This window comes from Pinus tabuliformis, chromosome 3_1, assembly GCF_031772625.1.
Source record: "Pinus tabuliformis cultivar Carrire ecotype Pingquan chromosome 3_1, CPIR1, whole genome shotgun sequence".
In the NCBI taxonomy this organism is placed as follows: domain Eukaryota; kingdom Viridiplantae; phylum Streptophyta; class Pinopsida; order Pinales; family Pinaceae; genus Pinus; species Pinus tabuliformis.
In genome coordinates this window covers 859774548-859846636 of record NC_142301.1, presented here as the reverse complement: position 1 = coordinate 859846636, position 72089 = coordinate 859774548, and the positions used below count along the sequence as shown (strand labels likewise).

The 72089-nt window shown below is 36.7% G+C and overlaps 2 protein-coding genes, 3 long non-coding RNA genes and 1 pseudogene across 11 annotated transcripts; 3 read left to right on the top strand and 3 right to left on the bottom strand.

The window, feature by feature from the left end:
• The first annotated feature begins 8525 nt into the window (after positions 1-8525).
• Positions 8526-9620, top strand: LOC149190293 (uncharacterized). Its single transcript, XR_016256479.1, has 3 exons — positions 8526-8587; positions 8902-9400; positions 9539-9620. It is a non-coding gene; the product is annotated as an uncharacterized LOC149190293 (long non-coding RNA).
• Positions 9621-13155: 3535 nt separating this feature from the next.
• LOC149190292 (uncharacterized) lies at positions 13156-14656 on the top strand. Its single transcript, XR_016256478.1, has 6 exons — positions 13156-13395; positions 13498-13591; positions 13730-13810; positions 14094-14173; positions 14330-14418; positions 14513-14656. It is a non-coding gene; the product is annotated as an uncharacterized LOC149190292 (long non-coding RNA).
• A 6298-nt stretch (positions 14657-20954) lies between these two features.
• Positions 20955-38808, top strand: LOC149190291 (protein TOPLESS-RELATED PROTEIN 2-like). Its single transcript, XM_089412098.1, has 22 exons — positions 20955-21074; positions 21215-21294; positions 21934-22010; positions 22116-22186; positions 22345-22426; positions 26632-26708; positions 26811-27054; positions 27213-27300; positions 27441-27559; positions 28640-28716; positions 28819-28896; positions 28998-29330; positions 29469-29550; positions 34965-35060; positions 35181-35264; positions 35473-35584; positions 35762-35967; positions 36090-36302; positions 36593-36699; positions 36976-37219; positions 37325-38500; positions 38694-38808. Exons 16-19 carry the CDS (start codon positions 35575-35577, stop codon positions 36689-36691), a joined length of 528 nt encoding a protein of 175 aa, XP_089268224.1. The 5' UTR covers positions 20955-21074; positions 21215-21294; positions 21934-22010; positions 22116-22186; positions 22345-22426; positions 26632-26708; positions 26811-27054; positions 27213-27300; positions 27441-27559; positions 28640-28716; positions 28819-28896; positions 28998-29330; positions 29469-29550; positions 34965-35060; positions 35181-35264; positions 35473-35574; the 3' UTR covers positions 36692-36699; positions 36976-37219; positions 37325-38500; positions 38694-38808.
• Positions 38809-51835: 13027 nt separating this feature from the next.
• On the bottom strand, positions 51836-57451 carry LOC149190290 (uncharacterized; annotated as a pseudogene).
• On the bottom strand, positions 53830-63049 carry LOC149190289 (uncharacterized). Of its 2 annotated transcripts, XM_089412092.1 has the most exons (3): positions 62793-63049; positions 62496-62577; positions 53830-54396 (listed from the first exon to the last, which is right to left on the bottom strand). In XM_089412092.1, exon 3 carries the CDS (start codon positions 54247-54249, stop codon positions 53833-53835), a length of 417 nt encoding a protein of 138 aa, XP_089268218.1. In that variant the 5' UTR covers positions 54250-54396; positions 62496-62577; positions 62793-63049; the 3' UTR covers positions 53830-53832. The 2 variants fall into 2 exon arrangements, with proteins under 2 accessions (XP_089268218.1, XP_089268219.1); XM_089412093.1 differs by lacking the exons at positions 62496-62577; positions 62793-63049 and adding an exon at positions 54605-54752.
• Positions 63050-63636: 587 nt separating this feature from the next.
• On the bottom strand, positions 63637-71518 carry LOC149190288 (uncharacterized). 6 transcript variants are annotated; one of them, XR_016256475.1, is made up of 9 exons: positions 70229-71516; positions 70025-70112; positions 69577-69827; positions 69277-69370; positions 68754-69096; positions 68545-68640; positions 64122-64198; positions 63901-63983; positions 63637-63807 (listed from the first exon to the last, which is right to left on the bottom strand). It is a non-coding gene; the product is annotated as an uncharacterized LOC149190288 (long non-coding RNA). The 6 variants fall into 6 exon arrangements; XR_016256474.1 differs by having other exon boundaries at positions 69577-70112; positions 70229-71518; XR_016256476.1 differs by having other exon boundaries at positions 69577-70657; positions 70817-71518.
• Positions 71519-72089: the final 571 nt, after the last annotated feature.

Genomic DNA, 72089 nt, shown 5'->3' with positions numbered 1-72089 from the left:
CAGACATAGAAAATGGAGGTTATTGTTCATAAATGAAGGTGAGTTAACATACCAATATGTAGTAATTTTCACTTAAAAGTATCGTTTGCTAATTTGTGTCTCCACTTGTTTGTTATTCAATTTATTATGTGTTATATATCCTCTCATAATCAACTATAATGATCTTCTTTATGTAGTGCACGACTACAATTGTATAATCTACAAAGGTGAAGTGGTGAAGATACATTAGAAATTCTACAAACTTGGCACAAAGGATGGGTGAGCGATAATTTTCTCCTACAAAATATTATTGTCCTTTAATACACCAAAATATTTTCTTTTTGCCTAATGATTGATCATTTTGTAGTGGTTTCAACAGAAAATCAATGAGATAAGATGGAGGTTATCATTCATAAATGAAGGTGAACCACCTTAAATATATGCAATGCATTTCACTCACAATTATCTTTCTTTCATTTGTGAATCCAATTGCTTGCTTCTCTATTTATTATATGTTTTTTATGTGGTCTCACACTCAACTATATCAATCTGCTTTGTGTAGTGAGCAACCACATCTATATAATCTTTGAAGTTCAAGGTGAAGATACTCTAGACATTCTACCAATGCAGTTTGGATGATTAGTGAGCCATATTTTTTTCCTACATAAGAATATTTTCCTTTAATCGATTGAAATATTTGTTTTTTGCGAATTCATTTATCTTTTTGTCATGGCTTCAGGGTAGTATGATCTTGTTCATGAATGTGAGATTTGAGATTTTCCAATAACTTTGATACAAAATAAAGGGAAATGTTTTATTGAGTTTCACAATTTTAGGGCTTGTTGTTCATGTTTGTTGTTGCTTTAACATTAGCAAAGGGCAAACAGGTATGTGTATGATTAATTTATCGTTCTATATATTTGTTATTCAATTTCTCTCGTGGTTTATTTGTGATCTCATATATAATATTACTTTGTGCAGTGAGTGACTATAGTTGTAGTGTCCAGGATGGTGCAGCGTATGTTTTCTTGCTCCACATTGCATGCACACCCCCACATAATGTGCCTTGTAGGGGAGGTGGGTAAAGTCGAGCAGACAAGCATATTGACCCTTCAACCAATTAACCATTGTGGTAGCATACAACACTACTGCCTTGTGGACCTTGGTATTTTTAGTGTTCAATATGTTTAGATATGCTTAGATTCATTTTCCGAAAAATTTACATGTTATGAAAACATTGTTTGTATTAGAAATATAATATTTTATTGATATCTAGTGCAAATGGCTTGTTCCATTGAACATGAATACATGAAATAAAAGATGGACTCTCACCTTTTATATACCATTGTTAAAGAAAGTTGTTCTAACTTCTTCTTATTACGATTAGTTATGACGTTAGACTCTTTCTAACTTATATAACGATTCTAATATCTTATTTTTTTATCTGTTGTAGATGGCTTGTTTTGACGAGCACGAACAAGTGAAATACAAAAGAGAGTGTCCATCATTATAAAACATACTCTAAGGGAGGTGTGCTTTTTATTATGTATAATTATTGGTTTTGAAATATGCTTACCATTACTAATTGTGTGTATATTTTAACCTTATTCAACCCACTTTTTTTCCTTTGAACAGAAGAGAGCACATTGTGAGCACATTGTAGGAGAGATGATGTGCAAAGGGGATATTTGCAATTTTTTTTGTTCTTGTCTACATGTTTTGTTTTCTGAGTTTGAGCATGGCCATGCTTTGAGTTGTTCTTATTTTCCTTCGTTTGTTTTGCTTTTGGCTCATTTTTTGTAGTTTGGTCTTGGTTTCATTTTTTAGTTGTGTTGTACTTGTTTTCGTTTGTTTTCCTTTTTTCATGTTTTTTGTAGCTTGGTCTTGGTTTCATGTGTTGGGTGTGGAAAAGGAAATGAAGGAAGCAGACATAGAAGATGGAGGTTATTGTTCATAAATGAAGGTGAGTTAACATACCTATGTGCAGTGATTTTCACTTAAAAGTATCGTTTGCTAATTTATGGCTCCACTTGTTTGTTATTCAATTTATTATGTTTTATCTATGCTCTCATAATCAACTACAGTAATTTTCTTTATGTAGTGAACGACTACAATTGTATAATCTACAAAGGTGAAGTGGTGAAGATACATTAGAAACTCTACAAACTTGGCTCAAAGGATGGGTGAGCCATACTTTTCTCCTACAAAATACTATTGTCCTTTAATACACAAAAATATTTTCTTTTTGCATAACGATTGATCATTTTGTAATGGTTTCTACAGAAAATCAATGAGATAAGATGGAGTTTATCATTCATAAATGAAGGTGAACCACCTTAAATATATTCAATGCATTTGACCCACAATTATCTTTCACTCATTTGTGAATCCAATTGCTTGCTTTTCTATTTATTACATGTTTTATATGTGGTCTCACACTTAACTATATCAATCTGCTTTGTGTAGTGAGCAACCACAATTGTATAATCTTTGAAGTTCAAGACGAAGATACGCTAGACATTCTACCAATGCAACTTGGACAATTGGTGAGCCATATTTTTTTCATACTTAAGTATATTTTCCCTTAATCAATTGAAATATTTGTTTTTTGCGAATCGATTTATCCTTTCATCATGGCTTCAGGGTAGAATGATCTTGTTCATGAGTGTGAGCTTTGAGATTTTCCAATAACTTTAATACAGAATAAAGGGAAATGTTATATTGAGGTTCACAATTTTAGGGCTTATTGTTCATGGTTGTTGCTGCTAATTGTGAGCTTTGAGATTTTCCAATAACTTTGTTACAGAATAAAGGGAAATGTTATATTGAGGTTCACAATTTTAGGGCTTATTGTTCATGGTTGTTTCTGCTATAACATTAGCCAAGGGCGAAGAGGTATGTGTATGATTAATTTATCGTTCTATATATTTGTTATTCAATTTCTGTTGTAGTTTATTTGTGATTTCATATATAATATTACTTTGTGCAGTGAGTGACTATAGTTGCAGTGTCTAGGATGGTGCAATGTATGTTTTCTTGCTCCACATCGCATGCACGCCCCCAAAAAACGTGCCTTGTTGGGGAGATGGGTAAGGTCGAGCAGACAAGCATACTGACCCTTCAACCAATTAACCATCGTGGTAACATACAACACTACTGCGTTGTGGACCTTCGGATTTTGAGTGTTCAGTATGTTTAGATATGCTTAGATTCATTTTCCTAAAAATTCACATCTTATGAAAACATTGTTTGTATTAGAAATATAATATTTTATTGATATCTAGTGAAAATGGCTTGTTCCTTTGAACATGAATACATGAAATAAAAATGGACTCTCCCCTTTTATATAACAATCTTAAAGAACATTGTTCTTCTTATTACGATTAATTATTACGTTGGACTCTTTTTAACTTATATAATGATTCTAATATCTTATTTTGTAGATGGCTTGTTTTGTTGAGCACGAACAAGTGGAATACACAAGAGAGTGTCCATCATTATAAAACAAACAATAAGGGAGGTGTGTTTTCTATCATTAATAATTATTGGTTTTGAAATATGCTTACCATTACTAATTGTGTGTATATTTTAACCTTATTCAACCCATTTTTTTCCTTTCAGCAGAGCAGAGCACATTGTAGGAGAGATGTTGGGTGTCGAAAAGGAAATGAAGGAAGCAGACATAGAAAATCGAGGTTATTGTTCAGAAATGAAAGTGAAATAACATACCTATATGCAATAATTTTCAATTAAAAGTATCGTTTGCTAATTTGTTGTTGCACTTGTTTGTTATTCAATTTATTATGTGTTATCTATGCTCTCATAATCAACTATAATGATCTTCTTTATGTAGTGAGCGACTACAATTGTATAATCTACAAAGGTGAAGTGGTGAAGATACATTAGAAATTCTACAAACTTGGCACAAAGGATGGGTGAGCCATACTTTTCTCCTACAATATACTATTGTCCTTTAATACACAAAAAATATTTTGTTTTTGCATAACGATTGATCATTTTGTAATGGTTTCAACAGAAAATCAATTAGATAAGATGGAGGTTATAATTCATAAATGAAGGTGAACCACCTTAAATATATGCAATGCATTTCACTCACAATTATCTTTCATTCATTTGTGAATCCAATTGCTTGCTTTTCTATTTATTACATGTTTTATATGTGGTCTCACACTTAACTATATCAATCTGCTTTGTGTAGTGAGCAACCACAATTGTATAATCTTTGAAGTTCAAGGTGAAGATACTCTAGACATTCTACCAATGCAACTTGGACGATTGGTGAGCCATATTTTTTTCCTACATAACAATATTTTCCTTTAATTGATTGAAATATTTGTTTTTTGCGAATCGATTTATCCCTTCATTATGGCTTCAGGGTAGTATGATCTTGTTCATGAATGTGAGCTTTGAGATTTTCCAATAACTTTGATACAGAATAAAGGGAAATGTTATATTGAGGTTCACAATTTTAGGGCTTGTTGTTCATGGTTGTTGCTGCTATAACATTAATCAAGGGCGAACAGGTATGTGTATGATTAATTTATCGTTTTATATATTTGTTATTCAATTTCTCTCGTGGTTTATTTGTGATCTCATATATAATATTACTTTGTGTAACGAGTGACTATAGTTGCAGTGTCTAGGATGGTGCAGCGTATGTTTTCTTGCTCCACATCAGATGCACACCCCCACACAACGTGCCTTGTAGGGGAGGAGGGTAAGGTCGAGCAGACAAGCATACTGACCCTTCAACCAATTAACCATCATGGTAACATACAACACTACTGCCTTGTGTGCCTTGGGATTTTGAGTGTTCAACATGTTTAGATATGCTAAGATTCATTTTCCGAAAAATTTACATCTTATGAAAACATTGTTTGTATTAGAAATATAATATTTTATTGATATCTAGTGCAAATGGCTTGTTCCATTGAACATGAATACATGAAATAAAAAATGGACTCTCCCCTTTTATATGACAATCTTAAAGAAAGTTGTTCTTCTTATTACGATTAATTAATATGGTAGACTCGTTTTAACTTATATAACGATTCTAATATCTTATTTTGTATCTCTTGTAGATGGCTTGTTTTGATGAGCACGAACAAGTGGAATACAAAAGAGAGTGTCCATCATTATAAAACAAACTCTAAGGGAGGTGTGTTTTCTATTATGAATAATTATTGGTTTTGAAATATGTTTACCATTACTAATTGTATGTATATTTTAACCTTATTCAACCCACTTTTTTTCCTTTCAGCACAGGAGAGCACATTGTAGGAGAGATGATGTGCAAAGGGGATATTTGCAAATTTTTTTTGTTCTTCTCTACGTGTTTTGTTTTTTGAGTTTGAGCATGGCCATGCTTTGAGTTGTACTTATTTTCTTTCGTTTGTTTTTTTTTTGGCTCATTTTTTGTAGTTTGGTCTTGGTTTCATTTGTGTTGTACTCGTTTTCGTTTGTTTTACTCTTTTCATGTTTTTGGTAGATTGGTCTTGGTTTCATGTTTTGGGCGTGGAAAATGAAATGAAGGAAGCAGACATAGAAAATGGAGGTTATTCTTCATAAATGAAGGTGAGTTAACATACTTATATGCAGTAATTTTCACTTAAAAGTATCGTTTGCTAATTTGTGGTTCCACTTGTTTGTTATTCAATTTATTATGTGTTATCTATGCTCTCATAATCAACTATAATGATCTTCTTTATGTAGTGAACGACTACAATTTTATAATCTACAAAGGTGAAGTGGTGAAGATACATTATAAATTCTACAAACTTAGCACAAAGGATGGGTGAGCCATACTTTTCTCCTACAAAATACTATTGTCCTTTAATACACAGAAATATTTTCTATTTGCATAACGATTGATCATTTTGTAATGGTTTTGAAAGAAAATCAATGAGATAAGATGGAGGTTATCATTCATAAATGAAGGTGAACCACCTTAAATATATGCAATGCATTTCACTCACAATTATCTTTCATTCATATATGAATCCAATTGCTTGCTTTTCTATTTATTACATGTTTTATATGTGGTCTCACACTCAACCATATCAATCTGCTTTGTGTAGTGAGCAACCACAATTGTATAATCTTTGAAGTTCAAGGGGAAGATACTCTAAGACATTCTTCCAATGCAGCTTGGATGATTGGTAAGCCATGTTTTTTTCCCACATAAGAATATTTTCCTTTAATTGACTGAATTTTTTTTTTTGAGAATCGATTTATCCTTTCGTCATGGCTTCACGGTAGTATGATCTTGTTCATGAGTGTGAGGTTTGAGATTTTCCAATAACTTTGATACAGAACAAAGGGAAATGTTATATTGAGGTTCACAAATTTAGGGCTTATTGTTCATGGTTGTTGCTGCTATAACATTAGCCAAGGGCGAACAGGTATGTGTATGATTAATTTATTGTTCTATATATTTGTTATTCAATTTCTCTCGTGGTTTATTTGTGATCTCATATATAATATTACTTTGTGCAGTGAGTGACTATAGTTGAAGTGTCTAGGATGGTGCAGCGTATGTTTTCTTGCTCCACATCACATGCACACCCCCACACAACGTGCCTTGTAGGGGAGGTGGGTAAGGTCGAGTAGACAAGCATACTGACCCTTCAACCAATTAACCATTGTGGTAACATACAACACTACTACCTTGTGGACCTTGGGATTTCAATTGTTCAATATGTTTAGATATGCTTAGATTCATTTTCCGAAAAATTTACATGTTATGAAAACATTGTTTGTGTTAGAAATATAATATTTTATCGATATCTAGTGCAAATGGCTTGTTCCATTGAACATGAATACATGAAATAATAAATGGACTCCCCCCTTTTATATAACAGTCTTAAAGAAAGTTGTTCTTCTTATTACGATTAATTATTATGTTAGACTCTTTTTAACTTATATAATGATTCTAATATCTTATTTTGTATCTGTTGTAGATGGCTTGTTTTGATGAGCACGAACAAGTGGAATACAAAAGAGAGTGTCTATCATTATAAAACAAACTCTAAGGGATGTGGGTTTTCTATTATGAATAATTATTGGTTTTGAAATATGCTTACCATTACCAATTGTGTGTATATTTTAACGTTATTCAACCGACTTTTTTTCCTTTCAGCAGAGGAGAGCACATTGTAGAAGAGATGATGTGCAAAGGGGATATTTGCAAATTTTTTTTGTTCTTGTCTCGATGTTTTTTTTCTTCTGAGTTTTAGCATGGCCATGCTTTGAGTTGTACTTATTTTCCTTCGTTTGTTTTTTTTTGGCTCATTTTTTGTAGTTTGGTCTTGGTTTCATTTGTTATGTGTGTTGTAGTCATTTTCATTTGTTTTCCTTTTTTCATGTGTTTGGTAGTTTGGTTTCATGTTTTGGGTGTGGAAAAGGAAATGAAGGAAGCAAAGATAGAAAGAAATGAAGGAAGCAGACATATAAAATGGAGGTTATTGTTCATAAATGAAGGTGAGTTAACATACATATATGCAGTAACTTTCACTTAAAAGTATCGTTTGCTAATTTGTGGCTCCACTTGTTTGTTTTTCAATTTATTATGTTTTATCTATGCACTTATAATCAACTATAATGATCTTCTTTATGTAGTGAACGACTACAATTGTATAATCTACAAAGGTGAAGTGGTGAAGATACATTAGAAATTCTACAAACTTAGCACAAAGGATGGGTGAGCCATACTTTTCTCCTACAAAATACTATTGTCCTTTAATACACAGAAATATTTTCTATTTGCATCATGATTGATCATTTTGTAATGGTTTCGAAAGAAAATCAATGAGATAAGATGGAGGTTATCATTCATAGATGAAGGCGAACCACCTTAAATATATGCAATGCATTTCGCTCACAATTATCTTAAATATATGCAATGCATTTCGCTCACAATTATCTTTCGTTCATATGTGAATCCAATTGCTTGCTTTTCTATTTATTACATGTTTTATATGTGGTCTCACACTCAACTATATCAATCTGCTTTGTGTAGTGAGCAACCACAATTGTATAATCTTTGAAGTTCAAGGTGAAGATACTCTAGACGTTCTACCAAGGCAGCTTGGACGATTGGTGAGCCATATTTTTTTCCTACATAAGAATATTTTCCTTTAATCCACTGAAATATTTGTTTTTTGCGAATCGAGCTATCCTTTTGTCATGGCTTCAGGCTAGTATGATCTTCTTTATGTGTGTGAGCTTTGAGAATTTCTAATAACTTTGATACAGAATAAAGGGAAATGTTATATTGAGGTTCACAATTTTAGGGCTTATTGTTCATGGTTGTTGTTGCTATAACATTAGCCAAGGGTGAACAGGTATGTGTATGATTAATTTATCGTTCTATATATTTGTTATTCAATTTCTCTCGTGGTTTATTTGTGATCTCATATATAATATTACTTTGTGTAGTGAGTGACTATAGTTGCAGTGTCTAGGATGGTGCAGCGTATGTTTTCTTGCTCCACATTGCATTGACAACCCCACATAACGTGCCTTGTAGGGGAGGTGGGTAAGGACGAGCAGACAAGCATGCTGACCCTTCAACCAATTAACCATCGTGGTAACATACAACACTACTGCCTTGTGGACCTTGGGATTTTGAGTGTTCAATATGTTTACATATGCTTAGATTCATTTTCCGAAAAATTTACATCTTATGAAAACATTGTTTGTATTAGAAATATAATATTTTATTGATATCTAGTACAAATGGCTTGTTCCATTGAACATGAATACATGAAATAAAAAATGGACTCTCCCCTTTTATATAACAGTGTTATAGAAAGTTGTTCTTCTTATTACGATTAATTATTACGCTAGACTCTTTTCAACTTATATAACGATTCTAATATCCTATTTTTTTATCTGTTGTAGATGGCTTGTTTTGACGAGCACGAACAAGTGGAATACAAAAGAGACTGACCATCTTTATAAAACAAACTCTAAGGGAGATGCGTTTTCTATTATGAATAATTATTGGTTTTGAAATATGCTTACCATTACTAATTGTGTGTATATTTTAACTTTATTCAACTCACTTTTTTTCCTTTCAGCAGAAAGAGCACATTGTAGGAGAGATGATGTCTAAAGGGGATATTTGCATTTTTTTTTTGTTCTTGTCTGCATGTTTTGTTTTTTGAGTTTGAGCATGGCCATGCTTTGAGTTGTACTTATTTTTCTTCGTTTGGTTTTTTTTGGGCTCATTTTTTGTAGTTTGGTCTTGGTTTCATTTGTTAGGTGTGTTGTACTCGTTTTCGATTGTTTTCCTTTTTGCATGTTTTTTGTAGTCTGGTCTTGGTTTCATGTGTTGGGTGTGGAAAAGGAAATGAAGGAAGCAGACATAGAAAATGGAGGTTATTGTTCATAAATGAAGGTGAGTTAACATACCAATATGTAGTAATTTTCACTTAAAAGTATCGTTTGTTAATTTGTGGCTCCACTTGTTTGTTATTCAATTTATTATGTGTTATCTATCCTCTCATAATCAACTATAATGATCTTCTTTATGTAGTGCACGACTACAATTGTATAATCTACAAAGGTGAAGTGATGAAGATACATTAGAAATTCTACAAACTTGGCACAAAGTTGGGTGAGCGATAATTTTCATCTACAAAATAACAAAAATATTTTCTTTTTGCATAACGATTGATCATTTTGTAATGGTTTCAACAGAAAATCAATGAGATAAGATGGAGTTTATCATTCATAAATGAAGGTGAACCACCTTAAATATATGCAATGCATTTCACTCACAATTATCTTTCTTTCATTTGTGAATCCAATTGCTTGCTTTTCTATTTATTACATGTTTTATATGTGGTCTCACACTCAACTATATCAATCTGCTTTGTGTAGTGAGCAACCACAATTATATAATCTTTGAAGTTCAAGGTGAAGATACTCTAGACATTCTACCAATGCAGTTTGGATGATTGGTGAGCCATATTTTTTTCCTACATAAGAATATTTTCCTTTAATCGATTGAAATATTTGTTTTTTGCGAATTAATTTATCTTTTTGTCATGGCTTCAGGGTAGTATGATCTTGTTCATGAATGTGAGCTTTGAGATTTTCCAATAACTTTGATACAGAATAAAGGGAAATGTTATATTGAGGTTCACAATTTTAGGGCTTGTTGTTCATGTTTGTTGTTGCTTTAACATTAGCCAAGGGCAAACAGGTATGTGTATGATTAATTTATCGTTCTATATATTTGTTATTCAATTTCTCTCGTGGTTTATTTGTGATCTCATATATAATATTACTTTGTGCAGTGAGTGATTATAGTTGCAGTGTCTAGGATGGTGCAGCGTATGTTTTCTTGCTCCACATCGCATGCACACCCCCACATAACGTGCCTTGTAGGGGAGGTGGGTAAAGTCGAGCAGACAAGCATACTGACCCTTCAACCAATTAACCATCGTGGTAACATACAACACTACTGCCTTGTGGACCTTGGTATTTTGAGTGTTCAATATGTTTAGATATGCTTAGATTCATTTTCCGAAAAATTTACATCTTATGAAAACATTGTTTGTATTAGAAATATAATATTTTATTGATATCTAGTGCAAATGGCTTGTTCCATTGAACATGAATACATGAAATAAAAAATGGACTCCCCCCTTTTATATACCATTGTTAAAGAAAGTTGTTCTAACTTCTTCGTATTACGATTAATTATTACGTTAGACTCTTTTTAACTTATATAACGATTCTAATATCTTATTTTTTTATCTGTTGTAGATGGCTTGTTTTGACGAGCACGAACAAGTGGAATACAAAAGAGAGTGTCCATCATTATAAAACAAACTCTAAGGGAGGTGTGCTTTTTATTATGTATAATTATTGGTTTTGAAATATGCTTACCATTACTAATTGTTTATATATTTTAACCTTATTCAACCCACCTTAAGAGAGTGTCCATCATTATAAAACAAACTCTAAGGGAGGTGTGCTTTTTATTATGTATAATTATTGGTTTTGAAATATGCTTACCATTACTAATTGTTTATATATTTTAACCTTATTCAACCCACCTTTTTTCCTTTGAACAGAGGAGAGCACATTGTAGGAGAGATGATGTGCAAAGGGGATATTTGCAATTTCTTTTGTTCTTGTCTGCATGTTTTGCTTTTTGAGTTTGAGCATGGCCATGCTTTGAGTTGTACTTATTTTCCTTCGTTTCTTTTGCTTTTGGCTCATTTTTTGTAGTTTGGTCTTGGTTGCATTTGTTAGCTGTGTTGTACTTGTTTTCGTTTGTTTTCCTTTTTTCATGTTTTTTGTAGCTTGGTCTTGGTTTCATGTGTTGGGTGTGGAATAGGAAATGAAGGAAGCAGACATATAAAATGGAGGTTATTCTTCATAAATAAAGGTGAGTTAACATACCTATATGCAATAATTTTAAGTTAAAAGTATTGTTTGCTAATTTGTGGCTCCACTTGTTTGTTATTCAATTTATTATGTGTTATCTATGCTCTCATAATAAACTATAATAATTTTCTTTATGTAGTGAACGCCTACAATTGTATAATCTACAAAGGTGAAGTGGTGAAGATACATTAGAAACTCTACAACTTGGCTCAAAGGATGGGTGAGCCATACTTTTCTCCTACAAAATACTATTGTCCTTTAGTACACAGAAATATTTTCTTTTTGCATAACGATTGATCATTTTGTAATGGTTTCGATAGAAAATCAATGAGATAAGATGGAGTTTATCATGCATAAATAAAGGTGAACCACCTTAAATATATGCAATGCATTTGAAATATCTTTCATTCATTTGTGAATCCAATTGCTTGCTTTTCTATTTATTACATGTTTTATTTGTGGTCTCACACTTAACTATATCAATCTGCTTTGTGTAGTGAGCAACCACAATTGTATAATCTTTGAAGTTCAAGATGAAGATACTCTAGACATTCTACCAATGCAGCTTGGACAATTGGTGAGCCATATTTTTTTCCTACATAAGAATATTTTCCTTTAATCAATTGAAATATTTGCTTTTTGCGAAACGATTTATCCTTTCATCATGGCTTCAGGGTAGTATGATCTTGTTCATGAGTGTGAGCTTTGAGATTTTCCAATAACTTTAATACAGAATAAAGGGAAATGTTATATTTAGGTTCACAATTTTAGGGCTTATTGTTCATGTGTAGTGAGCAACCACAATTGTATAATCTTTGAAGTTCAAGATGAAGATACTCTAGACATTCTACCAATGCAGCTTGGGCAATTGGTGAGCCATATTTTTTTCCTACATAAGAATATTTTCCTTTAATCAATTGAAATATTTGTTTTTTGCGAAACGATTTATCCTTTCATCATGGCTTCAGGGTAGTATGATCTTGTTCATGAGTGTGAGCTTTGAGATTTTCCAATAACTTTAATACAAAATAAAGGGAAATGTTATATTGAGGTTCACAATTTTAGGGCTTATTGTTCATGGTTGTTGCTGCTAATTGTGAGCTTTGAGATTTTCCAATAACTTTGTTACAGAATAAAGGGAAATGTTATACTGAGGTTCACAATTTTAGGGCCTATTGTTCATGGTTGTTGCTGCTATAACATTAGCCAAGGGCGAAGAGGTATGTGTATGATTAATTTATTGTTCTATATATTTGTTATTCAATTTCTCTTCTGGTTTATTTGTGATTTCATATATAATATTTTTTTGTGCAGTGAGTGACTATAGTTGCAGTGTCTAGGATGGTGCAATGTATGTTTTCTTGCTCCACATCGCATGCACACCCCCACAAAACGTGCCTTGTTGGGGAGGTGGGTAAGGTCGAGCAGACAAGCATACTGACCCTTCAACCAATTAACCATCGTGGTAACATACAACACTACTGCGTTGTGGACCTTCGGATTTTGAGTGTTCAATATGTTTAGATATGCTTAGATTCATTTTCCTAAAAATTCACATCTTATGAAAACATTGTTTGTATTAGAAATATAATATTCCATCGTGGTAACATACAACACTACTGCGTTGTGGACCTTCGGATTTTGAGTGTTCAATATGTTTAGATATGCTTAGATTCATTTTCCTAAAAATTCACATCTTATGAAAACATTGTTTGTATTAGAAATATAATATTTTATTGATATCTAGTGCAAATGGCTTGTTCCATTGAACATGAATACATGAAATAAAAAATGGACTCTCCCCTTTTATTAACAATCTTAAAGAACGTTGTTCTTCTTATTACGATTAATTATTACGTTAGACTCTTTTTAACTTATATAATGATTCTAATATCTTATTTTGTATCTGTTGTAGATGGCTTGTTTTGTTGAGCACGAACAAGTGGAATACAAAAGAGAGTGTCCATAATTATAAAACAAACTCTAAGGGAGGTGTGTTTTCTATCATGAATAATTATTGGTTTTGAAATATGCTTACCATTACTAATTGTGTGTATATTTTAACCTTATTCAACCCACTTTTTTTCCTTTCAGCAGAGGAGAGCACATTGTAGGAGAGATGTTGGGTGTGGAAAAGGAAATGAAGGAAGTAGACATGGAAAATGGGCGTTATTGTTCAGAAATGAATGTGAAATAACATACCTATATGTAGTAATTTTCAATTAATAGTATCGTTTGCTAATTTGTGGCTGCACTTGTTTGTTATTCAATTTATTTTGTGTTATCTATGCTCTCATAATCAACTATAATGATATTCCTTATGTAGTGAGCGACTACAATTGTATAATCTACAAAGGTGAAGTGGTGAAGATACATTAGAAATTCTTCAAACTTGCACAAAGGATGGGTGAGCCATACTTTTCTCCTGCAATATACTATTGTCCTTTAATACACAGAAATATTTTGTTTTTGCATAACGATTGATCATTTTGTAATGGTTTCAACAGAAAATCAATTAGATAAGATGGAGGTTATAATTCATAAATGAAGGCGAACCACCTTAAAAATATGCAATGCATTTCACTCACAATTATCTTTCATTCATTTGTGAATCCAATTGCTTGCTTTTCTATTTATTACATGTTTTATATGTGGTCTCACACTTAACTATATCAATCTGCTTTGTGTAGTGAGCAACCACAATATTATAATCTTTGAAGTTCAAGGTGAAGATACTCTAGACATTCTACCAATGCAGCTTGGACAATTGGTGAGCCATATTTTTTTCCTACATAACAATATTTTCCTTTAATTGATTGAAATATTTGTTTTTTGCGAATCGATTTATCCCTTCATCATGGCTTCAGGGTAGTATGATCTTGTTCATGAATGTGAGCTTTGAGATTTTCCAATAACTTTGATACAGAATAAAGGGAAATGTTATATTGAGGTTCACAATTTTAGGGCTTGTTGTTCATGGTTGTTACTGCGATAACATTAGCCAAGGGCGAACAGGTATGTGTATGATTAATTTATCGTTCTATATATTTGTTATTCAATTTCTCTCGTGGTTTATTTGTGATCTCATATATAATATTACTTTGTGTAGCGAGTGACTATAGTTGCAGTGTCTAGGATGGTGCAGTGTATGTTTTCTTGCTCCACATCACATGCACACCCTCACACAACGTGCCTTGTAGGGGAGGAGGGTAAGGTCGAGCAGACAAGATACTGACCCTTCAACCAATTAACCATCATGGTAACATACAACACTACTGCCTTGTGGGCCTTGGGATTTTGAGTGTTCATTATGTTTAGATATGCTTAGATTCATTTTTCGAAAAATTTACATCTTATGAAAACATTGTTTGTATTAGAAATATAATATTTTGTTGATATCTAGTGCAAATGGTTTGTTCCATTTAACATGAATACATGAAATAAAAAATGGACTCTCCCCTTTTATATGACTTTCTTAAAGAAAGTTGTTCTTCTTATTACGATTAATTAATATGGTAGACTCTTTTTATCTTATATAACGATTCTAATATCTTATTTTGTATCTCTTGTAGATGGCTTGTTTTGATGAACACAAACAAGTGGAATACAAAAGAGAGTGTCCATCATTATAAAACAAACTCTAAGGGAGGTGTGTTTTCTATTATGAATATTTATTGGTTTTGAAATATGCTTACCATTACTAATTGTATGTATATTTTAACCTTATTCAACCCACTTTTTTTCCTTTCAGCACAGGAGAGCACATTGTAGGAGAGATGACTCTCCCCTTTTATATGACAGTCTTAAAGAAAGTTGTTCTTCTTATTACGATTAATTAATATGGTAGACTCTTTTTAACTTATATTACGATTCTAATATTTTATTTTGTATCTCTTGTAGATGGCTTGTTTTGATGAGCACGAACAAGTGGAATACAAAAGAGAGTGTCCATCATTATAAAACAAACTCTAAGGGAGGTGTGTTTTCTATTATGAATAATTATTGGTTTTGAAATATGCTTACCATTACTAATTGTATGTATATTTTAACCTTATTCAACCCACTTTTTTTCCTTTCAGCACAGGAGAGCACATTGTAGGAGAGATGATGTGCAAAGGGGATATTTGCAAAAAAAATTTGTTCTTGTCTACGTGTTTTGTTTTTTGAGTTTGAGCATGGCCATGCTTTGAGTTGTACTTATTTTCCTTCGTTTGTTTTTTTTTTTGGCTCATTTTTTGTAGTTTGGTCTTGGTTTCATTTGTTATGTGTGTTGGACTCGTTTTCGTTTGTTTTCCTCTTTTCATGTTTTTGGCAGATTGGTCTGGTTTCATGTTTTGTGTGTGGAAAAGGAAATGAAGGAAGCAGACATAGAAAATGGAGGTTGGAGGTTATTGTTCATAAATGAAGGTTATTGTTCACTTAAAAGTATCGTGGAATACAAAAGAGAGTGTCCATCATTATAAAACAAACTCTAAGGGAGATGCGTTTTCTTGTCTGCATTTTTTGTTTTTTGAGTTTGAGCATGGCCATGCTTTGAGTTGTACTTATTTTTCTTCGTTTGGTTTTTTTTGGGCTCATCTTTTGTAGTTTGGTCTTGGTTTCATTTGTTAGGTGTGTTGTACTCGTTTTCGATTGTTTTCCTTTTTGCATGTTTTTTGTAGTCTGGTCTTGGTTTCATGTGTTGGGTGTGGAAAAGGAAATGAAGGAAGCAGACATAGAAAATGGAGGTTATTGTTCATTAATGAAGGTGAGATAACATACCAATATGTAGTAATTTTCACTTAAATGTATCGTTTGCTAATTTGTGGCTCCACTTGTTTGTTATTCAATTTATTATGTGTTATCTATCCTCTCATAATCAACTATAATGATCTTCTTTATGTAGTGCACAACTACAATTGTATAATCTACAAAGGTGAAGTGGTGAAGATACATTAGAAATTCTACAAACTTGGCACAAAGGATGGGTGAGCGATAATTTTCTCCTACAAAATACTATTGTCCTTTAATACACAAAAATATTTTCTTTTTGCATAACGATTGATCATTTTGTAATGGTTTCAACAGAAAATCAATGAGATAAGATGGAGGTTATCATTCATAAATGAAGGTGAACCACCTTAAATATATGCAATGCATTTCACTCACAATTATCTTTCTTTCATTTGTGAATCCAATTGCTTGTTTTTCTATTTATTACATGTTTTATATGTGGTCTCACACTCAACTATATCAATCTGCTTTGTGTAGTGAGCAACCACAATTATATAATCTTTGAAGTTCAAGGTGAAGATACTCTAGACATTCTACCAATGTAGTTTGGATGATTGATGAGCCATATTTTTTTCCTACATAAGAATATGTGTAGTGAGCAACCACAATTATATAATCTTTGAAGTTCAAGGTGACATTCTACCAATGTAGTTTGGATGATTGATGAGCCATATTTTTTTCCTACATAAGAATATTTTCCTTTAATCGATTGAAATATTTGTTTTTTGCGAATTGATTTATCTTTTTGTCATGGCTTCAGGATAGTATGATCTTGTTCATGAATGTGAACTTTGAGATTTTCCAATAACTTTGATACAGAATAAAGGGAAATGTTATATTGAGGTTCACAATTTTAGGGCTTGTTGTTCATGTTTGTGTTGCTTTAACATTAGCCAAGGGCGAACAGGTATGTGTATGATTAATTTATCGTTCTATATATTTGTTATTCAATTTCTCTCATGGTTTATTTGTGATCTCATATATAATATTACTTTGTGCAGTGAGTGACTATAGTTGCAGTGTCTAGGATGGTGCATCGTATGTTTTCTTGCTCCACATCGCATGCGCATCCCCACATAACGTGCCTTGTAGGGGAGGTGGGTAAAGTCGAGCAGACAAGCATATTGACCTTTCAACCAATTAACCATCGTGGTAACATACAACACTACTGCCTTGTGGACCTTGGTATTTTGAGTGTTCAATATGTTTAGATATGCTTAGATTCATTTTCCGAAAAATTTACATCTGATGAAAACATTGTTTGTATTAGAAATATAATATTTTATTGATATCTAGTGCAAATGGCTTGTTCCATTGAACATGAATACATGAAATAAAAAATGGACTCCCCCCTTTTATATACCATTGTTCAAGAAAGTTGTTCTAACTTCTTCTTATTACGATTAACTATTACGTTAGACTCTTTTTAACTTATATAACAATTCTAATATCTTATTTTTTTATCTGTTGTAGATGGCTTGTTTTGACGAGCACGAACAAGTGGAATACAAAAGAGAGTGTCCATCATTATAAAACAAACTCTAAGGGAGGTGTGCTTTCTATTATGTATAATTATTGGTTTTGAAATATGCTTACCATTACTAATTGTGTGTATATTTTAACCTTATTCAACCCACTTTTTTTTCCTTTGAACAAAGGAGAGCACATTGTCGGAGAGATGATGTGCAAAGGGGGTATTTGCAATTTTATTTTTTTTGTTCTTGTCTGCATGTTTTGTTTTCTGAGTTTGAGCATGGCCATGCTTTGAGTTGTACTTATTTTCCTTCGTTTATTTTGCTTTTGGCTCATTTTTTGTAGTTTGGTCTTGGTTTCATTTGTTAGTTGTGTTGCACTTGTTTTCGTTTGTTTTCCTTTTTTCATGTTTTTTGTAGCTTGGTCTTGGTTTCATGTGTTGGGTGTGGAAAAGGAAATGAAGGAAGCAGAAATAGAAAATGGAGGTTATTGTTCATAAATGAAGGTGAGTTAACATACCTAAAAATGTTTCCCTGGAGCAGTTCGGTTTTTTAGATGGCAGGAAAATTCATGAAGCTGTGGGAGTTGCTCAAGAAACGCTCCACAGTCTCAAAGTTGGAAAGAAAAAAGGAGTCGTTGTAAAAATAGACTTATCGAAGGCTTATGATAGAATTAGCTGGATGTTCCTGAGACTCTTGCTAACACATCTGGGCTTTAGTTTTGAACTTGTAAGATGGATTATGAGCTGTGTCTCGTCTTCTTCTATTGTTGTTCTGATCAATGGAGCAGCCTCTAGTTTCTTCAGTCCTGAACGTGGCCTGCGCCAAGGCTGCCCACTATCTCCCCTCTTGTTTTTGTTGGCAGCAGACGGAATCAGTCGTTTGATCCATGAAGCAAAAAGTCAAGGCTTATTGAAAGGAATTGAAGTTGCTCCAAATTTTTGGGTCACTCATCTTCTATTTGTGGACGATATTATACTCTTCAGCAATGGCAGCCTTGATGATTGCAGGATGCTTAAGAGGATCTTGGACCTCTTTTTGAAAGCGACTGGCCTCTGTATAAATGAGAGAAAATCTACTATTACCTGTTCAGGTCTGGCTAGAGAGGAGGTGCGTCGGGTGTCCTTGGTTCTGAACTTTGAAGTTAAAACGCTTGAGGATTCTTTCAAATATCTGGGGTTCTATCTGAAGCCAGATAATTACAGGATAAAAGACTGGCAGTGGATCCTTGTAAAATTGGAATCGAAACTGAAGCATTGGAGCCATAAGTGGCTCTCCCGGGCAGGTAGGCTTGTTTTAATTAAATCTGTTTTAATGGCTATTCCAGTCTATTGGGCGAGCTTGACTTGGGTGCCCAAAGGTATTATAAACTCAATTGAGAAGCTTTGCAGCAGCTTTCTGTGGGCAGGGTCTAAGTCTGAGAGAGTTACCCCGTGGATCGCATGGGACAAAATTACCCGCCCTAAAGAGTGGGGGGGCTGGGGTATAAAAAACCTTGTCAGCTTCTCTCAATCCCTTGCAGCAAAGTTGGCTTGGAGGATCATTACAGCGGAGAATCTATGGACTACAGTGACTAAAAGGAAATATATAGTTCCATTATCAATGCTCGATTGGATCCGACTGCCGCAAAAGTCGTCCAAAAATTCATCGGTGGTCTGGAAAGCAGTGATCTCTTCTGTTAACATCATTGAGAAGGGGTTGGCTTGGTATGTTGGAGATGGAACTCAGATCCGCTTGGGGCGTGACCCTTGGATTGGCTGTTCTGAGGGCTTTCATCTATCACCAGATTTGGTGGCAGTTTTAAAAGACAGAGGATTATTCACTTTAAACCAGATTGCTGATCCCAGGGCCTCTTCCATTTGGAATCAAGGGTGGCTTAAAGGACGAGACTTAGATTTGATTGAAGACAGGTTGGAGGAATGGGACAGGTACATAAGGAATCTCGTTAACTCTTCGGTGCGGCTTTCAGACTCTCCGGATGAGTTAAAATGGGTTTTTGCTCAGAATGGCTTTTATTCCCCAAAGGAAGGTTACAAATGGATGATGTCTCAAAAGGGGTGGGAAATTCCGGGCTGGTGGGCTAAACCCTTATGGAAGTTAAAAGGACCTGCTAAAACGAAACTTTTCTTCTGGTGTGTCCTTTCCCAGAAAGTTCCTACGTGGGATTTCCTTCAAAGAAGAGGCAGAATTGGTCCTGGTAGATGTCCTCTGTGTAAAGACAGCGCTGAAACTGCCCAGCATTTATTTCTCTTTTGCCCTTTCAATTCTAGTCTCTGGGCAGCAACGCTATGCTTAATAAACGTTCCTCATAGATGGGAAGGGCAGGGACTCTTAGAGGCCTGGCAGAGCTGGTGGAATTCTTCTTTAAACGAAAGGGAACGATCCATTCCTTTAATCATTACATGGGGGACATGGCTGGCCAGGAACCTAGCCATTTTCAAGGACTCTGCTTTCCCTATTGGAAGCCTTGCAGCTGAGGGAGCGGCCATCTATGGAAGTATTCCTATTCCTCAAGCTCCTAACTCCTCTAGAGCTGTTTGTCCAGAAGTCATAAGACAATCTATGCCGTGGGCTTATTTTGATGGGGCGTCGGATATCAATGGTCGGTGTGGGGCTGGCTTGATCATACATTTTTCAGAAGTAAAGATTCTTAAAGCCTCAGTAGGATTTCTCCTCTGTCGTCTTTCTTGGGTTGTTTTCCCAATATGTGGATGCCCGGGCAGAGTTTCTAGTTTTTTCATAGCGGCTTCCTTTTCCTCCAAGATCTATGGATGGTTTTTTGTTATGGATCCGCGCAGTCTTTCGTTTCATTGCTGTTGACGGTATGGTGCTTTCCCCTTGCGGTGGCTCTTCACTGTTTAGCTGCGTGGACGTTAGGACGTTGCTCAATCGCTTTGAGTGATTAGGGAGGCTCTCCCCTCCTGTGATGGGATCTCTGTCAGAGAGGTTTTTGTTTGCTGAGTCGCGCCTATTTGATGGCGGTTTCCGGCTTGGTGTCACCCTTACATACTTTATGTAACCCTTTTTATTAATAAAAGGTTGGAATTTTTTCTGTGGAAAAAAAAAAACAAACATACCTATATGCAGTAATTTTCACTTAAAAGTATCATTTGCTAATTTGTGGCTCCATTTGTTTGTTATTCAATTTATTATGTGTTATCTATGCTTTCATAATCAACTATAATAATTTTCTTTATGTAGTGAACGACTACAATTGTATAATCTACAAAGGTGAAGTGGTGAAGATACATTAGAAACTCTACAAACTTGGCTCAAAGGATGGGTGAGCCGTACTTTTCTCCTACAAAATACTATTGTCCTTTAATACACAGAAATATTTTCTTTTTGCATAGCGATTGATCATTTTGTAATGGTTTCGACAGAAAATCAATGAGATAAGATGGAGTTTATCATTCATAAATGAAGGTGAACCACCTTAAATATATGCAATGCATTTGACCCACAATTAACTTTCATTCATTTGTGAATCCAATTGCTTCCTTTTCTATTTATTACATGTTTTATATCTGGTCTCACACTTAACTATATCAATCTGCTTTTTGTAGTGAGCAACCACAATTGTATAATCTCTGAAGTTCAAGATGAAGATACTTTAGACATTCTACCAATGCAGCTTGGACAATTGGTGAGCCATATTTTTTTTCCTACATAAGAATATTTTCCTTTAATCAATTGAAATATTTGTTTTTTGCGAATCGATTTATCCTTTCATCATGGCTTCAGGGTAGTATGATCTTGTTCATGAGTGTGAGCTTTGAGATTTTCCAATAACTTTAATACATAATAAAGGGAAATGTTATATTGAGGTTCACAATTTTAGGGCTTATTGTTCATGGTTGTTGCTGCTAATTGTGAGCTTTGAGATTTTCCAATAACTTTGTTACAGAATAAAGGGAAATGTTATATTGAGGTTCACAATTTTAGGGCTTATTGTTCATGGTTGTTGTGGCTATAACATTAGCCAAGGCGAAGAGATATGTGTATGATTAATTTATCGTTCTATATATTTGTTATTCAATTTCTCTTGTGGTTTATTTGTGATTTCATATATAATATTACTTTGTGCAGTGAGTGACTATAGTTGCAGTGTCTAGGATGGTGCAATGTATGTTTTCTTGCTCCACATCGCATGCACACCCCCACAAAATCCCCTTTTATATAACAATCTTAAAGAACATTGTTCTTCTTATTACGGTTAATTATTACGTTAGACTCTTTTTAACTTATATAATGATTCTAATATCTTATTTTGTATCTGTTGTAGATGGCTTGTTTTGCTGAGCACGAACAAGTGGAATACAAAAGAGAGTGTCCATCATTATGAAACAAACTCTAAGGGAGGTGTGTTTTCTATCATGAATAATTATTGGTTTTGAAATATGCTTACCATTACTAATTGTGTGTATATTTTAACCTTATTCAACCCACTTTTTTTCCTTTCAGCAGAGGAGAGCACATTGTAGGAGAGATGTTGTGTGTGGAAAAGGAAATGAAGGAAGCAAACATAGAAAATGGAGGTTATTGTTCAGAAATGAAAGTGAAATAACATACCTATATGCAGTAATTTTCAATTAAAAGTATCGTTTGCTAATTTGTGGCTGCACTTGTTTGTTATTCAATTTATTATGTGTTATCAATGCTCTCATAATCAACTATAATGATCTTCTTTATGTAGTGAGCGACTACAATTGTATAATCTACAAAGGTGAGGTGGTGAAGATACATTAGAAATTCTACAAACTTGGCACAAAGGATGGGTGAGCCATACTTTTCTCCTACAATATACTATTGTCCTTTAATACACAGAAATATTTTTTTTTGCATAACGATTGATCATTTTGTAATGGTTTCGAGTCTAAAATCACGAAAACAAACACACTCAAATGCGACAACACTTCTACTTTGCACAACAGTGAATCAACTAGTGCACATGACAATTTTTAACTTTTCAAACCATCTACTTGTTATATTACAAACTATAATACAATAGTCTTAGGACTCCCATACTAGGGATCATTGTCCTTACATATAGCCTTTATATAAGGACACGACTAGGGTTTGGTCTCAACTGTTATGACCACCAATCTATGCTAAAGAAAGTACACTTAACCTACTTGTTGACAATGCGTACTATAGCCCTCTTAGTCCGGGCACCTTGGACACATCTGGCGGGTCCTCTTGCCTCCCAATATTTTGATCACTGCACTTGCATCTTCAACTGCAACTATCAATGATCATAACCGCTTTTTTCACTGAACTTTGGCTCACGGATCTGCCCACTAGCAGCCTTTTAGCTCCATTAAGAAGTTTGCTCCTTGGGTCTTTTCGATATGCCCTCTTGTGAACCATATGGCTCCTCTCATAAGTTGAACGAAGGTTCCAATACTCTGCCTTCTAACAGCCCATTGATTCCTTTCTTGAACAATGTGCTTGAGGTCTTCTAAACTACCTATTTTTCAATGTCCTAGATGCTCCAGAATGCTACTCCTAGGTCACACCAGATCTAGCCCTCTTGGCTTCCCTTTCATCCTTCAAAGTTCAACCCTTAGGGCTTCCAAAATTACCCATACACAGTCAACACCATGACTAATCTAGGGCTTCCGAGACTTCCCTTTCTTCTGCAATTTGTCTAGGGCTATTACATACAACCCACCAATAGTGATAAGATGCATTCTAAAGGGATTCCAAAATTACCCATACACAACGAACTCCGTGACTAATCTAGGGCTTCCAAGGCTGCCCTTTTTTCTGCAATTTGTCTCCTTAAATTGTCCAAATCTAGGGCTATTCCAAACAACCCACCAATAGTGATAAGATGTGTTTTATATCCTTGTTCTTAGGATTAATTACAATTGTTGTTCAAACCTTTGAACAAACCTTAACTTTTCCTTTACTACATCACCCTTCTCGTTGTCCTTCCATCTCAAAATTCTACCCACAACAAAGAGTCATCTGCCTCCCTTTCTAGGGTCTCGACCCTCTTCATTCATCAAAGATCTGGGCTATTTTTTCACTGAGATTTGGACAGACCATAGGATGGCTCTCTGCATAGGAAGAAGCCTTAACTAGCGCATATCAAAATTGTTGTCCAAAACCTCATGGACAACCCTCCAACCTTAGCAATGTAAATCCTTGAGGACGCTACCACTGAGCCTCCAAACAACCACCGTTCCTGTCATTTTCATCCTAGGCCTTGCTACAGATCTCTGTGGCCCCAAATCTTGGGTTATCTCAGACCTGTTGTACCCTTCTTCCAGCCCTGTATTTGTTGCATTGGTCCTCTAAGGCATGCGGCGTTACTCCAACTTTGCTCCAATCCTCATGGCATACCAGAACAACCTTATTCAAGGTGTTTTGGCCCTCTAATAAGGTACAGGAGTCTGCGGCTAGATCACAAAAGTACCACTGCTATTGGCCCAGAACTTTCGGCCTTTTCCACAAGTCTCTTCCACTACATGGATGCATAGACTTGCTCATTGAAAGCCTCACCAAACTCAGACAACATCCTCCTTGAACCTTAACTAGAGCATGAGACAAAAAGTCAAACACGAAACCCTCCTTCTATTTCTTTATCTAGCTCGGCTTCTAGAGGTATGTAGCCTACTTGGATCAGTCCTCACCTTAGAAGAATTGCACTTGTTGTATAATCAAATGAGTTTCACAACTTCCCTTCTTATAGTTTTCTCATGAGGGTAGACTTTGCCCTCAAAGGGTGTCTTTCCAAGCTTAGGCCCACTCAAAGTTTCTAGACAAACCCCAACTAAGTTAGGGAAAATTAATTTCTTCATTTGATCAAGACCCTTGATCGTAGCCTTAGGTCACCCTTGCTCCTTTAAGGGTTTTCCACTTGCAACAATGAATAAATAATAATCGCTTTTCTTGATTTCACACCCACACCTTGGGTACAAAATCCCAAGACAAACCCCAACTAACTTAAGGAAAATTAATTTCTTCATTCTATCAAGACCCTTCATCGTAGCCTTAGGTCACCCTTGCTCCTCTAAGGGTTCTCCACTTGCAACAATAAATAAATAATAAGTCATTTTCTTGATTTCACATCCACGCCTTGGGTACAAAATCCCAATGCTTGGATTCTTTTCCCACAAAAGGGTAAACCCTTGGGTGGTGCAAACTCACACAAACCCAAGCATAGGTGGTCTGAAAGTGATGACTCCTTCATCAGTAGAGATCATGTCCTCTAGAAGCACATTTCACTTAACTTTGCACTTCCATTGCTGGAATCGATCTGAGATATGCTTAGAAACTTTCAATGATACTTTTCTCCCAAAGAACTCTTTGAGATCGTCTCTGATGTAAATCCAAAATATTTTTCTATATCACTGCAACCCCTTTAATTTTGTGTTGTGTAGACGTAAAAATGATGTTGTAGCCAAACAACTATGCGGATTTATACATCATTAGGTGTTTTAATCGCTTATGCCTACTAGTATAATGGAAGATATTGGAGGTCAATGTCTACATACAAATATAAAACCGAATGATTTTTATAGTCGTGGAATAAACTGAGAAAGAAGTCACAATAGGTATGAGAAGACCACCTTTGTATTAGAGTTCTTTAAGCTAAAAACAATCTCCAACAAAAACAATGTTAGCGTCGGGAAAAAATTGTGAAGAAGATAACAGTTCTATTGTATGTCAACTCATTGACCAAAACTATGCGCCAAAATTCCTATTTTATGAGATTCATTTTTTCTGATTTGGTAACTAGCAAGTTTAGTAAAGCGCGTGAGAGCTATATTGCTCACAAACACGAGGAAACCAATGTTTTCTATAGTGATTCTCCTCACATGCATGGGTGGCCTAATCTTGTTGTAGGCTCCAAATATCATTGAAATCACCACCCAACCTGCGCATTGCTCCATGGCCCTTTTGTTTTCCTCAGACACAACAAACCGTAAGCTACCATGATTGGCAAAGCTATTGTATATAGTTGTCGACCTGTTACTCCTATGTGACACTGCAAAAATATGTGTTGAATTCCTAGACTAAAAAGTGTGAAGACTAATAGCTTTCATACCCAACGCAATTTCTTTCTTATCAGATAATTTCTCTTTGCTCATATTAAATATAAATTTAAATATATGCCTATCCAGTCCACATAAGGTCATAACCAATGGGATTTATATCAAACTATATGACCAAATATTTCTCCAAATTCCAGATAGACAATATTACCCCTTCTGTGGCCAAAAGAAGCTGAAGAAAATTGTTATTACAATTATAGAAAATCTACTAGGTACTATCAAATATGACCAAATCTCCTTTTTGCCCATTAGCTTTGTTGATGCGTGCTCATGATTGTGGACTGTAAGAGAAAACATCCCTAAATGCTCCAAAATAGGGAACAACTTGACCTTATGCTTGACTTTCATCTAAAATACAAAAGTTCATTAGAAGATCGATATTTACATATCTTTCAAAACTTCTACATGTGATCTTGACACGACTAGCTAATAATACAATTTAATAAGCTCGACCTTATGTACACAAATGCGCTATCTAAATATGAAGTTGTTGAAGCAACATATTTCTTTCCCATAAGTTCTAGCTTGAAACTAGTAACCCTTTCCCCTTGACACAAGTTCTTAGAGTAAGTCCGCTTGATTTTCTATTTCAAAAGCTCTCGAGAGAGAGAGGGCTCCCACCTTGGGATTTCAATGTATTATGGTCTAAATTCTGACTAAAATAATTAAAGGTATTTGTTGACTTCAATGTGTTATGGTCTATTTATTAACTAAATCAATTAAAGCGCATTTGTTGGTGTGTAGTAAGTCATATTTACTAAAATCCATCAAAATCATGGAAAGACAAAATGGATTATCCCCCTTTATATAGCAAAACCCAAAGACAAGTATGTTTCATATTATGATTAATTATTGCATTCAATACTCCCGTTTAAATTGTATATTGATTTTAATACCTTATCATGTATTTGTTGTAGATGTTTTGTTGTGGTGAGCACGAGTAAGTGGAATACAAAATGGAGTGTTTATCGTTATATAACAAACTCTAGAGGAGGTGTGTTGCTATTATGAATAATTATTGGTTTTGAATTATGCTTACCATTACTATCTATGTTTAGATTTTAAAAATATTCACCCCACTTTTTTTTCCTTTCAGCTGAGGAGAGGACATTGCATTAGAGATAATGTGCAAAGGGAAGTTTTCAATTTATTGTTTGTTATTGACTACATGTTTTCTTTTTGTTGAGTTTTAGCATGGTAAAGTTTTTGTTGTACTCACATTTTTTTCTCATTTCTTGTAGTTTGGTCTTAGTTTTGTTTACTAGATGTGCAATAGGAAAGGAAGGCAGCAAGGAGAGAAAATCAATAAGATAAGATGGAGGTTATCATCATAAATGAAGGTGAATCACCTTACATTGCATTAGAGATAATGTGCAAAGGGGAAGTTTTCAATTTATTGTTTGTTATTGACTACATGTTTTCTTTTTGTTGAGTTTTAGCATGGTAAAGTTTTTGTTGTACTCACATTTTTTTCTCATTTCTTGTAGTTTGGTCTTAGTTTTGTTTACTAGATGTGCAATAGGAAAGGAAGGCAGCAAGGAGAGAAAATCAATAAGATAAGATGGAGGTTATCATCATAAATGAAGGTGAATCACCTTAACTATATGCAATGCATTTCACTCACAATTATCTTTCATTCATTTGTGAATCCATTTGCTTGTTTTTCAATTTATTATATGTTTTATATGTGGTCTCACACTCAACTATATCGTTCTACTTTGTGTAGTCAGCAACCACAATTCTATAGTCTATGAAGGTCAAGGTGAAAATACCCTAGATTCTATAGTCTATGAAGGTCAAGGTGAAAATACCCTAGACATTCTACCAATGCAATTGGGACGATTGGTGAGCCATATTTTTTTTCTACATAAGAATATTTTCCTTTAATCGACTGAAATATTTTTTTTTGCAAATCAATTTATCCTTTTGTCATGGCTTCAGGGTAGTATGATCTTGTTAGTGAGTGTGAGATTTGAGATTTTCCAATAACTTTGACATAGAATAAAGGGAAATGTTATATTGAGGTTCACAATTGTTGCTACTATAACATTAGCCAAGAGAAAATAGGTACTTGTATGATTAATTTATTGCTCTATATATTTGTTATTCATTTTCTCTCGTGGTTTATTTGTGATCTCATATATAATATTAATTTGTGCAGTGAGTGACTATAGTTGCAATGTCTAGGATAGTGCAGCATATGTTTTCTTGCTCCCAGTCACATGCACACCCCCACACAACGTGCCTTCAACCAATCAACCATCGTGCTCACATACAACACTACTGCCTTGTGGACCTTGGGATTTTGAGTGTCCAATATGTTTAAATATGCTTAGATTCCTTTTCCAAAATATTTACATCTTATGTAAACATTGTTTGTATTACTTGTAGTAGATTTACATCTAGTTTATAAAATTTATATTTTTTTGAGATATAGAACAGAATATAACTTGAATCGAACTAAGTTTCATGACAAGTTCATATCTTCAAACTCTCTAGTTTAAATTCTATTAGAAATCTAATGTTTTATTGTATATCTAGCAAATGGCTTGTTCCATTGAGCATGAATACATTCTTATGTAAACATTGTTTGTATTACTTGTAGTAGATTTACATCTAGTTTATAAAATTTATATTTTTTTGAGATATAGAACAGAATATAACTTGAATCGAACTAAGTTTCATGACAAGTTCATATCTTCAAACTCTCTAGTTTAAATTCTATTAAAAATCTAATGTTTTATTGTATATCTAGCAAATGGCTTGTTCCATTGAGCATGAATACATGAAATACAAAATGGACTCTCATCTTTTATATAACAGTCTTAAAGAAAGGTGTGTTTGTTATTACGATTAATTATTGCGTTTGACTCTTTAGTTGAACTTATATAACAATTCTAATATCTTATTTTGTATTTGTTGTAGATGGCTTGTTTTGATGAGCACGAACAAGTGGAATACAAAAGAGAGTGCTCATCGTTATAAAACAAAATCTAAGGGAGGTGAGTTTTCTATTATGAATAATTATTGGTTTTGAAATATGCTTACCATTACTAATTGTGTGTATATTTTAACCTTATTCAACCCACTTTTTTTCCTTTCAGCAGAGGAGACCACATTATAGGACCGATGGTGGAATACAAAAGAGAGTGCTCATCGTTATAAAACAAAATCTAAGGGAGGTGAGTTTTCTATTATGAATAATTATTGGTTTTGAAATATGCTTACCATTACTAATTGTGTGTATATTTTAACCTTATTCAACCCACTTTTTTTTTAGCAGAGGAGACCACATTATAGGACCGATGATGTGCAAAGTGGATATTTGCAATTTTTCTTTGTTGTTGTCTACATGTTTTGTTTTCTGAGTTTGAGCATGGCCATGCTTTGAGTTGTACTTATTTTCCTTCGTTTTTTTTGGTCATTTTGTTAGTTTGGTCTTGGTTTCATTTGTTGGGTGTGTTGTACTCGTTTTCCTTTGTTTTCCTTTTTTTCACGTTTTTTGTAGTTTGGTCTTGGTTTCATTTGTTGGGTGTGGAAAATGAAATGAAAGAAGACAGAGAAAGAAATGAAGGAAGCAGACAGAGAAAATGGAGGTTATTGTTCATAAATGAAGGTGAGTTAACATACCTATATGCACTGCATTTCACTTAAAAGTATCATTTTCTAATTTGTGGCTTCACTTGTTTGTTATTCAATTTATTATGTGTTATCTATGCTCTCATAATCAACTATAATGATCTTCTTTAAGCAGTGAACGCATACAATTGTATAATCCACAAAGTTCAAGTGGTGAAGATACACTAGAAATTCTACAAACTTGGCACAAAGGATGTGTGAGCCATACTTTTCTCCTACAAAATACTATTGTCTTTTAATACACTGAAATATTCGTTGTTTGCACAACTATTTATCCTTTTGTAATGGTTTCGAGGTAGTATGATCTTGTTCATGTGTGAGATTCAAGATTTTTTCGTAAAACTTTGAAATGAATCAAATAGAAAATGTATACTTCGGTTCACATTTTTAGTGCTTATTTTGCATGATTGTCGCTACTATAATATTAGCCAAGGGAGAGCAGGTATGTGTGTGGTTAATTCAAGCGTAAGTTTGTTGATTTTTCCATGACACTTAAGAATTTGGTTGAAATCTAAAATCACAAACACAAACGCACTCAAATGTGACAACACTTCTACTTTTCACAATGAAATAGCATACATTAGTGAATCAACTAGTGCACATGACATTTTTTAACGTTTTAAACCCTCTACTTGTTATAGTACAAACTATAATACAATAGTCTTAGGGCTCCCGTACTAGGGATCATGGCCCTTACATATAGCCCTGATATGAGGACACAAATAGGGCTTGGTGTCAACTGCTGTGACCACCAATCTACCCTAAACAAAGTACACTTGACCTACTTGTTGACAACACACACTACATCACTTTTAGCGCACGTACCTTGAACACATATGGCAAGTCCTCTTGCCTCTTAATTTTTTGATCACTGCACTTGTATCTTTAGCTACAACTATCAATGTTCACAACTCCTTTTGTGTCACTGAACTTTGGCTCACGGATCTGCCCACTAGCAACCTTCTAGCTCCATTAAGAATTCTACTCCTTGGGTCTTCATGATATGCCCTCTTGTCAACCATATGGCTTCTTTCATATGCTAAACTAGGGCTCTATTACTCTGCCTTAGAACAGCCCATTGATTCCTTTCATGAACATTGTACTTGAGGTCTTCTAGACTACCCACTTGTCAACTTCCTGGATGCTCCAGAATGCTACTCCTAGGTCGTAGCAGATCTAACCCTCTTGGCTGCCCTTTCATCCTTCAAAGCTCAACCCTTAGGGCTTCCAAAGTTACTCATACACAGTCAACACCATGACTAATCTAGGGCTTCCGAGACGACCCTTTCTTCTGCAATGTCTCCTTAAATTGTCCAGATCTAGGGCTATTCCAAACAACCCACCAACAATAATAAGATGTGTTTTATATCCCTGTTCTTAGGGCTAATTACAATTGTTGTTCAAACCTTTGAAGTTTGAACAAACCTTAACTTTTCCTTTACTACATCACCCTTCTCGTTATCCTTCCATTTCAAACTTCTACTCACAACATTCTTCCATCTCAAACTTCTACTCGCAACAAAAAGGCATCAACCTCCCTTTCTAGGTCTTGACCCTCTTCATTCATCAAAGATCTAGGCTATTCTTTCACTAAGATTTGGACAGACCATAGGATGGCTCTCTGCATAGGAAGAAGCCATAACTAATGCATACCAAAATTGTTGTCCAAAACCTCATGGACAACCCTCCAACCTTAGCAATCTATCTCCTTGAAGACGCTACCACATAGTCTCCAACAACCACAGTTATGGTCATTTTCTTGACTGAATACCTAGGCCTTGCTATAGATCTTTGCGGCCCCAAATCTAGGGTTACCTCAGACCTACGATACCCTTCTTCCTGTTGATTTTTGGTAGCATCGGATGTGCTCTAAGTCTCAAATTTTGCTGGGAGGCTTGGGCACATGTATTCCAAAGAACCAGAAAACGTTCCGGGAAATTCTACCCGGAGATAGTTTTATTAAAATAATTATTTATTTATAATGGGTCCCTAAGTCTAAACTTAGGAAATTAAAATAATTAATGGGTATTAATCTAACTGTCAGTCTAACTTCTAGAAGAAGACGAGGATCAAGTAGAAATGATCTTAGCCATTGATTAGCTTCTAATCTGGGTCGTTGAATGTCAACAAGAAGATTATTTAAGGACGCTTGAGGGTCATTTTGAAGATACACAGAGAGTTGATTAGTCAGATCGAATTGCTGAGCTAGAGAGCAGAGCAGTGATTTCGTGGTGATCACCCAGAGAGGGGAAAATATAGTTTTGGCTAGAGGATCTTCTCCGGAGCCAAGAATATGCAACAGAGAGGCAAAGAAAGATGCAGAGGAGGCAGTGCAGTACCCAATGAGGGTGACCTAGAGCCAAGAAGGGCTCACGTAGAGTAGCACAGTGCCTTCCAAGCAGAAGTCTGAGATTTTGCTGGGGGTTTGACATTTTGAGCCGGGAGGGTTGAAGTTGAAGCTCCTGAGAGCAAATTGATCTAGCAGAGAGGTGACATAGTGCCTCAAAGGCAGTGACGCAGGCCCACGCAATGACTGCGTAGGGGCAGCGCAAAGATAGTCGAGGACTCGTTAGTTCAGCTACCGGATCAGCCAGGACTTGCAGTGTAGAGTGATGTAATCTCACTAATTTCTTCTGCTGAGTGATATTCTGTGTACTGGATTGCCAGCAAGGCATCCAGAGTTTGTATTCAGAAATTACTACTGCATAATAATAAAACCTTCAAATCTGCTGCACCAGTTTTCCCACATTGGGTTTTTCTGGGGACTTTTGTCCAAAAATAACGGTGTCATTGTGTTGTATTTTCCTTCTTGCTCAGATTCTTGTTTCCACATTATATTTAATTAAGTGAAGGATGCAGTGTATGTATTTCAATATTTGTCGTAGGAAACTGCAAGTAATTTGTTTAAAGGAATTTAACAAATAGGAAAAATATCATCAATTGTTGCAGTAGGGATTCCGGTTTAGGAATTTTCACATGGTATCAGAGCAGTGCAGGTGAGACAAGAAGAGCAGTGCTAGAGAACCCAACGTTGAGCAGAGAAGAAGGTCGAATAGCTATAGGAGGCAGCAGTTCGAATCCCCAGAGGGATTGTGCAGTCCAGGCCAGGAAGGTTGAATTTTCAAGGAAAGTCTCTCTCTGAGTGAGTCGACACAAAGGAAAGACTTCCAGATCGAAATCTTGCCAAGCTAGAGTGAGCAGCGCCGAGCCTCAGCGTGAGGAAAGAGTTGGTGGGACGCAGTTTTCAGCAAGCAGAATTTTTGCGTTGAAAGACGTCAGAAAAGAGACTTCCCGCCAAGAAATTTGTTTTCTTATTGCTTGAGGAGCAGCAGTAAGAGACAAAGAGAAGCAATTCGACATTTTTGTGGCAAAGATGGCAGCCAGTGGGTTGAGAGATCAGGACAAGTTGGATGAGGCATCTAACTACGTGATCTGGAAGGCAAGGATGTCATGCCTTCTAGATGAGCATTTTCTCAAGGCCTATGTCGACAACATGGTGACTGAGCCTGAAGATCCAAATCCACTAAAGAAGTACAAGGGAGAAATGGCGAAGGCCAAGATGATGATCCTTGATGGAGTAAAGGATCACGTGGTATGTCACATTTCAACAAAGGGGGATTGCTATGGAGATGTGGGATGCCTTGGCAACATTGTATCAAGGATCTCCCGAGCAGTGGAAGATTTACTTAGATCAAAAACTGAGATCTGCATAGATGCAGAAGGGGGAGCGCATTGATCCGTTCCTTACGAAGCTTCAGGAGACTCTAGATGAGTTAGCAATTGTGGGGTCTACACCTCAAGGCTCCGAGATGGTAAGACTGGCCCTAAATTTAGTCTCAGAAGAGTGGCAGGTCTTTGTCTAGAGTATCCTGGGCAGGGCAGCTTTGCCATACTGGGATAGTATGTGGGCAACTCTCAAGCAAGAAGAACTGAGGAGAGATCTAGTCAAGTGTAAGCTTGACGGAAGCAACAACAGTGGGTTGAAGCCCAAGGAGGAGGAAGAGAATACAGCCCTTGCATCCAAGGGGCAGCAGGAGCAGCGAAGGCGAAAGAAGGACGTCTCGAAGATCAAATGCTTTAGGTGTGGTGAAAGGGGTCACTACACAACACAATGTCCTTTCAGGAAGAAGGACAAAGATGAGAAGCACGATCCGAAGGCTGAACCCATGAAGATCAAGGAGGAGGAGTTTGCCATGACAACCGAGATACCTCCAAGGGGGAGGTGGGTTGATTTAGAGTTGTATTTCGAAAGAGCTACAAATGGGCAGGATCCTTGAGGACCCCACCTCTCGAATCAATTCCTTGCTATGGGAGCCCGAATCAGAACTAGCAGGATGAACTAGTGTCAGTTGGTGTAGAGGAGTGTTGGAGCAACATATGTAGTGGCTAGAACGCCAAGTCTGAGCAGTGTAATGCAGAGTTGCAGCAGTGCAGGGAGGCACAGTGCAGTAGCAATAGCAGCGCAGTGGCTTCAGAAGGATAGTGTGGGGCTAGCAGCAGTCAGATCTTCAACATCGAGATGCATCTATGTTGAACACTTGTTCAAATTTTGGGATGTTTTCCAATTGTAGTGCAGATAAAGTGTTAGCAGTGGCAATGCTAGTAACAGCACAAATACAGCACTTGAGAGGGGGTTTGTAGTACGGATGTAGTATTGGCAGTGGTAGTGTCAGCAGTAGTACAGTTGCAGCAACAACGCAGTAGTTGGTGGATAGCATGTCATACATCAGTAGCGTAGAGGATGATGTTATGAAGTCAGGGTGACGCTTCAATGGGAGGCATTGCTAGAGCACATTCCTCGCTAAGAGGGAGTGTTGATTTCTGGTAGCATCGGATGTGCTCTAAGTCTCAAATTTTGCAAGGAGGCTTGGGCACATGTATTCCGAACAACTCAGAAAGCGTTTTTGGAAATTCCACCCGAAGACAGTTTTATTAAAATAATTAATTATTTTTAATGGGTCCCTAAGTCTAAACTTAGGAAATTAAAATAATTAATGAGTATTAATCTAACTATGGGTGTAACTTCTAGAAGAAGACAAGGATCAAGCAAAAATGATCTTAGCCATTGATTAGCTTCTAATCTGGGTCGTTGAATGTCAACGAGAAGATTATTTAAGGAGGCTTGAGGGTCATTTGGAAGATACACAGAGAGTTGATCAGTCAGATCGAATTGTTGAGCTAGACATCAACACAGTGATTTCGTGGTGATCACGCAGAGAGGGGAAGAGATAGTTTTGGCTGGAGAATCTTCTCTGGAGCCAAGAATACGCAGTAGAGAGGCAGAGAAAGACGTAGAGAAGGCAACTCAATACCCAGTGAGGGTGACACAGAGCCAAGAAGGGCTCACACAGAGCAGTGCAATGCCTTCCAAGCAGAAGTCCGAGAAGACCGAACCTAGTTACACTTTCTTCAACATGACATGCCTGCATTTGTGTTATAGGAGTTGCGTTTTCCAAGCATATAGTTCACATATATATTCTTATTCTGTGGCAGGGGATTTGAGACAACATCTAGAGGTTTGCTTGCATGGCCAACCTGTACATTCTTGTAGGTCTGTAAAATCAAGTTTGTATTGAAAGTATATTCATTAACATTGATATAATTTAAACAGATTGAGGCACATGTTGGTGGTGTGAATGATATTGCTTTTTCACACCCTCCCTACCAGCTCTTCATAATTACATGAGGGGATGATAAGACCATCAAGGTAATACGCTTTATCATGTGTGTCAAGACTCATTCTAGTAATTGTCGCTTACTTATCTGTATATAAAAAATTTAAAAAGAAAGAAAAAAATTTGTTTGTGCTTGTATGTGTGGGATGCAGTAACTGGTCGAAAGCAGTGTACATTTGAAGGTCATGAAGCAACTATATATGTTCTGCTTGTCCTCACCTGTAGAAAATATTCAGGTACTTTGTTCTTTGAGACTTGGAAAAAAAATCATGTGCATTGCAGTTGAGTAATATTAAATTCTAGTTGTTTTGAAGTTAGGTTGCATATTTTATTTTTGTTTGATGTTTGGCTTCCTGTGAATTTTTCCGTATGACAAATACTTTATTGCACTAAAGGTAGATGAATTGTGATTCTTTGTTTGTGTGCAATTTATATTTTCTACAGCTATTGATGGAAAGGTCAAAGCCTGGTTGTATTATCTTGGGGGATCTAGGGTGGACTATAATGCTCCAGGCCTCTGGTGCACTACAATGACTTACAGTGCTGATGGAACAAGGTAAAATGTTAACTTAGAATGGTGTTTAGTTTGTAAAGTCTCTTCATGTGGATCTGACTTTTACTTTATCCAATTTTCTATATTTGCTCTGTCAAGATTATTTATGAAGTATATAATCATTTGCATTTTTTATTAGGCTCTTTTTTGAAGTATATAATCATTTGTATTTTTTATTAGGCTCTTCTCCTGTGGAACAAGTAAAGTTGGTGATTCATACCTGGTTGAGTGGAATTGAAAGTGAGGGAACAATCAAGCGGACATATTCTAGTTTTAGGAAGCGTTCCTTAGGTGTTGTGCAATTTGATACAACCAGGAATAGATTCTTGGCAGTTGATGATGAATTTCAAATAAAGTTTTGGCACATGGATAACACCGGTAGTTCGGTAAGAAATTATTTTTGAAGATGAGGATGGTTTATTTTCAGTTTGAGAGGAGTTTCTAACACATTATTTTGAGTTTTCTTGATCACATCTCAATGCATAATCTTTGCTTTATTTCCAAAAAGGTCCAGGCTAGTCCTCACCTTCGTTTCAGTGAAGATGGTTCCCTGCTGGCAGTCATAACGAATGACAATGGCATAAAGATCTTAGCCAACACAGAGGGGAATGACAATGGCATAAAGATCTTAGCCAACGCAGAGGGATTTCGCTTAATTCGCATGCTGGGGAGTAGACCCTTTGAGGGAACGAGGGTGCTACCAGAGATAATGGAAACAAAGGTAGATTGTTTCTTCCATGCATATTTACTATGTACACAAACTGCTAATTAATGGCAAAGTTTAAACTCTAACTAAATCATTTTTACTATGTAGACTTCAATTGCGAATGTCATGCCTTCTGCAGTTACTGCTCCTGGTTCCCTTAGCGGTGACCCTTTGAGGGAACGAGGGTGCTACCAGAGATAATGGAAACAAAGGTAGATTGTTTCTTCCATGCATATTTACTATGTACACAAACTGCTAATTAATGGCAAAGTTTAAACTCTAACTAAATCATTTTTACTATGTAGACTTCAATTGCGAATGTCATGCCTTCTGCAGTTACTGCTCCTGGTTCCCTTAGCGGTGCTATAACGTTCGGACAGACTTCCACCTGCATTGTCAAATGACCTATTTTGTAAGAGCTTTCTCAAAGAATTGTTTCTTTAGAATCTAGCCTATTTGTCTAGCCATATTCAGTTTAGTTGGTTACATGTATCTTATCATTTTCTAAACTTTCACTCCAGAATTCAGATATTGTTGCTTTCAAGATTTTGTTCTTTTCCCCTTTCAAATGCTCTATTAGCCATTATTTTTGAATATCTTTAATAGGAATAGGATGATATTATCAATGAATTCTATCAATTATCTGACACTCTAGATTGGATGACCTTGTTACATGGTTGCATTGCAGTGGTCTCCTCATGATTCACTATCTGTTCCTATTTCAAAGTGCTATATACTCATGTGACAGCGTCCTAGTTTATGCGAGCTAGAATCTGTTCCTATTTCAAAGTGCTATATACTCATGTGACAGCGTCCTAGTTTATGCGAGCTTTTGTGATGCTGCAGTTGGAGTGCTTGATTAAGAAAATTTGAAGCTTCACTGTCGCATTGCACCCTTTGCATATTATTCATTTACCATCGGGAATGAACAGGTAAATGAGCTCCTTCATTCTGCCATGGTTGATACATCTATTTTTCAGATTTGCCTTTTGACAAGGCATATTATAATTTAATTTATTGTTTGGTTATTTATGCAGTAGTAATGCCTATCCTCTAGTCCATCCAAACCGAATCAATTTTCTCTTAGAATAAGAGATGGAGGAGTTCATGTTATTGAGCCTTCAGAGTAAGAAGGGAAATGGGGTGTTGGACCACCCCATATAATGGAATTGTCGGATCAAATCCAACATGAAGTAACCAAGGTTCGGAGCCACCCTCAAGGTAGTTCAAAGGAAACATTAGAACAATTTGAAATACACAGTACTAATTCGTGTCTATCAATTCTTTATTTACAAGAATATGCCATGAATAATGGTAGCGTCTTGTCAGTGAAATGCCTCACTTGTGTGTTCCAGTTGTTGAGGCATTCTATCAGTGAAATGCCTCACTTGTGTGTACCACCTTCAAAGTAGTTCAAAGGAAACATTAGAACAATTTGAAGTACACAGTACTAATTCGTGTCTATCAACTCTTTATTTACAAGAATATACCATGAATAATGGTAGCGTCTTGTCAGTGAAATGCCTCACTTGTGTGTTCCAGTTGTTGAGGCATTCTATCAGTGAAATGCCTCACTTGTGTGTTCCAGTTGTTGAGGCATTCTATCAAGATTGTAATTTTCATCATATATTGTTCAACGCACATCTCACTTGTGTTCCAGTGGTTGAAGCATTCTAACAAGATTGTAATTTTTATCAGATATTGTTCAGCACTGTAGATGGAGGATAAGCAACTGTAAATGATACTAAATGAGTATCTAGGTGCAGTATATTCTTTTTAGGTCATGTAAAAATTTGAAGTCCGTCATCGGAGCATAATTCATGGATATTCTTTCCGAGAGTATCTTTGTGTCTATTTTTAAACCTTTTTTTTTAACCACATGAGTTTTTTTCATATGTTCATGTGCATTCGGACCAACCTGGTTTATGCGGAAGCTTTGTCATTGTTTATTTCCTTTCAGATCAATATATCGGCAAAAAGAAACCACTCCCATCAGCCCACCAACCCGCTAGTAATAAAAGCAGCACGAGGTACAGGAGACATATGATCAGCCCCAGCAATCGAAAGAAATCAATAGGTCGGGCAGCTATAGGTTTTCATGATCCTACAACTAAGCTTATAGCGATACATTTTCATCGCTCGTGCAAGCCTGATTAGCCAACTCTTCCCCTCTGTTCTTTCATGATGCGTCTCATCTACATGGATCTGCTTATGTAATTTTTCTGTATCCTTCCTCCGAGGTTCCTTATCCTCGAGTTTTTGTGTTCCATGTCTCCAGACTTTCCTGTCTCATCAGCTTGATATGTACTATTTTGTTTATATTATATAGACTCAATATAATATAATTTAGCTTTTTCTTTCTGAAAAAAACCAAGCTCACACCGTTTCATTTTGGTGAACAATCAGACCAGCCGTATGGGTTGCTGGTGGTTCTCGATCTTGAAGTGTAGGTGGTGTGGGAATATTATATTTATTAACCGAATCAGCATTTTAACATTTTTGGGTTGAATGCCATTGGAACTCAGATTGAAATAATGCAATTGAGGAAACATTAATTATGCACGAGTTTTTGCAATTGACTCAATGAACTTTTTTCCTATTGGATGACCATTGTTTTAATCATATTGACACATATCGGACGCATATTTGCTGAAAGCAAGAATCTTTCAATTTATGGGATAATGTTCATGTTTTTCATTTTCATTGCTACAATCTGTGTGTTTTGTTTTTGATGGACTCTCTAAGGTGTTTGATGACTATTGTTTTAATCATATTGACACATATCAGACACATATTTGCTGAAAGCAAGAAGACTCTTTCAGTTTATGGGATAATGTTCATGTTTTTCATTTTCACACATATTTGCTGAAAGCAAGAAGACTCTTTCAGTTTATGGGATAATGTTCATGTTTTTCATTTTCATTGCTGCAACCTGTGTGTTTTGTTTTTGATGGATTCTCTAAGGTGAGAGATCCAAGTTGTAATATGTCTTGTAATATCTCACATCATTTTGGATTGGATATCAATTTAATAGGAGGTTCACTTATGCCAATGCCATTGGTAGTTGCCAGATTTTATGCTCTTCAAGACACTTGCATGCTTATGCTATTTTATGCTATTCAAAACACTTGCATGCTTAGCGCTGCCCATGTTTGCTATGGGCCATTGTTTCTCTTCTACACTAGTTAACCCACACTCCAAATGGAAATAATGTCGAAAATTTTAAAATCATTTAACTGGGAACATTGATACCATCTACATGTTTACAGCGGGAGATTTTGATTTTGATTTACTGCATTGTTTCTTTTTCTTCACTTGTACACAACTTACAACTTTCAAATGGAAATAAAATAATGTCCTTGCACTCAGTCATGACTGAGTACCCTTGACTACCCTTTAGTTGGTGGATATTTTAAGAGATTTAGACACGTAATCTTAATTGATGAAACGTTGATTACTATTGATACGTTGATTACTATTGATAGGGTTTAACGTTCAAATGGAAATAAAATAATGTCCTTGTGCTCAGTCATGAGTACCCTTTAGTTGGTGGATATTTTAAGAGATCTAGACACATAATCTTAATTGATGAAACGTTGATTACTATTGATAGGGTTTAGCAAGATTTTTTTTATTGCTCATTAAATTCTTTTGAATATATGGAAAAGGTGGATATTTTAAGAGATTTAGACACATAATCCTAATTGATGAAACGTTGATTACTATTGATAGGGTTTAGCAAGGTTTTTTTATTGCTCATTAAATTCTTTTGAATATATGGAAAAGGTGGATATTTTAAGAGAATATATGGAAAAGGTGGATATTTTAAGAGATTTAGACACATAATCCTAATTGATGAAACGTTGATTAATATTATAGGGTTTAGCAAGATTTTTGTATTGTTCATGAAATTTTTCTGAATATATGGAAAAGCAAAACTAAATTTCATAATCATGAATCAATGCTTTCAACTCATATTTAATTGAACATTGATTTTCATTTCATTGGATTTTATTGACATTAGTTTTCATTTTATTGGAATTTTATTAAAAATCCTAAAGGAGGGCTTTTTTTGATCGAAGGGGCATCACCCCACAACTTGTCACACATCTAGTTGCTTGATCGATAGGATTGCCCATGTTCATATATTAGAGGGGCCTACACTTACCACTTGTCACCTATACAACAGGCAAATCTGAGGGCCCTGATCCCTCCAGATGTTGCCCATTGAGAGCCCAAATCCAAGGGCCTTGAGCCTGCCACTTGTCGGTCATTGAGGGCCAAAATCAGAGGGGCATATGCCAGCCACTTCTACCCATTCAGCATCCAAATCCAAGGGCCCTAACTAGCTACTTCTCGCCCATTCTGCACCTAGATCTAAGGGACCTAGCCAAGCCACTTGTTCACCATCGAGCACCCAAGTCTTAGGGCCCTGGGCAGGGCACTTATCCACCATCGAGCACCGAAGTCTTAGGCCCCTGGGCAAGGCACTTATCCACCATCATGCGCCCAAATCCAAGGGTGTCAAACAGGCCACTTGATGTCCATCAAACACAAAAAGATCTGAAGGCGCTAAGCAGGCTACTTTACTTGTTAGTGATCAAACTAACAAATCTTAGGGCCCTAAGCCCACCACTATCCCATCGAACACAAAGATTTGACTAGCTACTTCTTGCCCATTCAGCGCCTAGATCTAAGGGACCTAGCCAAGCCACTTGTTCACCATTGAGCACCCAAGGGCCCTAACTAGCTACTTTCGCCCATTTAGGACCCTAGAACTAAGGGACCTAGCCAAGCCACTTGTTCACCATCGAGCACCAAAGTCTTAGGGCCCTGGGCAGAGCACTTATCCACCATCATGCGCCCAAATCCAAGGGTGTCGAACAAGCCACTTGATGTCCATCAAACACAAAGCTCTGAAGGCGTTAAGCAGGCTACTTTACTTGTCAGTGATCAAACTAACAAATCTTAGGGCCCTAAGCCCACCACTTGCCCATCGAACACAGATTTGAAGGCGCTAAGCAGGCTACCTGTCAGTGATCACATTGACAGATTTTAGGGCCCTACGCCCACCACTTGTCATCCATCGAGTGCCTAGATCCGAGGACACTAAGCACACCACTTGTCATTCATCGAGCACACAAATCCAAGGGGATGTGAATTGGTCGCTTATCATCTATCGAACACCCAAATCCAACAAACCTGGGCAAGCCACTTCTCATCAATCGAGCACCTAGAGCCAACAGACCTTGGCAAACCACTACTCATCCATCAAGCACCCAAATTGCAATCGAGCACCTAGAGCCAACAGACCTTGGCAAGCCACTACTCATCCATCAAGCACCCAAATTGGAGGGACCTGGGCAAGCCACTTCTCATCCAAGAGAGCCCAGATCCAAGGTCTCTGGGCCCACCACTTGTCATCCATCAAGCACCCAGATTTGAGGGCCCTCGGCATACCACTTGTCACACATCCAACAACTTGATTAAAGGGGCATAACCCTACCACTTGTCACACATACAACGGCCTGATCAAAGGGGCATAACCCTATCACTTGTCACACATACAGCTGCCTAATCAAAGGGGCATGACCCCATCACTTGTCACCCATCTAGTTCGCAAATCCAAGGGGCCTAACCCTGCCACTTGTTGCCCATCCAACACGCAAATCCAAGGGGCCTAAGCCCGCCAAGTGTCGCCCATCGAGAGCCCAGATCCAAGGGCCTTGAGCTCGCCACTTGTCAACTATCAAGGGCCAAAATCATAGGGGCCTAGGCAAGCCTCTTGTCACCCATCTAGCATCCAGATAGGAGGATAGATGTGAAAATCTAATTCCTTCTCGTGTACACCTAAGAACTACTATCTATGTTTTAACACAATCAACATACATAGATATATGTGACACTCTATTTAGGCCTTCCAAAATAATATGAAAATATTGATTTATACAATCATCATAAAGATATATGTGACACTCTATTTAGGCCTTCCAAAATAATATGAAAATATTGATTTATACAATCCCTGAAGAGAAAGAAGCCCAGGAGCATTTTGATATGAAGGACTCCTTGAAACCCTGGAGCAAGGGAAAATAGAAACTCACAGAACCAAGCATAGTGATTACCATTCAATGTAGAAACCAAGCTTACTCCTACCAGTTCATGAAACCTTGTATGTAAAGGTCATGCTGTATTCACACCTTAATAAGCTTCCATGGAAATCATAGTATCAATAAGGTGACTCATTCTCTTAGCTCATCACCATCAAAGCAGCTTACTATCAACCTGTATCTACCCACGGGATATCCGTTCATCATAAATAAAAAAATATTTGCACAGTCTTTTAGCTTTCAACATTGATTCTCACCTACTTTGCATATATTTTAAGGCTACATGAGCAATCTGTAGGTGGATTTTAATGATTCGCAATTGTGTAGTGCTTTGTATGATTGAACCCCCACACTAAAGCACCCTATGACATATTTTAGGCAATTGTATACTTTTTTATTCGATGGCTTGAGTCATATGTTAAGCTCTTATGTTGGGCTTTGTCCAATGGCTAACTACATTGGTCTATAGTTGATTCCTAATAGATCTTTCTCTTGCATGTGGCCTAGGAGTCCTCTGACAACTGACAATCGTGAGTAATAGTTATATTAACACTAGTCCAAATCCAATAAACTTAGTTAGTATTTTAGATAGAGGAGGAATGACTTGTTGTAGAGTTTTGTGAAACCAACGTTTCGGACTACGAAGTGAGTCCATCATCAGGGGATGCGGCAATAGATAATCTTTAAAATTAATGTTGTATCACAGAGCTATGATCATTGATATATATAAGAGGGTTATTAAGGAATGAAGTGAGAAATTAGGTCCGCTTATTTTATTTAAAAATTCATTTGTTTATTATTCATTTATATATATATATATATTATTATTATTATTATTATTATTATTATTTATTTATTATTATTATTATTATTAATTTTTACTTTTTTTATTAATTATTTATTAATTTGTTATTGTTATTATTATTATTATTATTATTATTTATTTCGTTATTATTTATTTACTATATTTATTTATTTATTTTTATATAATATCATTTTTTATTATTATTATTATTATTAGAATATTATTTATTTATTTTATTATTATTATTATTATTAGAATATTATTTATTTATTTTATTATTATTATATTATTATTAGTTTATTATTTTTGATAATTTAATTATATAAAGTTAAATATTTTTTACTTACTTTATTCATGTGTTTAAATAATTATTGAATTATTATTTTAATATTTATTTATTTATTTTTATAATAATATATTTTATTATTATTATTATTATTATTAGAATATTATTTATTATTTTTATTATTATTATTAGTTTATTATTTTGATAATTTAATTATATAAAGTTAAATATTTTTTACTTACTTTATTCATGTGTTTAAACTAATTATTGAATTATTATTTTATTTACTTGTTTAATTTATTATTATGTATTTATTTGTTATTATCATAAAATTATTATTTGTTTATTAAATATTATTATTATTATTATATATTTATTTCAAAAGTTTGGAATATATAATTACTTTGATTAATTTGATAAATAATAATAATATTTATTATTATTTTATTATTATTATTTTTATTTATTTATTTATTTTATTTAATTATTTGTTTATATATTATTATTATTATTATTATTTTATTTTATTTTTATTTAATTTGTATCTTCAAATTATTAATTTCAATTAATTAATTAGACTTATGATAGGTGAGATAATATTATAGTATTATCTATAATCATAGAGGAGATTTTTATTGAAATAAGAAGAGTTTTTTAATGTTATGTGTTATTGATCTAGAACAAATTTTTAAGAATGATTAGGTCAATGATTTGAGGTTTAAGGAGGATGGTTAAGATTAATACTCACTGTTTTTTTAATTTTTCTAATAAAGGTTTCCAAGTGTTACTCAGCTTTAATCCATCATCACGATTAAAGTTATTTTTCCTTTTTTCTATTTCAATGGCTTCTTTAATTTTTCTTTTGAGACAATGTTCTTCTTTTCTAACAAGTTTGGCCTCTTCCATGCAGATGTAATGAGAGGAAGAATGAACATGCTCTGCCTCTTTAGAAATTCTTTCTCTTCTTATGTCAGCAGTGCGTTCTTTGATTCTAACCTTAGTATTTTCAAGGGCTCAAGAAAAATAGGTTCTTACTACTACGAAAAAAAGTAAGAGAAAAAATATCATCAATATTATAATTCCAACTAATAATATAAAAACATTAAAAACATTATATATATATATATATATATATATATATATATTATATGATAGAACTTAAAGATGAATGCATAATTGCTAACTCATGATGTGGGGCAAGTAGTAAAGTGCAAAGTTTGTTGTTTGATTTAAGGTATTTTTGAAAAGGCCTTAGCCTATGTTGAATGTATATATTCAAATTTTTAGTATTATCATGAGGATGTAACACATCCTAACTATGAATTAAACCCATCTTGTAAAGGTTTGAAGTGTAAAGAGATTTGAATATCATTGAAAATTGGGGTTTTCATAGATTGTATATATGTTTTGAAGGTATGTTTTAATAAATGATAAAAGTACATCATTTTAATGCAAATATTGGATAATTCACAAATTATCAAGTAATATTAGTTTTGGTTGAGATGGGGATTATCCTAAGTATGACGTCAAAATTGTATCTTATCATAAAGAAGTAGACAATCTAAATTTTCACATAGATAACTAATAATAATCATATAATGGTTGGAGAATTATGTAATCATGCTCAAAATTGCAAATAATTAAACAAAATCAGTTGCCATAATAGATGTGTTCTTACATCTTACCTAGGAGTCTTCCATATGATTAGAAGTGATAGTTATGTTGGCTCCAACTTCTAATTTAATAAATATCAATAATGGTCTTCCATATGATTAGAAGTGATAGTTATGTTGGCTCCAACTTCTAATCTAATAAATATCAATAATAGTGGTTGAATTTTGATAAAAATAAACTCACAGTTTTATGAAATATAAAATAAACCCCTATTCATATTTTTTTAACACAAACTACTAATAAATAATAAATAACAAAATATAACAATTTAATATATAAACTCTTTAAATCAATGATATATATATATATGGCATCGTTGAGGTGGAATGAAAGGATTCCTCCCCACCGAGTGACTCCCATTTTCATGGTTCAATGATAACCCCACCACCAACCGAATAAAGCAACAAACTAATTAAAACCAGATGGCACACTAAATTGCAGTGGGCAATACGGAATCCTCGATCAAGTAATATTTGCTTGTAGTCTGTACGCCCACCCCACCCGTCCAACTGCTCTATTTGAAGCATTTTTAATGTATAAACTCTTTAAAATCAATTATATATATATATATATATATCTCGCGTCGTTTATTCAAGCTTACAGGAGAAACCCCAGCGAAATATTTTATTGTATGTGAAAATGTAAGAACCTGACCATAGAAGTTTCAATCATAAATTTATCAATCTTTTCCGTCCACCTTTTGCAAATCACTCTAAAATTCTCTGCGCAGTTCTCTTGCATTCGCTACTTTGAAGGCTCTTTTGCATGTCAAATTTTATTCCTCTTTGCAAATTTATTGTTTTCTCTCTCTCATTGGTTCGCGCATGTGATAAAATTAACTGCATATATAATCTTATGCAGCGCCGGTAAATTACGCCTGCGTTACAAGCTAAAACTATTGAATGCGGATGTTTTCTAAAACCGATATGGAAGCAAGTAATGAAGCCCATTGGAGTATCCGAGTAGGCAAGCCAAGCCAATTATCCTGGCAGCCGGGGATCAGCTGAGTAAAGCAGCAACGATAAATGGAGGGCAATAATGAAGTTAGCAGCATTGATGATATATCTCTATGATTTTCAACTCTGTATAGTCTCGCCGCTGTGAAAACAGTAATCATGGTGTCCAGTTTAGCGCACTTGTCAATCTTCGGCTGGCCAGATCAAGCGTCTCTGAGAGACAGCCACTTGTCACCAAACCTCCGGCCAGATAAGGCGGCCAGATCCGGCGGCTCGGCAGATCGGGCGGCGGAGAGACCGCTACTTGTCGCTCATCGCCTCGGCAGATCGGCGGCAGAGAGACCGCCACTTTTCGCTCATCGGACAACTAGATCGGACGGCCGGATCCGGCGGCCCAAGTCGGCCACTTGGCGCCCATCGGACGGCCGGATCGGGTGGTCCACAGTCCGCCACGTGTCGCCCATCGGACGGCCGGATCGGGCGGCCCACAGTCGGCCACTTGGCGCCCATCGGACGGCCAGATCGGGCGGCTCACAGTCCGCCACGTGTCGCCCATCGGACAGCTCGATCGGGCGGCCCACACTCCGCCACGTGTCGCCCATCGGACGGCCGGATCGGGCGGCCCACACTCCGCCACGTGTCGCCCATCGGGCGGCCGGATCGGGCGGCCCACACTCCGCCACGTGTCGCCCATCGGACGGCCGGATCGGCGGCCCACACTCCGCCACGTCTCGCCCATCGAACGGCCGGATCGGCGGCCCACACTCCGCCACGTGTCGCCCATCGGGCGGCCCACAGTCCGCCACGTGGCGCCCATCGGACGGCCGGATCGGGCGGCCCACAGTCCGCCACGTGGCGCCCATCGGACGGCCGGATCAGGCGGCCCACAGTCCGCCACGTGGCGCCCATCGGACGGCCAGATCAGGCGGCCCACACTCCGCCACGTGTCGCCCATCGGACGGCCCGATCGGGCGGCCCACATCCGCCACGTGTCGGACGGAAGGATCAGGGGGCCCACAGTCCACCACGTGTCGCTCATCGGACGGCCGGATCGGGCGGCCCACAGTCCGCCACGTGGCGCCCATCGGACGGCCGGATCGGGCGGCCCACAGTCCGCCACGTGTCGCCCATCGGACGGCCCGATCGGGCGGCCCACAGTCCGCCACGTGTCGCGCATCGGACGGAAGCATCAGGAGGCCCACAGTCGGCCACTTGGTGCCCATCGGACGGCCGGATCGGGCGGCCCACAGTCCGCCACGTGTCGCCCATCGGACGGCCTAGACTCCGCCACGTGTCGCGCATCGGACGGCCGGATCGGGCGGCCCACAGTCCGCCACGTGGCGCCCATCGGACGGCGGATCGGGCGGCCCACAGTCCGCCACGTGTCGCCCATCGGACGGCCGGATCGGGCGGCCCACAGTCCCACGTGGCGCCCATCGGACGGCCAGATCGGGCGGCCCACAGTCCGCCACGTGGACGGCCATCGGGCGGCCCACACTCCGCCACGTGGCGCCCATCGGACGGCCAGATCGGGCGGCCCATATCCGCCACGTGTCGCTCATCGGACGGAAGGATCAGGCGGCCCACAGTCCGCCACGTGTCGCTCATCGGACGGCCGGATCAGGCGGGCCACAGTCGCCACTTGGCACCCATCGAAAGGCCGGATCGGGCGGCCCACAGTCCGCCACGTGTCGCCCATCGGACGGTCCGATCGGGCGGCCCACAGTCCGCCACATGTCGCGCATCGGACTGAAGGATCAGGCGGCCCACAGTCGGCCACTTGGCGCCCATCGGAAGGCCGGATCTGGCGGCCCACAGTCCGCCACGTGTCCCCATCGGACGGCCCGATCGGGCGGCCCACAGTCCCCCACGTGTCGCGCAACGGACGGCCGGATCGGGCGGCCCACAGTCCGCCACGTGGCGCCCATCGGACGGCCGGATCGGGCGGCCCACAGTCCGCCACGTGGCGCCCATCGGACGGCCAGATCGGGCGGCCCACAGTCCGCCACGTGGCGCCCATCGGACGGCAGGATCGGGCGGCCCACAGTCCGCCACGTGTCGCTCATCGGACGGCAGGATCCGGCGGTCCACAGTCCGCCACGTGTCGCTCATCGGACGGCCGTATCGGGCAGCCCACAGTCCGCCACTTGGCGCTCATCGGACGGCCGTATCGGGTGGCCCACAGTCCGCCACTTGGCGCCCACTGGGATGCCCGGCGTTTTGTTTTTCACGGCTTTGACCGACGTTTACTGTTCGGATCAAACAGCCTGCAAAGATGCAGAATATTGAAAGGGGTTGTGGCGATATGAATGTGCACAGAGACGTGAAGGCGAGTAATGTGCTGCTGGATGCAAAGCTCGACAGCCAATACACAGAGACTTCGGCTTCGTTTACCTGTAGAAGCACAGGAAGAATCCTCAGACGACCAACCTTCAGAGTACCCCGTCCTTAGCTCAAGCGCGCCGGAAAGGCGACTACAAACCCCCAGCGTTCACAAGCTACGATGCTCTACTTCTAAGTCACCCGTGGAAGGAGGCCCATTGAGCCCAATTGGTGTTCGGAAGCACTTGTTTTGTTCTAGGGGATTTGAAGTGGCGGGAACATTTTGGAGCGACTTCGTAGCTGTTTAATTAAATTTACTGTTATTTTTTAGGAATATCTTCTCACCATTTTAATAACAAGAATTTTAGAATAATTATTAATATTTTAAAAAGTTGAACAATTTTAAAACTTTAAATTATTAATTAAAAAAAAATAATTGAAATCTAAATTTGAAAAGATATGTAATATTTATAACATAAATAAATTTATTTTAAAATACAAGTGAGAATTCCTTTTTGAAATAAATTGGGATCAATATCATTTTCACTTAAATATAGGCATTTCTTGAATTTAGCACAGAGATTGCACATACCATATTGGTTGGTGGTGAGTTTTCAACCTTGTTACACAAGTGACCCAATTGATCTATTTCTATGATTTTAGCCCACCATGGGCATTTAACTAGCTCAATATGTTGTGCCTTTGGTTCATTCCTTTTGTACAAATTACATTGACCTAATGATATTCTAGATTGATAAGCTTACTAAAAATTCCATCCGTAAATGTAGGCATCACTTGATTTAGCACAAATATTACACCTACCATATTTGGTCATGGGTTTTTGAACCTGTGACAAGTGACCCAATTGATTTGGCTCTCTGATTTTAGCCCACCAAATTTCATCCGCCATCCATGACATCTCTAGCTATGAACACACAAATTGTGTACTTTTCATGCAGTAAGCAAGGAGAAGTTGTAATCTAGATTATTTTTTCTTTAATGTTTCGCACTGCAGCACACTGTTATGGGTTGACATTTTATATTTATTTTACAATGTCATATGATTTTTATATTTGGATAATAATTTTAAAGAAGTTAGCCGGGCATGTCAGAAGTACTCTTATATTTATTTTTATGTCATGTTTTAAATTGAAGTACTCTTATATTTATTTTTTCTTTAATGACACGTTCTGCAGCACACAGTTAGAGGCATCGGCAGGCATTCGTCAAGCGAGCTCATGATTCTTCAGTTGAAATAGTTGCTTAGATTACTGCTTTGTTATGGTTGATAAATGAAATGCCTTAAAAGTTGGCCGTGTTCATCAAGATGTAAATAGCATCATTTCTTGATGACTCGAGTTTTTCTCATTAAGATACTCGTGAGTGATAGGGTTGTACAGTTAGATATTTTTCTTATTATTTATTTTTATGTTTTGAATTTTGATAATACGTCAAGTTGTAATCAAGATTATTTTTTCTTTAATGATTCGGGCTGCAGCACACCGTTATGGGTTGACATTTTATACTTACATTTATTTTACAATCTCATCAATATCATTTTTATATTTGGATGATAATTTTGAAGAAGTTAGCAGGGCATGTCAGAAGCACTTTTATATTTATTTTTATGTTGTGTTAAATTTTGATACCAATCGTCAAGTTGTTAATATTTATTTATTTATTAAAACTAGGGTCCCAGCACACAGCTTTGAGTAAGCAATTGGGAATTTTATATTTATGTTTATTCTACATTTTTGTAGACTTGGCAAGTGAACTCTGCAGGGAAGCTGACTTGAATTTATTTTTATTGAGTGACATTGTTATTAGTTTTATCTTGTTTTTTTTAATGGTCATAAAATTTGTTATTATATAAAAGATAGCATTTGTTGCCTTTTGCATTTAGTGAAGATTTATGGAAGTCAATATAGTGTTAAACTCATGATTTTGCAATCTCGTTACTATCATTTTTATAATTTGATAATAATTTAAAGCAAGCTAGTAGGGCATGTCAGAGGTACTATACGGATAGGGAAAGTGTTCATCACTATAAATTTTAGCTTTTCCAAAACTTGTTTTATAGGTGATGATTTTTTTTAATAATTTTTTTTTTTATTTTTTTGGTTTTTAATATTTAATATATTCATCATGAGGAGAATTGGTAGACTGGGTGGTTTTTATTATAAGGAGGTTTGTGTCAATGAGACTGCCACTACATTTGCAGGTCTAATGTAATCACCCTTTAAATCATTCAGGTACACAGAAAAAAACACACTTTAAATCATTCCAATTCAAGAGACTATAACACGGTATAAATTTTCACATCTCTGCCACTGCCCGTGGAAGTGCTGAAAAGAATCTGCAGAATAATAATTTACTGTTTGCAGACGCGACAATACATGACTTCTGCAAACAATACATGACCATAAAATCAAAAGAATGAACGAATGACCGTGTACCCAAAAGCAGCATACAGTAATATATATTGTATGATCATAGATTCAAAAGAATGAACGAACGACTGTGTACCCAAAAGCAACATACAGTAATATATATTGTATGATCATAAAATCAAAAGAATGAACGAACGACTGTGTACCCAAAAGCAGCATACAGTAATAGTAATAGTAATATATTGTATTGTATAGTTATTATATGATATCATGTATGAGGGTAAGGTAATAGTAATATATTGCATTGTATAGTTACTATATGATATCATGTATGAGGGTCATACATGTAGGTCACAAAACCAAAAATTAAAACCAAAAAAATCTGTTATTATATGATATCATGTATGAGGGTTTTATACATATAGGTCACAAAACCAAAAATTAAAACCAAAAAAAATCTAACATTATCAAATGATAAAATTTAAAACTATTAAACCCGAGATTAAATAATAATAAACCCATAAAGCAGCATATAGTAATAGTAATATATTGTATTGTATAGTTATTATATGATATCATGTATGAGGGTTTTATACATGTGAGTCACAAAACCAAAAATTAAAACCAAAAAAATCTAACATTATCAAATGATAAAATTTAAAACTATTAAACCCGAGATTAAATAATAATAAACCCAGAATTCAATTTAAGTTGAAGATAGTACCAAATCTGATCAACTAGAAGTGGAACCTCTCTTTCCTCCAATTTAGTTCATTCATAATACAATTTTAAACGAATATGAAGTTGAGTTCAGGAAAGATTCATTGGTAGGCATGGTAATTGATCACCCCATAGCATTCATCTGTGATCTTTTTGAAATCACAGTTTTTATAGCCTCCAATTTAGTTCATACAATTTTAAACGAATATGAAGTTGAGTTCAAGAGGAAAGATTCATTGGTAGGCATGGCAATTGATCACCTCATAGCATTCATCTTTGATCTTTTTGAAATCACAGTTTTTATAGCAAATAAGGGGGAAATATCAGTATCTTTTATAGCAAATAAGGAAAAAACTACTCAGCTAAACCAATTGCATTATTACATGTTACATTTCTTGCTGTTAATCAATCCCTTTGTTAATACTTTGAATGTAGCGATGGTAAAGCATAATCCATTTTTTCTAATTATTGTTGCTATGATATCATACGTATGAGTCCTATATCTACTGCTGTGGAGTGACAAAATTCAGGTTTTATTTCCTCCAGCTGATGCACAACCTCATCCATATCTGGCCTTGGCCTTGCAAAAGGTGCAGGGTCCACACAATGCATAGCCAGTTGCAAAGCGTTAACTCATCTCCATAATTGGAAAAAAAATTCATCAATTCCAGGTCAAAAGCTTCATTAGTCCACTCTTCTTTCATAATGGAAGCAACCCAATCAGGAAGGTCCATCTCACTGTCTGCGGTCATGGGTTCTCGTGGTGCCTCGCCAGCCAGAAGCTCCAGCAAGACAATCCTAAAGCTGTATACATCTGTCTTGGTGGTGGCTTTCTTCAGTTTTGTGAGTTCAGGAGCCCCTGCTGTGGCAATCACATTAGAATTGGCAGCAGTTGTCATCAACCTAGACAAGCCAAAATCTGCAATCTTGGCATTCAAGTTTGCATCAAACAGGATGTTGCTGGAAGTGACATTTCCATGAATGATGTTCTCATTGATGTGTAGATAAGCAAGTCCTTGCGCTGCACGAATTGCAATTTCCATTCTGGTGTGCCAATTCAAAGGTGTCTCTGTGCCTCTTGCTGCCAAGGAGAAGAAATCATTATTTCTGAGTAATTTTGAGTGATATAAGACCCAAATCGTTTAGGGTGCATTTCCTCAGTATTGGGCCATATACCGATAAAAGGTGAACTGATTTCATTTACATAAACCACATTTTAATGTAAACCTAAGTTTATCAAACTGTGCTCTTATTTGGGTAAGAAAAATACCATGAAGGAATGCTGCAAGGTTTCCACTAGGCATGAAGTCAAATTAAGATGCCTGATCTTCCCAAGAGCATTAGCTTCTGTCTCAAATTTTCTTTGATTCTTTGCTATTCGCTCCCTCAGCTTCTTCACTGCCACTTGATTCCCGTCCTCCAAAGTAGCCTTTTACACAGTTCCATAAGTGCTCTTGCCCATTACTTCTGCAGTTGCACAAAGTCGGTCATCCGCTGTGGTATTGCTGTGAATACCAGACAACCATCTGTTGTGGCAACTACATTGGAATTGGCAGCAGTTGTCATCAACCTAGACGAGCCAAAATCTGCAATCTTGTCATTCATGATTGCATCAAGCAGGATGTTGCTGGAAGTGAGATTTCCATGAATGATGTTCTCATTGCTGCGTAGATAAGCAAGTCCTTGCCATGCACCAATTGCAATTTCCATGAATGATGTTCTCATTGCGGCGTAGATAAGCAAGTCCTCGCCATGCACCAATTGCAATTTCCATGAATAATTTTCTCATTGCTGCGTAGATAAGCAAGTCCTTGCCATGCACCAATTGCAATTTCCATGAATGATGTTCTCATTGCTGCGTAGATAAGCAAGTCCTTGCCATGCACCAATTGCAATTTCCATCCTGGTGTGCCAATTCAAAGGTGTCTTGTCTGTGAGCCTCTTGCTGCCAAGGAGAAGAAAACAGTATCAATCAGAGATTTCTGAGTAATTTTGAGTGATATAAGACCAAATTCGTTTGGGGTGCATTTCTCTGGATTGGGCCATATACCAATAAAAAGTGAACTAATTTCATTTACATAAACCACATTTTAATGCAAGCCTAAGTTTATCAAACTGTGCTCTTATTTGGGTAAGAAAAATACCATGAAGGAATGCTGCAAGATTTTCACCAGACATGAAGTCAAAGACCAAGAGTTTTTCATCTTTAGGTCCCCAGTAATAAGCTCTCAGAAGCAAGCAAATTAAGATGCCTGATCTTCCCAAGAGCATTAGCTTCTGTCTCAAATTCTCTTTGACTCTTTGTTATTCGCTCCCTCAGCTTCTTCACTGCAACTTGATTTCCCGTCCTCCAAAGTAGCCTTATACACAGTTCCATAAGTGCTCTTGCCCATTACTTCTGCAGTTGCACAAAGTAGGTCATCTGCTGTGAATACCAGACAACCATCTGCTGTGGCAATCACATTGGAATTGGAAGCAATTGTCATCAACCTAGACAAGCCAAAATCTGCAATCTTGGCATTCAATGCAATCACATTGGAATTAGCAGCAATTGTCATCAACCTAGACAAGCCAAAATCTGCAATCTTGGCATTCATGTTTGCATCAAGCAGGATGTTGCTGGAAGTGACATTTCCATGAATGATGTTCTCATTGCTGCGTAGATAAGCTAGACAAGCCAAAATCTGCAATCTTGGCATTCATGTTTGCATCAAGCAGGATGTTGCTGGAAGTGACATTTCCATGAATGATGTTCTCATTGCTGCGTAGATAAGCTAGTCCTTGCCCTGCACCAAATGCAATTTCCATCCTTGTGTGCCAATTCAAAGGTGTCTCTGAGCCTCTTGCTGCCAAGGAGAAGAAAACAAGAAAACAGTATCCATCAGAGATTCCCAAGTAATTTTGAGTGATATAAAACACAATTCGTTCGGGGTGCATTTCCTCAGGATTGGGCCATATATCAATAAAAAGTGAACTAATTTCATTTACATAAACCACATTTTAATGCAAACCTAAGTTTATCAAACTGTGCTCTTATTTGAGTAAGAAAAATACCATGAAGGAATGTTGCAAGGCTTCCACCAGGCATGAAGTCAAAGACCAAGAGTTTTTCATCTTTAGGTCTCCAGTAATAAGCTCCCAGAAGCAAGCAAATTAAGATGCCTGATCTTCCCAAGAAGCTAATTTGCCTGATCTTCCCAAGAGCATTAGCTTCTGTCTCAAATTCTCTTTGACTCTTTGCTATTCGCTCCCTCAGCTTCTTCACTGCAACTTGATTCCTGTCCTCCAAAGCAGCCTTTTACACAGTTCCATAAGTGCTCTTGCCCATTACATATGCAGTTGCACAAAGAAGGTCATCTGCTGTGAATACCAGACAACCATCAAAGTGTATAAGCTTTCCTCCTTCGACCACAGCAGCAGTGCCCTTCTCTCCCGCAGCTTTGCCAATAGATTTCCGACCCAAGAAACAGAAGAGGAGAACTAAACCAATGATCATCATCAAGCCAAGAATGCTCCCAGTAATAATTAAAATGAGCCATATAGTTTTAAGTATTCTTCCCTTCTTTCACGGTTAGTTCGATTGAGATACTGCTGGAGACCCACTTGGTGATAAGGACTGATTACAAGGGGTTGTAATATCGTATCCACACAGACCCAAATTCCCTGCAAAAGAGGTAGCATTGGATTTTCTTGCCAAGTACGATGGGGCAGGACCACGAAGCCGGTTGTCAGAGACATTGAAGCTCTTAAGATTGCTCAGCCTTACTAGAGTAGATGGAATGACGCCATTCAGCTTGTTAATTGATAAATCAAGTAATGACAGGCCAGTGATATCTCCAATGGACAGTGGAATCTGTCCAGTCGAATTGTTGTGTCTCAGACACAGGGGTTACCATTTTCTGAAGATTTCCTATTTTGCTGGGAATGGTATCGCTAATTATATTGTGACCTAAATCTAATTGGTTAAGAGAAGTAGGATTGCTGAGGTGTTCACTGAAACTTCCATTCAATCTATTATAGGATAGGTCAAGGGCTTGGAACTGTTTAAGATTGCCAAGCTCATTCGGAATGTGTCCTTGAAGTTGATTGTGACTCAGGTTAAGTTGCTGAAGCTTTCTCAGATTTGCCGGTGAGGGGGAATGCTTCCAGCAAATGCATTGTTCTCGATATTCAAGTACTGGAGCTGGTACTCCTGCTTTCCTTCACCCTGTGTATTAGGCAATGAGCTCTGGAGATCGTTATTCTGGAGGTTTCGAAATGTCAGAGAAGGATTCTGAGCCAGGTCTGCAGGAAATGATCCAGTGAGGTTGTTGATGCTCAAGTTAACTCTATATAGGTTGCTTGAACTTCCAATCCCAAGAGGAATAGCCCCACTGAATAAATTGTTACTCAGATCCAGATCTTGAAGGGAAGGAGAATTACCAATCCCTTGTGGAATGGTACCAGAGAGCTTGTTGTTAAAGAGTTACACCCGCTTAGGTTCCTCATAACAGCCAGGGAACTTGGCACTGCACCGGCTAAGACATTGTCATGCAGATTCAGCTTTCTCTGTGTAGTGAGCTAACCCACTTGCTCAGTAATACGACCTCCCAAACCCCTCCATGGAATCTGTATAGAGATCACTTGGCCATTAACACATTTGATTCCAAGCCATCCTTCAGAGCATGCTCCAATCCCACTGTCACTCCAGCTCTTCAAAACACCTCGAGGATCATCAAGGGCACGCTTGAAGGCCCCAAGAGCCTGATGATCCTGTTGTGTGACAATCATCCCATCATAATGCCATCATCCCATCATCAGATTTCCCGGTGAGGGGGAACGCTTCCAGCAAATGCATTGTTCTCGACATTCAAGTACTGGAGCTGGTACTCCTGCTTTCCTTCACCCCATGTATTAGGCAATGAGCCCTGGAGATCGTTATTCTGGAGGTTTAGAAATGTCAGAGAAGGATTCTGAGCCAGGTCTGCAGGAAATGATCCAGTGAGGTTGTTGATGCTCAAGTTAACTCTATATAGGTTGCTTGAACTTCCAATCCCAAGAGGAATAGCCCCACTAAATAAATTGTTACTCAGATCCAAAGCTTGAAGGGGAGGAGAATTACCAATCCCTCGTGGAATGGTACCAGAGAGCTTGTTGTTAAAGAGTTACACGCCCCTTAGGTTCCTCGGAACAGCCATGGAACTTGACACTGCACCGGCTAAGACATTGTCATCAAGATTCAGCTTTCTCAGTGTAGTGAGCTAACCCACTTGCTCAGTAATACGACCTCCCAAACCCCTCCATGGAATCTGTATAGAGATCACTTGGCCATTAACACATTTGATTCCAAGTCATCCTTCAGAGCATGCTCCAATCCCACTGTCATTCCAGCTCTTCTAAACACCTTGAGGATCATCAAGGGCACGCTTGAAGGCCCGAAATGCCTGATTATCCTGCTGTGTGACAATCATCCCATTATAATGCCCTGAAACACTCAGCAAGCCTGATTATCCTGCTGTGTGACAATCATCCCATCATAATGCCCTGAAACACTCGGCAAAAGTGCGAGGAACCAACATCACCAGCCTACCACCGCTAGTTTCTTCCTCTCTTTTCCCATAGTCTTCCCAAAAGAGCTTCAAGCACTATAGCTCCACTAGACCCTTCAGGGACAATATGCAAACCTACAAGCACAGATTAAGAAATTCACAGCTCCAACCTGCTTTACAAAAACAATTCAAAACAAGAGATCAGCTTTACAGCAACACCAACAATAACAGCTAATATAGTAATATGTTGTCTCTGTTAATCCCTCCATATCCAAAATAAATCAAAATGAGCAATGCATTTTCCTGTCTTCAGAAAGATATTGCTTGAGCATTAAATACATATACATTGCTTCTGCAATACCAATCTAGTCATTCTATACCAAAAATCAAAACACCATTTCTTTTAACCGAAGATTTGAAACTTCTTGGGCATGTGGATTAGGTGATTCTCAGGTTAACCCCCAAACCCATATAGCAATGCGCTGAGGATAGAACCTGGGCCAGTTGTGATAAACTCCCACGCTCTCAAATTTGGACTAGATGTGGTAAACTACAGATCTAGCCATTGATTGGTGGGTGAACGATCTTGGAATAATGTACGTTGAAAGTATTTGTCGTGTTTACATTCTTGAGATTGCCTAGAAATAGTATTGGGCAGATTTCAAGTTTCTTGAAAGATCATTGAACAAATTATTTTCAGCAACAAGGATTAAAAAATCTACGAAGTAGAACCATGACCTCATAGAGGTGAGGTGTACATTTTAGATTGGTAAAATTCAATAAATTTCAACATATTTGAAAACAAACACTGCTTTAACAACTTTACATACTGCGCACAGGCCGAATTTTCAGATTTGATACTCTGGAAAGCTTCTCTAACTAGTATAATATTGATGCTCCTCTAAGTTTCCACAAGTTTAGTAAGTATTTCAGAGTGAGATTGTTACTCCTATTAGTGATCCTGGAACCCCAGGTGTTAATGATCTTGGTGCACAACTTTCATAAGCATTAGGCACTGTTTATATTCTTTAAAGTTGCAACAATTTGGCATTATCTGAGATATATGTTCATAAGTTCACTTCAGGTGTTAATGATCTTGGTAAACAACTTTCATAAGCATTAGGCACTGTTTATATTCTTTAAAGTTGCAACAATTTGGCATTATCTGAGATATATGTTCATAAGTTCACTTTACATTCTAAGCAAGTGCATTTGTAGTTGAAGCATTATTGTCAAATGGATTGAATTGATGATGCATTAAAGTTATTGAATACTCTAATTTATTCCACTGTTGATGGGATGGTAAAAGTCAGTTAGGGAACTCTTTTTGACATCAAAATTTGTCTACAAAATGCACAAGAAAACATTGATTTTTTGCAGCTGGAGTCTCAGCTTCAGCAAGATGAGTTACAGTAGAAAAGGCATCCTTCTGAACTTGTTTTTGTTCAGAACAATCCCCTATTTGACTTTGAAACAGGATACTATCAGCAGCAACCAAGTCATCAAGTCAGTAAAGTTGAGGTTGATTTAGATCAAGTGCCCATTTTAGAAGCAGATTTGCATACAGGTGTGGAAATTCAACGTTCACTTCCCAAGCCAATCATCAGTCCTTGGAAAGAGCTTGTGCATAACAAGCACAAAATTGGTCTTGGGTATCACAAGGATGTGTCCTTTCATATTCCAGATTACTCAAAGCCCATCCAGTTCCATAGTGTTGGGTTTATTCATGACAGTTCACCTTCAGTTGTTCCAGGTTCTGGTCCTCTTCCACAGTAGCCACAACAAATTGTTAAATGTCAACATTGTGACAGAGTTGGCCATATGAAAGATCATTGTTTTGATCTTCATCCATGTGAGCACTATCATAAAACCACTCATTCTTCAAACAAATGCTTCAAAAACAAGCCTCCTGCAAGAACAAAAATTCATCTTGGATGGATCGCTTCTTGGCAATGGGCTTCAACAACCAAGAAGATATTTCAGTCATATGTCAGAACTTGTTCTAGAGTATTGAACAATCTTGCAGTTGAGTTTTCTCCATCTTCTCACCTTGTCTCTGACAGGGAGGGAGTGATGGTCATATACAAGCTTCAAAGCCACATCAAGCGAGCATGAGCCACAACTTTCCATACCATATTCAGAGTTGTAGCCAGAGACAGAGATGCCCTTGAGCATACCTTTGGTTGGTGGTTAGCCTTAAACCATCTATGCGGGGTTGAGACCTCCCTTCTTCCAAGTTGAAGGTCTCCCTCTCCAAAGCATTAGGGACACTTCCTCTAGTAGAACACTTCAGCTCTAAGTTGCATGAAGCGCCAAAATGTTTCGAAGTTTCCGAAACGGGTATGTTTAGAAACGTCACCTCCCAAAAAAGGAAACATTGGCTGAAACGTCTCATATATATATATATATATAAGTGAATAACATAATATTTTGCAAGAAAAAAGGGAATAAGACCCATAGATGACAATCTAGAAGGAAAACCAAGTCTATATTGACTCTCATATATGATTACATTATGGTCGAGTTTCGGAGCTTCAAGTACGGGTATGTCTCAAAACGTCGGGTTCCTAGAAGTTTTGTGCAACATAGCTTCAGCTTCTTGCCAGATTTGGAAGAGTTCCAGGAACTGCACTAAGTGTTCCAATGTTGGTGGTCATCTTTAAACCATCACCTTATGCCAACATTTCAGAGAGCACATTCAGCCTAATGTTGCCATACATTTTTGCACATTTTGTATTACAGCTCTCTTCTTGGACTCATACATACCCCTTCAGATTAAGGGGGGAAATGTTGGACACGTAATCCTCTAAGGGTTGGTGTGGAAGTTGAACAGTTAACGGGAGTCCAAGAGACCACTTGGAATGTGAAATCAAGGGTCACTAGACTTGTATAAATATGTATCATTGTGAATAATAATGCATTCAAGGCTGATCCTTCATATCTTTTGTCTTCGCCACTGTTGTGTTTAACAAGATCAGGTGGAGGGAAAGGGAAAATGGAGGGAGTCTGTATTTTGTTGAGTCTTATACGAGTTTTATATGGGTTGTTCCCAATTCTTATACGAGTCGTTGTGTCAATAGCCAGACGAGTCTTATACGAGTACATGCAACATTGGATAATACCATGAAACCATGACATTGTGTGAACAACAAATATTTCAACGGGTTGAAGGAAAAGATTATTTATGAGAAAAGCATGACTTACCCATCCTATCCACTACATTTACACCACCTAACCTTCTCACACTGTACAACTATAGTCGCTCACTATACAAAGTGAACAAATATATTTTAGTATGAGACCAAAAATAAAAGATATAATACACTAAATCACAAACAAATGGAATGACGAATTAACCATGCATGCCTCCCTTCTCATGACCATTGCCCACGCCCATGGAATCATTAGCCATAGAGAAAAGTAAGTGAATCATTAGCATACTAATTGATTGGTTAAAGCATTAGTATGGTTACTTGCTCCACATTTATGTTCTCATTCATGCGACAAGTTGTGTGGCCGTGTGTGTAATGAAAGTTGGATAAGTCTAGCCTTGCAATGTAGGTGGCATATCATTGTTGTATTATATTTGTCATCATTGGTCTAATTTTTTGATTCATGTGCTATAATTGTCATCATTGGTCTGATTTTTCTCATGAATCGAGGAGGAACTTTAAAGGTTGTTTTAGTACGCTAATTTATTGGGACAGCGAAGTTGATCCCTATGTTGTTGTAGCCATAGTTTTAAAACCGGTCGGCACGAATAAGAAACCGGCCAAACTGACCAATTCATTAGGCAATCAGGTCGAACCAGGCAAAAAACTCAGTTTAAGGGCTAACTTCGCCAAAAAATCACAAAAACCAGACCAAACCGGCCGGTTTTTTACGAAACCAATCGATTTATGTTCAAACCGGATGGTTCTGTCATAAACCGGATAGCTCATTACCAAGGTCGCGACGGACAGTGACAGACCCACACAAACTCTTTTTGGAAGCTTCCTGGGTGTTTTGGAGGGAAAGTAAGGGTTGTTTCCCTCCAAAAACACCCTCTCCAAGCCTTTAAAAGGAGATCACCCCCCTCATTTGTCTCACACATCTCATTTGGAGTTTTTGTGAGTTTCATTGGGAGCTTGGAGAGTGTTGAGTTTTTGCTAGAGTAGTGGAACAACAAAGATTTTGAGCTAAGTACTAGCCACCATGCCTCCAAAAGCCAAGGATATTGTATGGGCTCATTGTGATATGATTGATGGAAAAATGACCTACAAATATTGCCAAAAATCTATTGAAGGAGGGGGTATTAACAGGTTCAAGCAACACTTGGCTAGGATAGGAGGCCATGTAAAGCCATGTGGAGCACCAAATGAAGTAATAAGGCAGAATACCTTCAGAAGTTTGAGACTCAAGTCACTGAACTAGCAGAGAAGTTTGTGACTCAAGCAATTGCAAAGTTTGGGAGTAGAAACTCAACCAATTGATTTTGATCATGATGAGAAGTTTCAACTTTCAAGTGATAATGTTGATCACTAATATCATATATGTAGACTTGTAGTAGACTGTAGGCCAATGGTCCCATAGCTTGTAGCATTGATTTTGGACTTTATAGGCCATTTAGAGCCTCATTGCTTATGTATTTTGTCGATGATATGCATTGCACTGGGTGTCATTTTGATATATTCACGTTTACATGGTATATAGATGAGAAAATTTTGCATATTTTGTCTCTATTGGTTTAGAATCATGGTTTTAATTTTTAAATCTTAAGTTTTTTCATTAAAAATTAATTATTTCATGTTTTTTTTTAAATCCGGTTCATTGAGATCTGACCAGTCCCGGTTTGACCAGTTCTGGTTTGAAACCTGGTTTATTAGGTGGACCGGTCTGGTCACCGGTTCTGGTTTTTAAAACTATGGTTTTCAAAGATCTGAATTGTCAATATTATATTTCCGTTGTAATAAAAGTAATTTTCAGATCTGTGTATTAAGATAGAACTTTCCCTAAGGGGCTCCGGAATAGTGTACATGTAGTATTGGGCAGATTCCAAGTTTCTTGAAAGTCCATTGAACAAATTTGTTTCAGCACCAAGGATTAAAAATTTTAGACATATTTGAAAATGAACACTGCTTTAACAAGTTTACATGGTAATTTTCAACCTCAAACAATTAACCAAATGATAATACTCACGGATCATCATGGATTTATCAACATTATAGCAATGACAACGATGAATAATAGACCCTGGAAATGTGAACCCCAATTAATTTTTTTTTTAATCAAAGTTCTAGGAGAAGCAATAATATCACACCCACTAACAAGATGATATACCATGAAACCATGACAAAAGGATAAATCATTGTGCGAAAAACAGATATTTCAATGGGTTGAAGAAAAAGATTAATTATTAAGAGGAAAGCATGACTTACCCATCCTCTCTACTACATTTGCAAAGTGTATAAACTATCTTCACCACCTGACCACCTTACATTGTACAGCTGTAATCACACACTATACAAAGTAAACAAATATATTTTAGTATGAGACCAAAAATAAAAGATATAATAAACTAAATAACAAATAAATGGAATGAAAAATTAACAATGCATGCTTCCTTTCCCCTGACCATTGCCCACTCCCATCGAATCATTAGCCATAGAGAAAAGTGAATTGCATGGCACATAGGATAAATCACCTTCATGTATGAACAATAACACCCATCTCACCTTGTTCATCTCTTTCAGCTTCTCCACGTACCACTTTCCTTTCTCACCCAACAAACCAAACCAATACCAAACAACCACAAATTATTAAAAAAATAATAATAAAAAAAATAAAAAATAAAAAATATTTGCAAAACCAAAAAAAACAGGTATAACACAACAAATAAAACAAAGCATGGCCATGCTCAAATTCAACAAAGAAAAACAACAAACAATAACAAAAAAATGAAATGCAAACATCATCTCTCTGTACATCATTCTTCTTGCAATATGGTCCCCTCCTGTGGAAAAAAAAAATAGGCAGAAACAGGTTAAAATAAATAGAGGAATAGCAATGGTAAGCATATTTCCAAACGAAAAATTATTTATAATATGAAACATTCGTCCACTGGATGTTTTTTAAAGATGGGCAATGCATCTTCTATTTCACTTACTCATGCTCACATAGGTGGGACATCTGTAGTAGACACATAATAAAATATTAGAATTGTAATACAAGTTAAATTAAAAAGTTGAAGGTAATAATTATTCATGATATAAAACATACCTCCATTAGAATTGGTTTTATAAAAAAATGAGAGTCCATTTTGTCTTTCACTTAATTCTGCTCATCAGAATAGGCCATCTGCAATAGATACATAGTAAAATATCAAAATTGTAATACAAGATGAACTAGGGGGTTGAAGGCATGAACTTCTAATCAACTTGCTTCGAGTCACATTTATATTCTTTGCTATATTTGAGATGATAAAATTTTTCTAAAATCAATCTACTATTTTTAGAGTCAATACAACCAATGTTTTCATTAAAAAAAAAAAAAAAAAAAGGTTCATTTATTAACTTGGAATGTGTGGGGCGCTAGGGAATGTTGCCACCTGCCACACGAAGAGGTTGCAATCCATCATTTTCGAAATGCATTCAGGTAAATTGAATGATGCTTTGTTCGCCTTTCTACTGATTTGCATTGTCTAAGGGGCCTTCTCCTCTCAAACTTCTTAGACTCTACAACTATCACTCACTGCACAAAGCAAATTTATATATGAGACCACGAATAAACCACAGTAGCAATTAAATAACAGAAAAAAAAGACAGATGAATTAATGACACATACCTCCTTGCTCTTGGTCATTGCCAGCTCCTATAGAATAACTTCATTTCCTTGGTCATTGCCAACTCTTATAGAATCATCATACACTGATAAGATTATTGCAACAACAACCATGAGCACTAATCTATGAAGAAAAAAGGTGGACAGAATTGGGTTATAATACACAGGAATAATAATGGCAAAAATATCTCAAAACTAGCAATCATTCATAATAGAAAACATACCTCCCTTAGAGTTTGTTTTACACAGATGCATAGTCCATTTTGTATTTCATTTACTCAGGTTCACCAAAATAGGCCATCTACAATAGATACATAACAAAACATTAGAATTTTAATACAAGTTAAACTCGACAATCCAAGGCAATAATTATTTATAACAGAAAACATACTTCCCTCGAGGATAAAAATGGAGATTGCATTTCAAATTTCATTTACACTTGAAGTGGTAGTCAGCACATTTGTGATGGTTTGACATCTTTTTCCGAGGCACACTTGTTGAAGAGGATGTGTTCTTATTATCAATGTTGCGAACATTGGCATCGGGATAAAATTGGCAAGGGTCTTGAAAACCAAAAAATCGTAAAAATTGGGAAAATATCGATAAAAATCGGCAAAATTATCGGCTAGGACAAAAAAATCGTGATTACGAGATAAAATCGGGATGTCATCGAGATGTTCGCAACACTGCTTATTACACATGCATTAACCCCCTTGGACGAGGGATTTATGCTCTTAGAGCTTGCAGACAAAGGCACTAATTGCATCGGAGCCATCTAGCACATCCGTCAAGAAGGACTGCTTGAAGTGAGGAGCCATTGATTGGTGGGTGCACCATCTTGGAGGACCAACACACATGGACAACAAGACAACTTGAGAAGTGCTCCATTGGGGGTTTCGATAGTTGAATTAGCCTACTTAGTTCCATGTTTTGGTGTCGGGGGTTTCGATAGTTGAATTAGCCTACTTAGTTCCATGTTTTGGTGTCGGGGGTTTCGATAGTTGAATTAGCCTACTTAGTTCCATGTTTTGGCGTTGGGGGGTTTCGATAGTTGAATTAGCCTATTTAGTTCCATGTTTTGGTGTTGGCATTCCTCCCCTTACTGCTTACTCCATATAAAAATAGGGCTATCTCTTTACGAAGCCCAACTACTTTGCATCTTAAAGATGGATGGTTAGGGAAATGCTAACTACTTGGGGAATTTAGAAGATTATATTACTTTTTTTTAAGCAAGAATACTACTGCAAGGGTCCTTGGCTTGTGAGATGCAAGCGGGGAGTATTATAGCTTGTGGGATGCAAGTGTGTAAATCTTATTTAAAGGTTTGTGTGATACTAGTGGAAGATCTTGGGATTTCAGATCTGTGTATTCTTATCAATGTTATCATGACAGGACCAAATCAGTCTAAACTGGTTGGTCCAACCATTTTGAAGCAAAAATCTGTTTGGACCAGTAACTTGAATTGTTTTTGGCCGGTTCAGTATGGTAAAGTCGCGTAGAATGCAACAAGTGGAGCTTGTTTTGCATTTTGTCATTTTTGTCTTAGTTGGGCACTAGCCCACAATAGGTGTCCAATATTCAAGCCTATGGCTTTACTATTGATATGCAATTCATGGTAATGTTAAATTCTTAAAGTAAAAGGATGAAAATGAGAGACTTCAAAATTTGAATACTATGTGTTTTTGGTTGACCGGTTTTTTGGTCTAGTTTTTTTACCGGTTTCGGTCCAATTCTGACTAGTTCCCGATCCTGGGGGTTTACCGATTCAATAATCGGTCTGGTTCTAATAACATTGATTCAGATAATATTTACTTAAGGGCCTCTAAAATAATGTATGTGGAAAGTCTTTGTCGTGTTTGCATTTTTGAGTTTGCCTAGAAATAGTGTTGGGTAGATTTCAAGCTTCTTGAAAGTCCATTGAACAAATTAGTTTCAGCACCAGATAAAAGAATCTACAAAGTAGATTCATGACCTCATAGAGGTGAAGCGTATATTTCAAATTGGGAAAATTCAAGAAATTTCGACATATTTGAAAATGAACACTACTTTAACATGGTAATTTTCAACCTCAACGAATTAACCAGATCATAATACTTGGAATCGTCATGGATCCAACAACGTTATAGCAATGACAACCATGCACAATAAGCCCTAAAGATGTGAACCCCAATATAATTTTTTTTAATCAAAGTTTCGGGAGAAACTCAAATATCACACCCATTAACAAGATAAACCAAAAAAAAAACCCATGAAACCACTGACGAGGATAAACCCTTTCGTGAACAACAAATCTTTCAACAAGGTTGAATGAAAAAATTATTTATTAAAAGAAAAAATGACTTATCCATCCTCTCTGCTACATTTGTAGAGTGTATAAATATCTTCACCACATGACCTTTTTACACTGTACAACTATATTCGCTCACTATACAAATGTTATCAGAACTGGACCGATCATTGAACCGGTAAACCCCTCAGACCAGGAACCGGTCAAAACCGGACCAAAACTAGTCAAAAAACCGGACCAAAATATCGATCAACCAAAAACACAAAATATTCAAATTTTAAAGAAAACCACATGTATTCATGTGCATCCATATTAATTCAAACCATTTATACACAAATAAGCCAAATTTCTCGTTTATAGAGCATGTAAAAGTTCTCATTTATAGAGCATGTAAGGGTGCACATAACCATAATATGACCGAGTGCAATCCATCTTGAACTGAAAATACATCAAAAAACAAGACCTAGATGGCCTCTAGCATCCAAAAAAATCATGCTACAACAAATACCTACATATCATCAAAATCTTTGCCTATATTGGGATCTTTGTCATCAATATCACCCTTTGAGCATTTAACATCAGAAATAACAAAAACAAAAAAAACAAAAACTTAGCATGTCAGTTCAAGATTTTGCTTGAGTAATGGGTACATTTTTAGTAGGATCACGATCGAGAAGTTCAATAATCAATGCCTCTAACATCAAGGTACATAGAGAGATTGGTGCTCTTGATTAAATGCTATGTCAATACCCTCATACATGATAGAATTCAATGGAAACGATGCAATCCCCACACTCTTGAAATCCTGAAAAACTGTTAATTCCACTGGATTTTGAGTGAGATCTAAAATTCTACTTTCTCCATGTAAAATCCAATGAGGTCAAAACCACTCTCAAACATCCTAAGTCATTTCATGGTAATGTTTAAAATTTAAGTAAAAGGACGAAAATGACAGATAACGGGGCCATAGGCTTGAATATTGGGCACCTATTGTGGGCTAGTGCCTAGCTAAGATAAAAAGTAAAAGAAAAAAAAGCAAAACAGGCCCCACTTGTTGCATTCTACATGGCTTTACTGTACCAAACCAGCCAAAAATGGATCAAGTCACCGTTGAAACCAGTTTTTGCTGAAAAAACGGTCAGACCGGTCTGAACTGGCTGGTGCAGTCCTAATAACACTGGTACTAGCACATATTTCAAGGGCAGTAATTGCAGACTGAAGATGCACAATTTTTTGAGTGATTCAAGCACAAAATCGAGAAGTTGCAGCGCTGGTATTGTGTTGTCAGAGCAGCAAATTTCAAGCACAAAATCGAGAAATTGTAGAGCTGGTATTGTGTTGTCAGAGCAGCAAATTTCAAGCACAAAAATCGAGGTACTGCTTCACAAATTTTGAGAAGTTATGGGCATCATTTTGAGGGTTTAATAGAGCTGTTAGAGCTGCTACAACAGCACATAAATAAAGTTTGGGCAGAAAATTGAGTGGTTATCTGGCACTAGATTTGAGGGGACTGATAGCAGCATTTATTGTTGCCAAACTATACCGAACTTGGCTAAACTTTCTTAGCAAGATGGCACAAAAATCGAGGGGTATCTTTAACACAATTTCCAAGAAATTTTGGGCAAGAATTTAGGGAGATAAGTCCACTATGCTTACTGTCATTAAATGTTGTAATAATTTCCTTGAAAGTAATAAAAATCTCTCTCTACTCACTTGTTTTCCCTCCAGGGTTTTTCCAGTCTTTGGACCAAAAATCACTCTGTTAAATTGTGGGTGAGCTTGTGTTATTCTCAACAAATATTTTAAGCAGAGTGGGCTTATGTGTTTCATGTTTTTTTGAATATATTCATGTTTAAAAATAGCAGCATAAAACCATGAAGGGTTGGGCATTGAACTTATGTGATTTCTAAAACCTGAAACCAGGTTAGGCCTACAAATTTCTACAATTTGCAGATGGCACATTGTCTTTAGTTACAAACTTACAACATGATATGGCCCATCGTATATTGTATATTGTTCACTAGAAAATGATCATTTGCAAATGATCACATGCATTCACTTGAAGATTGTCCATTTGGGAGGTTGAGAGACTTACACATCCATGCATGTGAAGGAGGTTTAAAATGCACATCTTCTCATGGGGTGAGTTGTCCACATATCTCTTGTCCATTTTGATTAAATAACTCTTATAGAGGGGCACAATTGAAGATGAAGTTGTTAATACTATTTAGGATATTTGACTTGGTTTATAGCATCAAACCAAGGAGGCCATGCTCCGAAATGAAAAAACAAAAATCGATAGTAATGGAAAAACAAAAACAAAAGAATAAACTCACCCAATATCACAAAAGATAACTCACCCTCTATGTCATTGTCTCCACATTTGCTATAGTGCCCCCACATCTCTCTCACACAATGATATTCAGCCATTTCATCAGTGCTCCACCTTCTTTAACCTACATTGCATTTAAATTTAAACAAATGAGATAATTATGAAGCAACAAATGAGTTAAATTAAAACAAGGATAAAATTATATAATAGTAAACAAGTAAATTCCTTAATACATACCTCCATTGCCTTTGCCCACTACACTCTTGGAACTAAACCCACAACATAAGTTGTAATGACTTGTTTCACCGTATCCCCCTCACCCCAATTCCAAAAGAAAAGAATGAATTTAAGAAAAATAGAAAAAGGGCACATAAAAAGAACATATATATATATGTATATCAAAAAATCAGCATGGCCATGCTCACAAATGTGAAAGGAAAAAAAAATTAAGAGTAGAAAAAAAATCACAACTATCGCAAAAAACAACAAAACTAACAAAAAGAAAACACGAAAAGAGAAACAACAAATAGAGACACCTATCCGCAACCCGAATATGCGTCGATGGCCAGCCAAGGACACCCTGCAAAAAATATCAACATATCTTATGAGAAATATTAATTAGAGACCAACAATATTATGAGTAACCTTATGCACAAGAAATCAAACCTAAAGCATTAAGAGGGAGGAGGATTGTTGTATTTGAAATGAGAAGGCTTTTGTAACAAGTCGTACAAAAAATTTGCACAAAAAAGGGACTCACCTCTACCTTTGTCTTTACCTTTACACTCTACTACAATCTCTTTCTCGGAAAGATATTTTAATAGTTTCATTAGTGATCCTTCATATTCCATTGTCTGCATTGCATTGCACTCAATAAGACATTATGAAAAATACTAGATACACACAAAATGTTGTGAGATCTTATGAATAACCTCATGCACTAAAAAGTACATCTTTTGCAAAAACTAAAAATCATAAACCCTAAGAAGATAAAGAGGGGTGATCATTTATAGGTAAATAGTGGATCATATATGGGTATTTGCACCAAAAGGAAACTCACATGTACTTGTGCCTCTGCTTTCACAGTTTACTACAACGTCTTGCTCATAAATACATTTCAACACTTTAGTTAGTGATTCTCCACATTACATTACCTACATTACAATGTGGTCAATGATTAGATATATGACAAATAATGTAAGATGCCTTGAATTTAAATACACAAAGATGGAACCATACATATGACCTCAATCTTCCTCTTCACCCACTATGCTTGTATAGACATGGGTTGTTAGCACCTGCTTTAATTTCCTGGACAATGTACCAAACAAACACTTACATATATTATGAGCAATGATAAATCAAAACAAAAAGTCTTATGAGTAATATTTTCCAAAAGTACATCTTTTGTAATTTGACCAAAAAATCATAACTCCTCAACAAGGAAGAGGAAAGAAAGGCATTGTGAAATGAGAAGATATCCATGTCAAAACCAAAAAAGAATGCACCTTTTTCCTTTGTTCTCCTACACATTAGCGACTCTCCCATACAAAAACATACATTTTTGTAGTTTCTTCGATACTCCACCACCTTCCTCTACCCACATTTGCATACCACACATTATATACATAAAACTCAAATAATATAATAAGCATCTATTTAATCATGAGTCTTGCAACAAAATATAATTTACCCTTTATCTTTTCTTATACCTTTTCTATAGTTATCACATCTCTCTCACACAAAGAAAATAATAATTCTATCAATGTTCCTTCACCCTTGTTAATTTGCACTGCATCTACATTTCAACAAACACACATGATATAATGATGAAGCAACAAATTACTTAAATAAAAATGGACATAGAGCCATATAATTATGTAGTAACAAACAAGTCCATCCCCATACATACCTTGTTTGCCTTTATGCATAAAGAAACAAATTATCCCATACATACCTCCTTTGCCTTTGCCCATTACACTTGTTTTGCAACAAAATAAACTCACCCTCTATCTTTGCTTATACCTTTTCTATGGTGCCTCACATCTCTCTTGAGCAAAGATAATAGTAATTTCTCTAGTGAGCAAAGATAATAGTAATTTCTCTAGTGTTCCTTCACCTTTTCTTAATGTGCACTGCATCTACATTTCAAAAAACCCACATAATATAGTGATGAAGCAACAAACGAGTTAAATAAAAGTGGACATAAAACCATATAATTATGTAGAAACAAACAAGGTCGTCCCCATACATGCTTTGCTTTTCATTATGCATTAAGAAGCAAATTCCACCATACATACCTCCTTCACCTTGCCCATTACATTTGTGCACTCTAGATTATCCCTAAACCCACACCATTGAACCCAAAAGAAGATGTGAACAAAAGAAAAATAGATTTAAAAAACACACACAAAAGATAAAAAGATCAAACCATAAATTAGCATGGCCATGCTCATAAGTACAAAAAATTAGCAGCCACAAAAACAAAATAGAACAAAAAGAATAGAAAAAAATACAACCAACAATACAAAGAAAAGGCAAAGGAAAAGGACAAATACAAAGAAAAGGCAAGAAAGAGGACAAATAAGAAATAGACTTTGCACTATAGCTACAAAAAGCACCCATGGCCAACCAAAGCCACCCTGCACATCAAAAAATAAACAAGCATTAAATAGAGATTAGAAAATATTATGAGAAATATGAAACATATCAAATATTATGGGAAATAAGAAAGAAATAACAAAATATCTTATGAGTAATCTTAATGGAGACTAAAAATCTTATGGGTAATCATATTTAATAGAAATACATCATATGCAAACACCAAAAACCATAAACGTTAAATAAATAAGGAGGGAGGAGATCTAGAATATTTGCAACAAGAAAGATTACATAGCAGATCATACAGGGATTCTGCATCAAAAGAAAATTGACCTCAATGTTTGCCTCTACACTGCTACAATGTCTCTCATGAAAATATTTAAGTAGTTTCATCATGAATCCTCCACATTCATTTACCTACATTACATTGCATTCAATAATTAAACAAATGATTAATAATGTAAGATGGCCCAAATTTAAACAAAACAGATTAGGCACTATTTATATTCTTTAAAGTTGCAGCAATTTGGCATTATCTGAGATATATGTTCATAAGTTAATTGTTAGTCATTGGAGGAAGACAGAGGTTGTCCCACCAGATGCCTATGAGCTAGCCAAAGGGGTGGTTGAGCAAAACTTGAGATTTTTCAGAAGGCAGCTAACCCAGGAGGAGTTGACGACGATGAAGGATACAAAGAGCCAAGCTTGTAGCAAGCATGAGCTGAAAAGGAAGGGTCTTTACTTCATTTGCAAGGAAACTTGGGGGCCTAACCACTCATGCTTGAGTAACACAGAGGAGATGAAAGAGGGGGGTCAGGAGGAGATTCCTTCTTACTTTCCGGATGAGGATTCTCCATCTATAGCAGAGTTTGTGGGTATTTATGAGGATACCTTTGAAGAGCGTGAGCAGACAAGTGATAACGTTGACAGCAGCCCACATATGCAACCACGTTTGACAGAGGTGTATGATGA

Coding starts and splice junctions, on each gene's coding strand:
- LOC149190289 (XM_089412092.1), bottom strand. CDS start 54,249: ATGCCAAGATTGCAGATTTTGGCTTGTCTAGCTTATCTACGCAGCAAT.
- LOC149190291 (XM_089412098.1), top strand. Junction 35,968..36,089: donor TGGATAACACCGGTAGTTCG/GTAAGAAATTAT, acceptor ATTTCCAAAAAG/GTCCAGGCTAGTCCTCACCT. Junction 36,303..36,592: donor CAGAGATAATGGAAACAAAG/GTAGATTGTTTC, acceptor TTTACTATGTAG/ACTTCAATTGCGAATGTCAT.